Genomic DNA, 63,225 nt, shown 5'->3' with positions numbered 1-63,225 from the left:
ACTACCTTCTTGCCTTTCAGTCCTTCTTTATCTGCTCTTAGCCCATCTAAAGTCATTCCCCCTCCCAACAGCACAAGTGACTTAAGGTCAACCCTCCTACCTCTGTGTGAACTTCCAACAATGAAACAATCCACCATGCCAGGCTCTTCATCTCAGGAGTGCTCCCATTATTCACGTGATCTTTAACATTTGGGGAGTCCCATATTGAGCTGCCATCTTTTGAGATTATCCCTTCACCCACATGGTGAAAGATCACTGGATGACTTCTATCTTCCAAATTTGTATAATGTTATTTCTGTAACCTGTGCTCACCTTCTTGGTCTTTTTAATTAGAAGTAATGATGTTATGAATATTGTTTGGAAAGAGCAGGTCATTTCACTTTCAGAAGATTATATGACAATGGAAGTTCTTGTGTACTTACCCACACATTTTAATCACTGTCCCTTCTGTCATCCAATGCCAAGGGAGGGGATCACAAGAAAATCCTCCACTCGTGGGATACATGCAAGGTACCACCAGAGATGCATCACATAGGTGACAAGACCACTGTGCCTACAGAGGCTTGATTTACACAGAGGAGCAAACATCACATGAATGGATCAGGGGGACAGATGTCCAGTGTTTTGCCACATTGGGTGGTCCTTTTCCTTTCCACTATTAGTGTAAAGAAATTATGGGAGTGGCGGTCAGTTTGGTGCAAAGTCCATTAAATTTCCTGGTGATCCCTTCACTTCATCCTGCCACTTATGCAGACAAATCTTGATCCTTAAAAACAAATATATGTATGTGAGTGCATGTACACATATGTGCGTTGACTCCCACAGAGTCCAGACATAAGGCCTAAAGAGCACAAGGACAAACTGCAGGTTCATTTCTGTAGCAGGAATGCATTCTATGAGGATGAATTGGGTGCTGTGAGCATCAAGCATCAATTCTACAGGAATCAGGTACTCTACATCACCTACAGATGCCCTGACCATTGGTAGGGTTCTAAGAGTTCACCTGAAGATCTTTGAACTCATCCTTGTTTGAAATGTAGGATGTGAGTTGGTCCATCCAATGCCATGGTTTTCCAGAATTCCCATGGCTTGCATCCTGTTTTTGCTATGGTTTCCCCAAAGCTGTGAACTCATTCTGGAGAGATCCTGTCCTGATGATGCTGACCATCAAACTTGAGAGCTAAGTGGACAGATCCTTCCACAGACAGACAAAATGTCATCTCAGGAAACAGCAAGAATCTGCCCAGTGCTCTTGAGAAAGGGCAATTTCTTTGACTTCCAGTGATTATTATCTGTTTGCAGATGACACAGTCTGTGGAGAATGCCCTGGTTTCCTTATGATATTATGTTCTTACATAACAGAGCTGGGGCAGTGCCCAGATTCCTTCCCAGGTTACAAATCCTCTAATACTCAGCTGATGCATCTCAGAGCAGAACTAATGGACACCAATGTGCTAAGAATGATTCCTTAGCTGTAGAGTTTAGAGTCCTAAAGATCCTCTCAGTTCACCTAGAGATGCTGGAGGTCATCTGGGACCACTCCAAGAGGACCCATGCACTTTATGACTATGCAATAGGGATGTACTGTATGTATGCCACCAATACCCATTGCTCAAGGACCTGAATGGCTCCTCTATTTGCTTTCATTTTCCACACATCACACAACTGATTGAAAACAAGGTCTAAGTCCAGACTGTCTGTCATTCACGTGTTTGGAGAAATTAACCTTGGTAGTCATAGGACCTAGCCTGTCACCATATGCTGCCTTTGTGTGAAATGAGTTCCTTTCATTGAGAGGAATCACATGGATTTGTTTCTCTACTATCTTGTCAATAGCATTATCCAAGCAGAGCCCCATCTATCCTCGGCATCCATCTAGGACAGGGCCAGGACCTGCAGACCTATGTGTTCTCATGCCAATGTCCTTCAAGACTCACGCTCTCTGTAGATACCTGACCCATTATGTGTGAGCCATCAGACTAATGAGACGTGACACTCCAAGGGAGACAGAGGTCCCACAAAACCAGCTCTGAAACACAGGATGTGGGACAGGAGAATATCAGGTGACTGTTCCCTTGGAAGCCAGAGAAATGCAAAAGCAATTCCCGTTGGGTTGAAAGGCCATCAGTTGCCAGTGATGCCTAACACATCACAGGTACGAAGGTGTGATTAGGCTCCGCCTGGATCTTGACTAATGCAGAGTGTCTTGCCACATTTTATGATTTGTTTACAAGAAAATCATGGGATGGAGGCCCATCAGCAGGGTATAAAAGCAGACCTGGGCAAGGTGGTTTCCAAACCACAGTCCAACCCATCTTCTTGCAAACCCACACAGACCCTCTAGACTCTGACACAATGCAGTGTTGTTGTGGCCCATGCTGCTGCCAGCCATGCTGCTGCCAGACCACCTGCTGCAGGACCACCTGCTGCCGCCCCTGCTGCTGCCAACCCTGCTGTTGTGGGTCCAACTGCTGCTAGACCACCTGCTGGAGAAACAGCTATCCTAGGGCCTCCAGGAAAAGATGCCCTTGGGCCTCATACTCTTGGGCATCATGCCCTGCTCTTCTTGCTTACAGCCTCAAATGCTCCTGATGTAGAGACTGTCCCCACACCCAGATATGTTCTTCAAAATGTGTATCCATGTCTTCCAACTGAAGCTGCATTTGTTCAACAAGTATGCTCCCCTGTATCCTGCTTCCCTTCTCTTATTGGAATACATGACCTATTGCTTCTCTCTGCTCAAGAATTGCATGACTTTTATTTACCAGTGTTTACAATAGTTGCCTTGGTCTTGATAACTGGAGATCTTCGCCTCCTTGAATAAATGTGATGCTATGCAAGCACACAATCCAAATCTCAAGGGTCTTCATTTCTCATACATTTCGAGTTGAGTACCCTGATTGGGGAAACACATATCCCCTCTACTATGAATACACTGACCTCAGTAGTCTGGCCAACATCAACACCCAGGTGTTTAGAATGAACACTGCCCCCAAAGAGAGGTATATTGAAAGCCTCCATCTCTCATGGTAGAATTCTCAGTTAAGTATTAGGATTTGGAGTCTTCCTCCAGGACCATATCTGTGCGGATGGCTTTAGGTTTCAGAGGCCAACGACACTGTCACTTATCTCAATTTTTCTTTGTGGTGGCTGCAGTTATATGGGTTGTGTGTCATTACTCCAGAGACCCCCTGAGTCCCTGCAAAACTTATCAGCACCATGAGTTAGTATCTTCCAGTTCTTTGCCATCCTTATTCTCAATGAATCCATTCTTCTATTTGGGTCTTTGGCAGTGAGGTCTCAATTCAGCAATAGCAAAGTAATTGAGTCCCAGCTCCTCTTTGCTTATCTTGCTTTCTTATATGATAAATGCATTTCATGAGGACCATAAACAGAATCGTGCATCATCGCCATTCTATGAACACCAAGGAAGATACAGTGGGAGAGTGGCTCAAATCATAGGTCATGGATCTCAAGAAATGAGAATTGGAAGATCCCCAACTCATCTTCCCTTCCACTTGGATGCATTGCTGTCCCCTGCACTGTCTTCCATGGTGCTTATTGCTTTGGCTACTTGCTGTCCCACTCCGGTATGATCTTTTTGGTGTTCTGCTCTAAGCTGAAGCACCTTCTTGCCTCCAGTCCTTCTTTACCTGCTCTTAGTCCATCCAAAGTCATTGCCCCTTCCAACAACACAGTGAACTTAATGTCCACCCTCGTTCCTGTGTCTACTTCCAAGAGTGAAATAATCCACAATGCCATAGGAAGTCCTTCTTTACATCTGTTCCTTTTATTGTTTAATGAATAAAGAAGCTGCTTTTGTCTGTGAGAGGGCAGAATAGAGTTAGGTGGGAAAACTAAACTGAATGCTGGGAGAAAGAAGGCAGAGTCAATGGAACGCCACCACGTACCTGCCATGAGAGACAGATGCGCCAGAAATTTGCTTGTAAACCACGAGCCATGTGATGATATATAAAGTAATGGAAATAAAGTTATTAGAGCTAGACAGAAATATGCATAAGCTATTGGCCAAACAGTCTTGCAATGAATATAGTTATGTTGTTTTGAGGTTTTCTTGTGGCCTTTCTATTGTAGTTTTTACTCTACAGCTCAAAGGAAGGAGTTGCTGGATTTCACATATATTGACTGAGAAAATTACCTTCAGGTACTCTGGTTTACACAGTGGAGAGACTATGAGGGTGAAGTGGGACATACACATTTGTTTTCTGACTATCACTTTGTGTGAACTCTGATCTACTCCGTACCAGCCTCCAAATGCACATGCACTGTTTCCCTGGAGATGATTATAATAAGGGAGTGAAGGAATTATTACTGTATACAACACTTTAGGTCTTTTAACTTGAGAAACTGCCCTGATGATAGCTGATGTGTCACAGGCCTAAGTACCATGTCAGGACCGGATTCCAGAGGAAAGATGGACACTTTCCAACTCAGCTCATGCCCTTGCTCATTTACCTTTAAGATCTTGATTTCTATATTCAAACTATTTTTTTGAGTTTCTATTATTATTACAGAATTTTCCTTTACCTTTCCTCCCTCCAAATGCTCTCCTATATTACCCCTTTCTCTTTTTCAAATCGATGGCTTTCTTTTATCATTATTGCTGTTACATGTATGTTGCATGTGGGTGCAGTATACATGCACAGTACACACACATACACACACATACATAAGTACAATATACACAGTCGGTATAACGTTACTTGCTTATGTTTTCAGGTCTTACTAACATAACTACCTAAACATGAGCTAAACAAAGACAATAGTAATAGACGCGTTTACCCATAAGTGAACAGAGGGATGCACATGAGGCCTCAACCCTCAACAAGGAGCTATGAGAAACAGAGGAATGCTGATAGTGAAGAGAATAGTCTCTCCCAGGGAAGAGCACACCAATTGGTTATCCAATACTATTACTATCTTTCAATTATGCATATATGCATGCATATAGCCTCCTATAGATACAGAGTCGTGGCCATACCAGTTTTGTCCATATTCATCTGTTGTGAGGAACATAAATATTCTATTGATACACATTCAACCCTCTTAGTTATATACCACCCTGCCTCTGCTGCCATTTCTAACTTGCTGTGCATAAATCATATGTCCACATTCATTCTTCTAGTTAAGTGATGCCAATGCCCCCTGGACTGTGATTCTCTACAAAGTTACCATGCCTTCAGCCCTAGCCAGCTAAGATCTGCAGAAACAGTCACATTAACAAGAGCCAATAACAGAGCCTGGTGCCAATGCATTCCTGTTCCAAGCCACTGGTCTTTTATGCATGAGCCATCAGTGTAAAGTACCTGTATCTTCCAGGGTCACCAGAGCAATTAAAATAAAGCATGTGACTGCTTACAGGAAAGGAAGAGGTGCCACAAAAATGACACTGAAACATGGAGACCAGGACATCAAATGTCAGGTGACAGCTCTCTTGAAAGAAATTAAAAGGGGAAAAAAAGCCACTTAGGAGATGGTTCAGGAAGAACTGACAGTGAAAACTAACATGCTAGGAAGGAAATTATTCATTTACCTTACCAGTGTAACCAGGAAAAGAAACTCTCCTAATTTGATAATCACCTATTAATTAACCTAGATGATAGCAAGGAAAGAATGCTGCATGTGAGGACAGCAGCCCCTCAGTGGGGTATAAAAGGGGATGTGGGCAGGGAGACTCCCACTTCCAAATCTTCCAACCCACCTTCTTGTAAACCAACCCAGAACCTCCACCTCTGACACCATGGTCAACTCCTGTTGTGGCTCTGTCTGCTCTGAGGAGGGCTGTGGCCAAGGCTACTGCCAGCCCAGCTGCTGCCGGCCCACCTGCTGTGTGTCCAGCTGCTGTAGGCCCACCTGCTGTGTGTCCAGCTGCTGCAGACCCAGCTGCTGTCAGTCTGTGTGTTGCCGCCCCAGCTGCTGCCGCCCCAGCTGCTGCATTTCTAGCTGCTGCAGGCCTTCCTGCTGCCGCCCCAGCTGCTGCCGACCCAGCTGCTGCATTTCTAGCTGCTGCAGGCCTTCCTGCTGCCGCCCCTGTTGCTGCCGCCCCACCTGTTGCATTTCTAGCTGCTGCAGGCCTTCCTGTTGCCACCCCTGTTGCTGCCGACCCAGCTGCTGCATTTCTAGCTGCTGCAGGCCTTCTTGCTGCCAACCCAGCTGCTGCATTTCCAGCTGCTGCAGGCCTTCTTGCTGCCGCCCCTGTTGTCCCAGCTGCTGTGTGTCCAGCTGCTGCAGACCCCAGTGCTGCAGACCCCAGTGCTGCATCTCCTTCTGCTGCCGCCCCACTTGCTGCCGCCCAGCATGCTCTAGTTGTTCTTGCTGCTGAGCACTCTCCCTCACAGTCCCCTGATCTTCATCACCCAGAATTCCAGATGTAGACCCCTGTGACATGAATCCCAAAAGATTGATGTCTTTGATCTTGATTTAGGCCTCAAAATGTACTTACTCTTTCCTAACCAGATAAATTTGGATTTTCCCTTTAATCTAGCATGTTAATCCCATTCTGATGTTTATTTTCTGTCTCATTCCTTTAATAGAAGTATTTCTATATATTAAATCTAAATTTTAGACATCCAAATGCAAATGTGTCATATCTCCTTATCTCTCATTAATTACTCTTAGTTCTCGATTTATTTTTAGCTCCTCTCAAAATAGCAAAAGAAAAAAAAAACATAGCAGATTTATTTCCCTGTGCCTCTGTTTTCTCTTTGTTCCTGCTGCAATGCAGGAGGTGTTTTCTTGGAGCTCCCATGTGGTTCTCTCTACCAGAGGTTTCTCAGTCAGAGGGAGAAGCTCTGGGCAAGAGGGTTGAACCATGAGACCCAGAGCAAGTGGAGGAGGACGTTAGTAAGCACATGCTCCCATTCACACTTACTGATCATGTCTCAGTCTCATGTTCTAGGATGGAAATGGAAGCCAGTCCCATCCAGTCATGTCCTGCTCGCAGGTACTCTGTGCTGGCTTCCTTCCATCCTGACCACATGAAGTACCCCATCTCAGAGCCCTGTCCCCCAAGTCTCAGTGTTTCTGGCCTTGTTCACATTTTCACATAACATGGGTAGTCCCCATATGTGCTGTGACCTCTGGATCACTTCCCGCTTAACCTTTCATTTTTCTCTTTCAAGGTTTACACCATTATTTTCTCTATTAATCTTTATTTATTTGTCCATTTTGTCCACTTCCTGTAGCTGAGCCCTAGAGAGTAGTGGCCATGACAGTTACACTCTAGAGGAGACTGTCTTTAAACGGAAGCCACCTCATGGTGTGTGAACTATGTGGAATTCACTAACAACCAGACCCAGGAACTTTTCCAAAAGAAAACATCTAATAAGGAAATTCTCTTGAAACATAATCTGGTAGATAGTCACAGAAGCAGGTCAGATTCCTAGAAACTACAAAGCTTAAATCTGATATCAGGGAAGGCCACTTTTCTGGATGCCAGCAGGTTCTTGAGTATAAACGCCTCTCCTGAATTGTCAGACCAAAGGAGCAGCCCTGTCCCTACAAATCCTCAGACTGAGCTCCTGTCTCGTCCTACCTTATATTCCTCTCTCTGCCTAACCATATCCCTTCCTAGGACTAAAAGCCAGGACTAAGGCTGCTTTACCTTTTGACTCCACTTAGTTCAGTATGGTAGAAGTCTGTTCATTGCCTCTGAGACTGCTGGGTGGGAGCCATGCTCATCACCTCAACTCTGGTAACCAGTTGGCCCATGCTGCCATCAAGTAACTTGCAGCATGCTCCCCAGAAACCTCATTCAAGTGCTCGGCCTCCTGAAAGAGCTAGAGTTCATGCTAGTAGCACAGCCCAGGAAGCCATCAATCAGAAACTGTGTGGTTTGTTGGTGGTGGTGATGATTTTTTCCTACCACTGAATCAGAAGAACCTTTCTTAAAGAAGCCACAGTGCTAAGCCATGCTTAACTCCGTTATTTTGTGTCTAGAATTCCTTTTTAAGCTTTGTCAGGCTTTACATGGATATAATTGGCCATGTTGGAGTGGCAATTTGCTGTGAAAGGCTGCTCGTTCATTCCCGACTTCCCAGACCCAAAATAATCATGCAGAAACTATATTAATTAAATCACTGTTTGGCAAATCACTTAAGCATATTTCTAGCTAGCTCTTATATCTGGGGTTAACCCATTTCTATTATTTAATATTTTACCATAAGGCTTGTGCCCTACCAGCAAGGTTCTGGCTGGTGGCTCATGTCTTTCTCCTTTGGCAGCTCCATGCCTTCTCCTGACTCTGCCTTCTTTCTCCCAGCATTCAGCTTTGTTTTCCCCCACCTAGCTGTATTTTGTATATCTCTTTCAGCCTATCTTTACTCTGTTAAGCCATTGGATGAAAGAAGCTTCTTTATTCATTAAAACATAAAAGCAACATATATACAGAAGGATTTTCCACACTAGATGAAGGTTCTGTGATGACAACTGAGGTAGTCATCAATCTGATTACAGAAGAAGGCCAGTTTAATCATCCTCTCAACTGTTGCTTAGAGTCTTAGCTGGGGTCATCCTGTGGAATCCTGAGAATTTCCCTAGTACCATGTTTCTCACTAGCCTTTTACTGACTTCCTGAATTAAGATATCTCTTTCCTTTTTCTCCCTCTCTGTCCTTCTACCTTCTTTAGCACCTTGATATTTTAAACACCTTAATTAAAACACCATAATTAAAGCTTAGAGTAAAAGTTGTCAGGAAATCTTTCATTCCTGTAGAAAAAGAAGTATGCCTTTGGTTGGAACAAACCACCATATCAACAGAACCTGGGTTAATACAAAGAAGCACATATTTTATTCCTGAATGGACTAAGGAGAAGATAACTCAGTAAATTCAATCATCTTTGGATTCCTTGGTTTGAAGTATTAGTGTATTCTAGTCAATGGAAAGGAAAACACATCAATGCCTACTAGATTAAAATATATGGGCTGAACCAGAAGCAGCAATTACTCTACAAAAGGGTACCATACCGTCTTTCATTAAAAATGGATATATCTATGTATGTGAAGTCTGGGTACAGATACCTGTAAGGTCAGAACTTTTCGGGGGAGAATTACAGATAAATTTGAGCACAAGTATAGATTCTGTGATGATGAATAGATGATCTGGAAGACCACCAAAATTTACACAGCTTTAAAGATCCCCTCAGCCCCAAAAATGTTTATTCCAAAGTTCCCCTCACCAAGACTCTGAGAGTTGATGCCATCATACTGTTGTGTCCCTGTCACTGAACTACAAAATATGAGGAGGTACATCAAATCCTCAGGGTAGAATTCACTTGCACACATCTTCACTGTAAATAAGGTGTTTTCAAAACAATCATTTCTATCCAATGTGTACAGAACCTGGATCAAATATTCAAGACATCCTGTATAGCTTTGCTGATTAACATACTTCAAAGGTAAGGAGACAGATCCTTTCTGAGACCTAATGTCAACTCAGAGAGAAGCAGGTCTCTGCTTAATCCACTTGAGAAAGGAATCCTCCTGAGACATCAAGTGTTTGTTCCTTTTTTTGCATGAAATGTAGATCCACCAGGAATGTTCATGATTCTATAAATTGGAATCTTCATGTTGGAGAGGTTGGGACAACCCTAGATTTCTGAGGAGATTAATGTGCCTTCTTAGGCATTAAAGAAATTATAACATCTTTGGAGCCATTTTTTCTCAGATCTAACCAAAATCATGTCTTCTCCATATCCATTTAATATAGAGGAGTTTAGGTATCTGGAAATTGACATGGCATTCATATGTATTCTGAATTAAAGAAAATGTAGGTCAGCCCGGAGAGGAATCAGCAATGATGAGCTTCCGCAGGAGGGACAAACTCAAGATATACCACCACACCACTAGTCAGGGATATTTAAGCCTTTGTTTGCAATTTCATTTCCTATGCGTCACACAACAGACTGAAAATCTAGTCTAAGGCTGCCCCATAAATCACTCATATTGGTGGGGAATTTAAGGTCAGTGGTCATAAGCCTTAGCCTGTCAAGATCCTCTGGTTTTGCTTGTGATACGTTCCTGAAATTAACAGGTCTCACATAGATTCAGTTTCTCTGGGGTCTTGTCATTAGCATTATCCCAGGAGGGTTACATTCACGCTTTTACATCTATGGCATCCATCTAGGACAGACCCAGGACCTGCAGACCTCTGTGTTCTCATGTCAATGTCCTTCCACACTCACACTCTCTAAAGCCACCTGACACATGTGTGAGCCATCAGACTAATGAGACGTGACACTCCAAGGGAGGCAGGATGTCCACAAAGCCAACTCTGAAACACAGGGTGTAGGGAAGGAGAATGCCAGGTGACTGTGTCCTTGGAAGCCAGAGAAACCCAAAGAACTTCCTGGTGGGCTCAGAGGCCAATGATGCCTAACACATCACAAGTATGAAGGTGTGATTAGGCTCCACCTTGATCTTGACTCACACAGAGTGTCTTGCCTCTTTTGATGATTTATTTATGAGTCGAGGCCCCTCAGCAGGGCATGAAAGCAGACCATGTTCCAGTATGTTCCATTATTAGCTGCATAAGTTTTGAGCTTCTTTCCTCATGCCCTTCCTTCTTTCTTTCATTCCTCTCTAAACATATAGCTCTCATTTGATTTTCAACGTGTCACTCTTAACCCAAAATTTCTGGAAATGTGTGAGCTCTATGGCAATTTCCTCAGGAAAATTAAAACTGTTCATCAGCAGATGCTCACAATTCTAGTGCCTCCAGAGAGAGAGAGATGCCTTCATAGCTTCAGACACCCATGCTACTGTGATCTCTGAATTCTCTTGGTCACTTTATTGTCTCATAATGAACTCACTTCACTTTCTTGGTCTTTCTTAGGGTGATCTAGGATGAAAATTTCTTGGACATTCAGTTTTCTGACCACCAAAAACAAAAACAGTGGTGGCGCACACCTTTAATCCCAGCACTCAGGAGGGAGAGACAGGAAGATCTCTGTGAGTTCAAGGCCAGCCTGGTCTCCCTTTCTTGGAAAAAAAAAGCATTCTTATCTTGTGTTGTGATATTTTGTTTGTGATCTAACAAATAAAGCTTGCTGAAAGACCAGAGAAGTAGAGAAGCCAGTCACTAGTTCTTATCTCTACTGACTCCTCAGACCAAAGGGGTGATCCTGTCCCTACGAATCCTCAGAATGAGCTCTTGTCTCCTCTGCCTTGTATTTCTTTCTCTGCCTAGCCATATCCCTTACTGTCTCCACCTTCATAGTGCTGGAATTAAAGGCATGTGGACTCCCAGGTACTGGGATTAAAAGTGTGAGCCACCACTGCCTGGCTCTGTTTCCCTTTGAGACTGGATCGATCTAGTGTAGCCCAGGGTGGTCTTGAACTCATAGAGATCCATCTGCCTCTGCTTCCCGAGCACTGGAATTAAAGGTGTGTGCCACCACTACTGCCCTCTTTAGCTAACTAGTAGCTAGCTCTACACTCTCATCTTCAGGCAAGCTTTATTTGTTAGAACACAAACAATCACCACAATCATGGAGAACCCTTTAGAGCATGTGCAAAAGTACTTTGTTTATACCAATACAAGGATTTTTAGGTGTCAGTAAATAAAAATATATTGAAACATTTTAAGTTTAATGTTTATGTCCATTATACAATTGGTGATACCATATTTGCAAACAAGTGACACTGAGTCCATTTTATTTCATATTTTTAAAAACTTAACCTTTAGTTAAAATAGAATTGCATCATTTCCCCCTTCCCTTTCTTCCCTCCCCGTCCACCCATGTCTCCGCCCTCCAAATCATTCCATACCTTTCCACTCTCTCTAATCAATGGCCTCCTTCTCTTTGATTACTATTGTCACATATGTAGCATGCATAATTATATAAATGTAATATATATATATGTTATATAATTATATAAACCTTCTGAGCTCACTTATTGTTGCTATTGGCCACATCTAAATGTATACTGAATAAAATGGTAACTACCCTTAGCTCTCATTTCATTTGTCATTCTAAATATGTGTATTTGGGGTTACTATGGTTACTTCATGGGTATGTCCTATTAGGGACTCTAAGTCACTGCATTAACTGTCACCCACTATAGAGAAGTTTCTCTTACCCGGTTGAAAGCAGCGTTTCTCTGGAATCCTGATGTCTGATGTAAACTCTATGAATGCAATTTCTGTGTAAGCACATGTAAAATTGGAAATAGGTCTTATATTTATCTTAATGTCTCTAAAAATTAAACAGATTACAAAAACTAGAACATATGAAAATATTTTGGTAAGATGTCAGTAAAGTATAGCAATGCGATATCTTAATATTCCAGAAAAAAATGCATTTAAAACTATTAAATATGGCTGGGCGGTGGTGGCGCACGCCTTTAATCCCAGCACTCGGGAGGCAGAGGCAGGCGGATCTCTAGGAGTTCGAGGCCAGCCTGGTCTACAAGAGCTAGTTCCAGGACAGGAACCAAAAGCTACGGAGAAACCCTGTCTCGAAAAAAAAAAAAAAACTATTAAATATGTTCGTCTAGCTCAGACTGGGGGACCTCCAAAGACAGATCTCAGTCCCAGATGACTCTTCAGGGCAGGAAAACACTGAGTCATGCTTAACCCTTGGTCGGTGCAGAGGGGTTCTGAGACTGACCACATCCTGGAATGTCCTCGGAGTTTCACTAGCTCAGCAGGCAACTAGAATGTAAACATGGAACATGAGCATTCCGAATTCTCACATTTGATGGGGGGGGGGGGATTTTCTTCCTGTTTTCATTCCAGTGGTGCATTTAACAGAAGCCAGAATTTATCTACCGCGAATTCCCGCTCCATGAGTAGCCCCTCTGAAATCATGTTGGAATGGTAACTGAAGTACATATAACAACTCTGCCAAGTCACATGACAAGCAGGGATTGAGGCCACGTAATAGGGCAACTGAGGGGGAAATGCAAGAGGTGATTCATTGTGGAACTCCAGGAAACATGAGAAAAGTCAAGTAATTATTTCCTACATGTTGGTAGGTTTTGCTAGAAATCTGTAGCCGATTAATTTGCATTTGTAGCATGTAAACAAAAACAAGGAAATAGTATTTTCATAATTACAGAAACAACTTAGCTGGGTATAAAAGGGGGCCTGAAGCAAGGAGACTCCAAAACGTGGAACTCACTCTCTTGTAAACCCACCCAGAACCTCCATCTCTGACACCATGGTCAGCTCCTGTTGTGGCTCCGTCTGCTCTGAGGAGGGCTGTGGCCAAGGCTGCTGTCAGCCCAGCTGCTGCCGTCCCAGCTGCTGTGTGTCCAGCTGCTGCCGCCCCTGCTGCCAGCCCTGCTGCCGCCCCTGCTGCAGCCCCTGCTGCCAGCCCTGCTGCAAGCCCTGCTGCCAGCCCTGCTGCAGCCCCTGCTGCCAGCCCTGCTGCCGTCCCTGCTGCCGCCCCTGCTGCAGCCCCTGCTGCCAGCCCTGCTGCCAGCCCTGCTGCAGCCCCTGCTGCCAGCCCTGCTGCCAGCCCTGCTGCCGCCCCTGTTGCCGCCCCTGCTGCTGCCTGCGTCCAGTCTGCGGTCAGGTCTGCTGCCAGACCACTTGCTACCGCCCCACCTGTGTCGTCTCCACCTGCCCCCGCCCCATGTGCTGTGCCACCCCTTGCTGCTGCTGAGACCTTCCTTCCCTGAACACGCCCATTTTCACCACCTCCTTTGTTATGAAAAGCCATCTTTAGAGAGGTTATTCCTCTCTGTCCTAGACTCAGGATAGCTGCCTCTTTTGACTTCTACCTCGTCTCAGGCCAAAATATGAAATTGCAGATTAAGAAATTAATATAGAGGGAGGAGGGAGTGAATCCTGAAGGAGTTAGGGGGAGGAATGGAGGTATTAATGTGATCAAAATACATTGTGTGTACAATATTCTCAAATAATTAATACAGAATATTATATTAAATAATCAGAATGCATGTCTCTCTATCCAAAATGGAAATCCGTCCAGTCGCTGTGGAGTCAGATTATATCTCTACAGCTCAAAGTCTCACTACAGACTGGTGCCATCTTGTTTTCCCCACAACTGCCGTGACTTCTAAATAAAACACCTTTAATTGGAATAGAAATGCATTTTTCCGTGTCTGTTGCTTTATAACGATTGTCTTCAGTTAATGGAAATTTTATTCGAAGTCCAACTACACCGAACTTTCCTGTCCCGGTTCTCATGACCAGAAAATTCCCAACACGGTGAGTCTAAAATTGGAAAAAAGGAAGTCATAGCGATCAGTCAGCTGCAGGGAGGTCATGAGTGCATCAAGCTGCCACGTCAAAAAACGCTGCTGGCTTTTGCACTCTTTCCGCTCTTTTTCATGATCTTTTCTGAGCAGAGTGTGTAAGCATGTAGGAGTACATGTGCATGCATGTGCGTGTCTGTGTGTATATGCATACACACATGCGTGTGTGATAAAATGTCCAGTTGAGGACTGAGTTCTCACCAGTCCCTTCTCTGCTTTAATGGTTGTGAGTCTACATTCACTGCCCACGTGCCCTGAAAAAAGAGGCTTTGTTGATGACGGCTGAGAGATGCCGATTGTCTTCAGAGACCTAATTGCTGATGAGTTGCCCATGTTACAAGAAATAACCTTCTATCCATGCTCATGAGCCAGGCCTGCTTATGCCCAGTAGGTCACTCCCACAGACGAAGGCGTGAAAAAGGGGAGGGGGCCAGTCAGGAGGAAGTTCTGGGTCTGAGCAAGGGATAAAACTGGGGGACAGGAAATGAGAAAGACTAAAACCCACTACGTACAGGAATGAAAATGTCAAAGAATGAAAAGTAAACAAAGTAGGTCTGGAGAGATGGCTAAGCAGATAAGAACTCTGGCTGCTCTTCCAGAGGACCCAGGTTCAATTCCCAGCACCTACATGGCATTTCACACCTGTCTGTAACTCCAGTGCCAGAGGATCCAACACCCTCACACAGATACATGCAGAGCAAACACCAATGAACATAAAAAATTAAATTATATATAAAAAAGAAAATAAAAAGGTGAAAGAATAAGAGATTCTGTACCAAGTATTCAAGCAACAGCCAGCTTTCCACAGCAATCCATTAAAACACTTTCAAGTCCATCATCTCATAGAACATCTGCATGGACTAAAGTCTTAAAAGACAAGTGAAGTTGTCAAGAACACATGGAGGGAAATCTTTTTAAAATGCCAATGTATAACTATCTTGGGTTTATCGTTTTTCCATATGAAACTGGGTATTGTCCTTTCACGGCCTGCAAAGAATTGTGTTGAAATTCTGGTGGGGATTACTTGAACCTATAGATTGTTTTTTGTAAGATGACCATTTTTACCATTAATCCTACCGATTCATGAGCATAGGAGATTTTTTTCATCTTCTGATACCTTCTTTAATTTCTTTCTTCAAAGACTTGAAGTTTTGTCATAAAAAAATCTTTCACTTGCTTAGTTAGGGTTACCCCAAGATATTTTATATTTTTGTAGCTATTGTGAAGGGTGATGTTTCCCTGATTCCTATCTCAGTCTGTTTGTCATTTTTATATAAGAGAGTTACTGATTTTTTTAGTTAATCTTATATCTAGTCATATTGATAAAGATTCTTATCAACTGTAGGAGTTCCCTGGTAGAATTTTTGGGCTTGCTCATGTATACTATTATATCATTCTTTGACTTCTTCCTTTACAATTTCTATGCCCTGATCTCCTTCAGTTGTCTTTATTTCTCTAGCTAGAATTTTGAGTACTATATTAAACAGATATAGAGAAAGTAGACAACCTTGTCTTATTTCTGATTTTAATAGAATTGCTTTGAGTTTCTTTTCATCTAATTTGATGTTGGTTATATGCTTACTGTATTATGTCTAGGTTTTCCCTTGTATCCTCAATTTCTCCAAGACATTTATCATGAATGGGGTGTTGGACTTTATCAAAAATATTTTAGGCACCTAATGAAATGATTATGTGATTTTTTCCTTTCAGTTCATTTATATGGTGGATAATATTGACTATTTTTCATATATTGAACTATTCCTGTGTCTCTGGGACAAAGTCTACTGGATCATGGTAGATCATCTTTTTGATGTGTTCTGGGATTCAGTTTGCAAATATTTTATTGAGTATTTTTTAAAATTGGTCTATAATTATCTTTGTTGAATCTTTTTGTGGTTGGGTATTAGGCTGACTGTGACCTCATAAAATGAATTCGGCAATGTTTGTTCTGTTTCTATTTTGTAGAATAATTTGAGGGAGTATTGGCATTAATTCTTCTTTGAAAGTCTGGTAGAATTGTGCTAAAACTTTCTGTCTGGCCCTGAACTTTTTTGTTGTAGTGGGGGACGGGGGGAACTTTTAATGACTGTTCCTATTTCCGTAAGTGTTATAAGTCATTTGTTTATCTGATTTGATTTAACTTTGTTATCTATTGAGAAAATTATTTATTCTTTTAGACTTTTCAATTTTGTGGAGTACAAGGGGGGGGGGTTGCTTTGCTTTTTTTTTCCAATCTCATCTCAACTGCTTTTAATTGTTGGTTCTGGGGATTTTTTTTTTTTACTTTATTTATTTTTTTAGTCATTTTATATTCCAACCACAGTTCACAGTTCTCCCACCCACCCCTCCTCCTGGCCCCCTAGCCTTTCCCCCAACCACTCCTCCCAAATGGTAAGGCTTCCCATATGGAGTCAACAAAGCCTGGCGCATTAAGTTGAGGCAGGACCAAGCCCCTTCCTGCTGCATCAAGGCTGAGCAAAGTATCTCACCATAGGGAATGGGATCCAAAAAGTTAGTTCATGCACCAAGGATAGATCCTGGCTCCACTGCCAGGCGACCCTCAGATAAACAAAGCTACACATCTGTCTCCCACATGCAGAGGGCCTAGTTTGGTCCCATGCAGGCTCCACAGCTGTCAATCTAGAGTTTATGAGTTCCCCTGATCTTGGTAAAGCTATCCCTATAGATTTCTCCATCATGAACTTGACACACCCCCCTCACCCCACCTTGCTCATTTAATCCCTCTTTTCTTCAACTGAGTTCCCAGAGCTTAGCCTTGTGCTTGACTATAAAGCTCTGCATCTGGTCTCATCAGTTACTAGATGAAGCATCAGTTACTAGATGAAGGCTTTATGATGACAGTTAGGGTATTCACCAATCTGATTACAGAGGAAGGCCAGTTCACCCACCCTTTCCACTATTGCCTAGGAGTCTTAGCTGGGGTCATCCTTGTAGATTCCTGGAAGTTTCCCTAGCACCAGGCTTCTCCCTAACCCCATAATGGCTCCCTCTATCAATATATCTCTTTCATTGCTTAACTACTCCACTCATGCCCCCCAGCTTGGCCATACCATTCCCTCATCCCCTCCCTTCTACTATCCTCTTTGCCCACAGTTTACCCAGGTGATCTTGTCTAATTTTCTTTAGGTTCCCATAAGAAATTTAGAATTATGATCAAGTTCTGACTGGAGTATCCTGTGAGTCTTGATCATCTCAGACAGTAGTCTTGAATCTATTTTGGATGTAGAACTCTCATATCTGGGCCAACTGTTCCTACCGGAGATTTCTCAGGTGGTCTTCCTTAATCAAACCTTATTTTTCTTAATTCAGAATGAATCCACAGCTTCTCATTTCCTGTGGAAACAAAAGCAAAATCTCTTTTCCAAAGCAACATACCTTTTGACTTCAATTTTGAAGTCAAGCTATTTTCAAAATACCTATTTTGGATTAATTCAACAGCATTTATAAGCAAATATCTTTTAGTAGCTGTTGCTCCTTCCTCAGCATTCAAACAATTCAAAGAGAGCATAATAACATACAGTATCCAGATTACCTGTGTGTTTTCCATCTTTATGAGGCTTTATTTTAAACTCTATTTCTTTTATTTTTAATTTTTGGCTTTTTTAAACAGGGTTTCTGTGTATCTTTGTCCTGGAACTCACTCTGTAGACTAGGCTGTCCTTGAACTCACAGAGATTTGCCAGACTCTGCCTTCCCAGTGCTGGGGTTAAAGGTGTGTGCTACCACACCTTGAAGTCACAGAGGTCAGTCTACCTCTGTCTCTCAAGTGTTGGGATTAAAGATGTGTACCACCACACCCAACTACTCTCTCTCATTTTTTATTTTAAGGACTTTAACCTCTTTTTTTCAAGCCTGCATATATTTTTAACACACTGTAAACCATTTAGAGGTTTTCTTGGTTTTTGAATCTCTCTTTACTGTATATCTCTCTTTTTCTGACCGCTTGAGTCTTTAATTTGCTAAGCAATATGGAGTGGATTAAAGCTGTGGCTTTGATGGCTAGATCCAGCCCATTTCTTAGCTTTCTGAGATTCCAGACTCATGGCAGAGGTATTGGGACATATTTATATAATCACAATATAGATATAAAATTAAATTATGTATTATATAATACTATTGTGTATTACCTAATGTGCATTCCATATTCAAATGTTGCCAGTACTGTCCTAAAAATAAATTTCTGTTCATAGCTAATCATTACACTTAGATGCCGCACCTCTTTTTTTTTTTTTTTTTTTTTTGGATTTTTGAGACAGGGTTTCTCCGTAGCTTTTTGGTTCCTGTCCTGGAACTAGCTCTTGTAGACCAGGCTGGCCTCGAACTCACAGAGATCTGCCTGCCTCTGCCTCTGCCTCCTGAGTGCTGGGATTAAAGGCATGTGCCGCCACCACCCAGCAACTGCACCTCTTTTATTTTCTTAAACCTGAAACATTTCCTCAGCCTGTCACTGTATTAGAAGAGTCTGTCAGTGCTAAAGATGGCAGGCCAGTCATTATGTGCAGAATGATTCAGCCTTTGTTTGTCTTATGTTTTCTTATAGTTACAGCCCCATTATGCCTTTGACAGAAATAATAAAGGAGGTGTCTTTTCAAAGTGTAGCTGCATTTACCACATGTGTGCATATACACATGTGTGTGCAGTTACAAATATATGCTCCTGTTTGTGGAGACCAGAAGATAACCTTAAAGATCATGCCTCAGGCACTGTCTATCACTTTGATTTTGAGACACGACCACTCACTGGCCTGACTGGCCAGCAAGCCCTAGTGTTCCGCTTGTCTCTGCTTCCATGGTGCTGAGATGAAAACATACCACAATGCTTGGAATACCTTCTGGGGTTTGAACTCGGGTTTTCATGCTGGCCAAGCAAGCGCTGAGCCATTTTCACAGCCCTAAAACCAATTCTGATTCCCAGGTTAACAGTTCTTTCATAGTAACTTAGTATTTTTTCCATTTTGAAATTGATAAATAATTGAAAGAGAAATATTTTGAAATATACAAATATCACATTCCTAGTCAAACTTTTATCCAATCATTTTAGGATTCATTGAGATTTCCCTGACCAAGTTTTATTATGAGGGATATAGAGACTCCCTTACTCCTTTCCCATTTAACGAATCACCTTCCACTGTTGTGGAGAGCTTCTTTCTCGCCGTCTTCTATTTCTCTACTTAGTCTTGGTATGGACTGGTTATTCTTATTTTACATGATGTGTTGAAATCCATTGCTGTCATTATTTGCTCTGGGGTTTAAGTTGTCCCATACTGGGTCAGTGAGAGTGCCTTCGAGGTGGCACCAAAGGCCTTTTCAGACTTAAACCAGTGAGTCATTGGTGACAGTTTGAAACTTGGTAAAGGAAGTATCATTTCTACTGCGTAGCCCGGGGTAGTCCAGATGGCCTACCATCTAATGAGCATCCGTGACTCACAGACAAGATTCTCTTCCTCATAGCTCACAGGGAGCTACCTCACAAGGATAACCTCCCCCCACCCGCCATTTCCCTACTCTCATTATGCTTCCCTTCGACATCAAAAGAGATTGAGCATCATGAGACACATTGGCTGAAGTAGCATGATGAGTGATATACAAACCGCAGGCATAAACAGTGACTGACCCCGTCAGGTGGACCCATCCAAGAAGCACAGTGGACAAACAAGGAAACAGAGAAGGCAATTCTATGACAAAAACCACAGTGAGTAATCTTAAAGCTCAAGGAGAAGGAAATCTTATTTTTCTTTAGCATCAAGTATTTTAAAAGGAAAACCAATTATCAGACGTAATGATGCCTATTTCTTCAGGGAAAAGAAAAACAACTTGGAAATACTCCAGGCCGTGGTCACAGCACCCTTCGCAGAATATAAAAGGGGGCACAAAGCAGGGGGATTTTCAGATTCATTACACCACTCACTCCCTTACTAATCAGAACCTCCACCTCTGACACCATGGTCAGCTCCTGTTGTGGCTCTGTCTGCTCTGAGGAGGGCTGTGGCCAAGGCTGCTGCCAGCCCAGCTGCTGCCGTCCCAGCTGCTGTGTGTCCAGCTGCTGCCGTCCTAGCTGCTGTGTGTCCAGCTGCTGCAGGCCCAGCTGCTGCCAGTCTGTGTGCTGCCAGCCCACCTGTTGCCGCCCCAGCTGCTGCAGACCCTCCTGCTGCCGCCCCAGCTGCTGCATCTCCAGCTGCTGCCAGCCCTCCAGTGGTGGTTCCAGCTGCTGCAGTCCTTGCTGCCAGCCCTGCTGCCGCCCCTGCTGCTGCCTGCGTCCAGTCTGCGGTCAGGTCTGCTGCCAGAGCACTTGCTACCGCCCCACCTGTGTCGTCTCCACCTGCCCCCGCCCCATGTGCTGTGCCACCCCTTGCTGCTGCTGAGACCCTTGCCATGAATCCATCTCCCTCTCTCTAGATTTAGATCTTTTGTGTATGTGGGTTGATGCTGTGGAACTCATTTTCACAAGTCCAGTGAGGAGCCAGACAGTGGAATCTGGATTTCATCTGGAAACAAATTTTACTCAGCCAACAAACAACTGGAAAAACACATCTCATACCTTCTCTACAGGACTTCGTAGCTGGAATAATCTGATATATTTCTGTACCAAATCAAACTTCCCATTTCTCTGCAATAAAAATTCAATGTGACTGGTATTCTTTTAAGATGGTGTCTCCTCTTCTTTTGTATTCTTTTTTTTTTATTTTATCTTTTGGTTTTTCAAGACAGGATTTCTCTGTGTAGGTTTGTAGCCTATCCTGGAACATGCTCTGTAGACCAGACTGGCCTCGAACTTAAAGAGATCCACCTGTCTCTGCCTCCCAAGTGCTGGGATTAAAGTGTTGGTTGTGCAATCACCACCCAGCCTAGGTGCCTACTCTTCTTAAACAAGTGAGTTTGGGGGTTGGAAGACAGTTCTGTCAGTTAAGCACTTGCTGCACAAGGGTGAGGCCCTGAATTCAATAATGAGAATCTGTGTAAAAGCCAGGTGTGGTGGCACATGCTCACAAATTCAGTGCTGGGGCAGCAAAGCTAGTGAGTCCTTTGGGCTGCTGGGCTAACAATGTTAGCCTAATTGGTGAACTCTAGGTCCCAGGGAGAGACTCTGTTTCAAAAACTAAGATGGACAGACCCTGCTGGATGACATCAGAGGTTGACATCTGGCCTACTTAAATACACACACACACACACACCACCACCACCACCACCACCACCACCACACCACAGACATATCACACGCATACAAATAGACACACACATGAGAGGTGTATTTCACCTACAGAATACAAAAACATATACCATACACACTCATACCACACATACACGCACACCACACACACACACACATAAGACATACACATGCACCACACACACACACCAGACATACACACCACACACACACACACACGCACCCTACACATCACAGACACAGACCACACACACACACACACCACACACACGCCAGACATACACACACAGCAAGTGTATTTCACCTACAGAGCACAGAAGAAAATGTTCTTGCTTTTCAGCCTCCACTGGCTGACTTTTCTCCCTGCGTCTTACTATTTCATAGGCAAACTACTTATCCCTGTGAATCAACTTTGGGAAAAGAGAGAAGCTGTGAAAAGGAACAATACTTGCAGGACTTTATGAATGTCAGAGCATGAACAGCACAACGTGTGCCTCACACTTCACACGGGATAGCTTGCACCTTTGGGATGCAGAGGCCACAAGCCCATACTGCTTCTGCCTCCATGTAGAGCAGGGCTTCGGTAGAAGAACAAAGCACATTAACACCTATGTATAAAGATGCCAAGGTGAAACTCGGTACATGAGGCTACCCCTACATTGTATGTTAACTTCATGTATTAATTAGAAAATAATATAGCAGGCATATTCGAACAGCAGATTAAAATGTACTTGAAATGGAGTTGTACTTTACCCACAACTTGCCTTTCCTTTTCATAGAAAGTTTTCAAATCCCAATATATCCAGAGGACAGAATCATATCTCAGAGGAGAGGGTAGATCCAGTGGGGAAACTAGACAAGCAAACTGTGGTCTAACTGTGGTCAGCTGCAGGTTGCATGTCCACATGAGAAGAGCCCAGCTCCTGGCATTGGTTCCATCCTTTTGACATGTGGGCCTGCTCAGCGAGTCTGCTGCCAGATTCCTCTCCGATTTCTCTCACACACTCATTCAAGGAGCATCTGCTGTATGCTTCCAACCCAGCCTCCCTTGTGAGTGCCGAGGCAACAATGAGAACCAACACGCACAAGACTGCACTCAAGAGTCTACACATAATGGGGTTTCTCAGCAAAGTGTCTGATGTGTTCCCTCTCAAATGTTTTTCCAGGGGATGGAGAGACAATGGCTCAATGGTTAAGAGCATTGGCTACTCTTCCAAGGGACCTGTGTTTGAGTTCCAGCACCAACATTGGGGACCTACAATTGACCGTGACTCCAGTTGCAAGGAATCCAGCACCTTCTTCTGGTCTCCATGAGCACCAGGTACACGCATGTTACACAGATGAAAGTACTGACAACACACCATATATGGTAAATAGAAAGAAATAATAATAAAACAAATAAAAAATAAAACCTTTGTCCTCTTCAGTTTGCGCATAATATTTCTTTTTTTTTATAGCCAGTTCATGTTTATTTTTGTTTGTTTGTTTTTTGATGGAGGAGGGTCATCTTTCTATCTGTTGATTTCATTGGTTGAGCAATAAAGAAACTGCTTGGCCCTCATAGGTTAAAACATAGGTGGGAGGAGAAAACAGAGCAGAAGACTGGGAGAAAGAAGCTGAGTCAGAGAGTCGCCATGATTCTCCCACTCCAGGCAGACACAGGTTAAGATCATTCCTGGTAAGCCAGCTCATGGGCTACACAGATTATAAGAAATGGGCTAGTCCAGGTGCGAGAGTTAGCCTAGAAGAGGCTAGATAGAAATGGGCCAAGCAGTGTTTAAATGAATACAGTTTGTGTGTAATTATTTCGGGTTAAGCTAGCCGTGCAGGCGGCCGGGTGCCGGGGACGCAGCCCGCTGCTCCTATTTAAACAGTTTTTTACATGGGGTCTCACTGTATAGCTCAGACTGGTCTCAAACTCACAAAAGTCTGTTTGCCTCAGTTGGGATTACAGATGTATATCCCTACACCTGGCCCACTATTTTATTTTTTTTTAAGTGTGAAGTTGGACTTTTTTTTTTGTTTTGTTTTTTTCTTTCTTTTTTTTTTAAATTTATTTATTTATTTAAGGATTTCTGCCTCCTCTCTGCCACCGCCTCCTGCACGTACTGGCTTTGGGGGAGCCTAGGCAATTTGGATGCTCACCTTACTAGACCTGGATAGAGGTGGGCGGTCCTTGGGCTTCCCACAGGTCAGGGAACCCTGATTGCTCTTTGAGCTGATGAGGGAGGGGGACTTGATCGGGGGAGGGGGAGGGAAATGTGCATAGTATTTCTGCTTGTAATTTTAGTCATAGGGATAAAATTGAGCTTTAGAATTCCACTTTAGGTGAAAAATGGAAACTATCCCCTCAAAAGGATATTTTTATTAATGACATATCCTATCTTTTTGCTCTAGAGAGCACCTGAAATCTTATAGTTTGAAGAGGAAGCCAGAAACGCAGGCTCACGGATGAGGGATAAAATAAAACTAAGCCCTCAGCTATTTGTTTAGGACAAAAATTAAATGAGCTGAATAACCCAAAGGCATTGTAGAGACAATTATTATTGTGCTGATGGTGACATAAGTACCATAAGTACGTAAGTATAGAGCAAAACCTCAACTCAGAAACTCTAGGACAGTGCATGGTGGTGGTGATGACCTCTTTTGGGGGGGGGTAGATGACTTCTTACAGAGGTTGCCTAAGACCATTGGAAAACACAAATATTTACATTATGATTCATAGCAGTAGGAAAATTACAGTTATGAAGTAGTAATGAAATAATTTTATGGTTGAGGCCAGCACAAGGTGAGGACCTGCTGTTGAAGGTTGAAGCATTAGGAAGGTTGAGGTGCTCTAGGAGATGCAAGAATCAGAGCAAAAGTCAATATACTGGGAGACTAAAGAGTGAACACACAGAAAAACTGACTAGATTTGTTCACATGAAAGAAAGCAAAGCAAAACCTGAAATAGCCCAAATATTTCTCAGTAAAAGACTCTCCAGATGAGCTGTATTATGCCCACAAAATTGAGTACTGGATAGCAGAAATTCAATGAGAAATATCTGATGCCACTACTATAGAATAAACAGTAATTTGCCATTGCTGTGGTACATTAAGTGAGCCAAAGCAAATTGTAACCAACTGTGCACAGTATAAGAACATTTAATAAATAAGACCTGTAGTCAATGTGAACTTGTATTAAAATAATAATGTAAAGACAGCCTTCAAGCTAAAAAATAATAAGCATTTAAGTTGGTTGATATTCTAACTAGTCTGAGGTAAGCATTATGCAATATGCACACAAGTCAAGAAATTGCACTGTAGCTCACAAATATGTACACACAGCATGTGACCTGAAGTAAAAGAACTTTCTGGGAAGAAGCAGAAGAAGGTACATTTTTTTTTAATTTTTATTGAGCTCTACATTTTTCTATGCTCCCTTCCCTGCATCTCCTCTCCCCTTCAGTCCTCCCCCAATGTCCCCATGCTCCCAATTTACTCAGGAGATCTTGTCTTTTTCTACTTCCCATGTAGATTAGATCTATGTAAGTCTCTCAATGTCCTCATTGTTGTCTAAATTCTCTGGGATTGTGGTTTGTAGTCTGGCTTTCTTTGCTTTATGTTTAAAAACCACCTATAAGTGAGTGCATGTGATAATTGTCTTTCTGTGTCTGGGTTACCTCACTCAAAATAATATTTTCTAGCTCCACCCATTTTCCTGCAAAATTCAAGGCGTCGTTATTTTTTCTGCTGTGTAGTACTCCATTGTGTAAATATATCACATTTTCCTTATCCATTCTTGGGTTGAGGGGCATTTAGGTTGTTTCCAGGTTCTGGCTATGATAAACAAAGCTTCTATGAACATAGTTGAACACATTTCCTTGTGGTATGATTGAGCATCCTTTGGATATATACCCAAAAGTGGTATTACTACGCTTTGAGGAAGGTTGTTTCCTAATTTTTTGAGAAATCGCTACACTGACATCCAAAGGGGCTGTGCCAGCTTGCATTCCCACCAGCAATGCAGAAGTGTTTCCTTTTCCCAACAACCTCTCCAACATAAGTTGTCATCAGTGTTTTTGGTCTTGGCCATTCTTACAGGTATAAGATGGAATCTCAGAGTTGTTTTGATTTGCATTTCTCTGATGACTAAGGATGTTGAACATTTTCTTAAGTGTCTTTCAGCCATTTTAGATTCCTCTGTTGAGAGTTCTCTGTTTAGGTCTGTACTCCATTTTTTTTTATTGGATTGTTTGTTCTTTTGGTATCCAATTTCTTGAGTTCTTTGTGTATTTTGGAGATCAGACCTCTGTCTGAGTGAAGATCTTTTCCCATTCTGTAAGCTGTCGTTTTTTCTTGTTGACCGTGTCCTTTGCTTTACAGAAGCTTTTCAGTTTCAGGAGGTCCCAATCATTATTTTTTTCTCTCAGTGTCTGTGCTGCTCAGGTTATATTTAAAAAGTGGTCTCCTGTGCCAATGCGTTCAAGTGTACTTCCCACTTTCTTTCTCATTCTAAGGAGAAGAAACAGGACAATAAAAGGTGTGGAAGTTAATATTTCTGCCTTGGGGACTACCAAAGTCTCTAACAAGTTGAACTCATTTCTGCAGGAGCTGTAATGACTATGTTCCTTGTGAGTTCTTTGAAAAGTAAACTCACCAGAATAATCACAACACATGATTAGGAGATCTGGAGCATGGCCAACACTAACAGCAATGATTTCTGTGATCTTGATTTTTATTGAAAAGTATATGAGCTGTTTAATTCTTGATTTGAATCCTGGTCTTCAAAACTTTCAATTTGTTTCATAATTTCCCTTTTGACATAGCATACTTTAGAGTTTATTGGACAAACAGCAAAGCCTTCTATGCCCTCATTATCCAAGCAGTGTCTCAAACCCATCATTATTGAAAGAGTGTCAGGGAAGGTTGCTTCACATGAGACTTTTTTAAAATAGAAATCAGAATCCACTGTGTATGCTGACTTATCAAACAATGAATCAAACCCATTCACATTTCATATACCATATGTAGAGAGGAGTGCTAGGGGATAAATGGGTCTTTGTCATATATAGAGCTAACCATTCAAGTACAGTCTTTACAATGAGCTATGAACACAGTCAAAAAATCTTTCCCCTGGCTCTCTCTTTACCAGTGCTCTACCAGGCAATAACTTATGCATACCCACATAAAGAGAGGCAACATCTTGTGAGCCATTCCAGAAATATTATCAAGCAGGCACAGAGTGACGTATGTACCATGTGCTAGCCCCAGTTTAGAAGGTGCACAGGCAGAAACAGAAGCACAAATGCCATTTCACATGCCCCAGTTCAATGAATCACAACAATGCAGAAAAAGAAACTGATGCCTTTTCTACACACTGGAATATTTAACCTTGCAAATATAATTATGCCTTAATAACACTAATTAACGCCCTAATAAGAAAAAACAAGGAAAAGGGTTTTGCTCATGGTGACACCAGTTGCTGAGAAAAGTATAAAAGGGCACATCAACCAGGAGACCTTCAAATTCTCAAAACTCACTTTCTCAGAAACTCACCCAGAACCTCTACCTCTGACACCATGGTCAGCTCCTGTTGTGGCTCTGTCTGCTCTGAGGAGGGCTGTGGCCAAGGCTGCTGCCGTCCCAGCTGCTGTGTGTCCAGCTGCTGTAGGCCCAGCTGCTGCCGGCCCAGCTGCTGTGTGTCCAGCTGCTGTAGGCCCACCTGCTGTCGCCCCAGCTGCTGCAGACCCTCCTGCTGCCAGCCTAGCTGCTGCCGCCCCAGCTGCTGCATCTCCAGCTGCTGCCAGCCCTCCTGTGGTGGTTCCAGCTGCTGCAGTCCTTGCTGCCAGCCCTGCTGCCGCCCCTGTTGCCGCCCCTGCTGCTGCCTGCGTCCAGTCTGTGGTCAGGTCTGCTGCCAGAGCACTTGCTACCGCCCCACCTGTGTCGTCTCCACCTGCCCCCGCCCCATGTGCTGTGCCACCCCTTGCTGCTGCTAAGCCTCCATCCATGGATCCAGCTTATATTTTACCTCTGTCCCCATCATCGGCCACAAGGATGCACAGGATGGGTTCAATATTGTCTTGTTGAATCCTATCTCTGTGTTTTATTGGACCCAACAATAGCTATTCTAACTTCAATCCAAATCCCTCATGTCGCCCTCTCCTCCCCATCTATGTCTGGACTTGCTTGTACCTCACAAGCGGTTGGACTGACCTGACCAGTCCTTCCTAGATTTCTCTTAATTCCTAGGTTCAGGTCACAAAGCTCAAAGGTTCACAGGCTGATTTCAATATTTCTGTGTTGTTTGATATTTATAGTCTCTTAATTGTTCATTGAAGATACACTTTGGTCATCCTTACTCCTCTGGTTTTCCTGTGCTGAATCACTGTGTCAAAATAAACCACTACTATCCCATATAGAAAATCCAGTGTGATTTTATAAGTCTCTAAGATTTCTTCTTAATCCTGAAGAACTTGTGTTTTGGCCATACCTGTAGGGTGAATGAAAAAGCTTTATTGGTAAAAATAAAAAAAAAAAATTAAACTACATTTGCCTTTTTTCATCAACAGTCTCCTTTGTTTTTAGACAATATTGAAAAGCCATGGATAAAAATTAGAAATTTATTTTAGAAAGACCCATATTCTATGGGTCTGCACCTTCTGATAATATGCATATGCAAACATCTCATAGTAACTGCAAAGCTAGTAGAGTTGGTATCTCTAGCTGAGGGCCATTGATTTTCTAAAAGGAGAAAAATGAAAGCTGAAAGTTATACGCATGAAGTCAGAGGAGGGACGTGAGGGATGAGGGGCTGTGTTAGTCTGTAAGCTCTCATTTGCAAACAGAGGAAGATGAAGCTGAAGAGGAATCTGTGACTGAAAGAAACCAAGCCCCAGGATGCTTCTTCTCTCAGTCTAGATGGTTCTGCCACACCAAGACAGACCCCCTAACATTGTGATATGAAATGGTAGCATCTGGGTTGTGCAACTAAAGACCTTAGGTCCCCGAATGTCCCTGAGCCCTCTGGAGCAGAAAGAGATTTTTGTTGTTGTTGTTGCTATTGTTGAAAGACAAGGTATATTTTCATTTAAAGATAATGGGATGGCTAGTCTTCAAAGAGAACACAAGATCCTTTCCTTCTCCTCTCGACTCTTTGCCACACATCAATAGCCCAGTCTCCTGCCCTACCTGACAGCCAATATCTACAAATCTGTGTTTCCTTTCTGTTTGGCTTTTCAGTTGTCTCAGGCAAGAATTAAGCCCACTCCTGCTACTCAATCTTGGTTTTTGGTGGGGATCTTTTATTCTTATGTCTTCACTTCCTCTTCCTTTACTTTCTCATCTGAAATTTTAAGTGAATGTGCATGTGTGTGACAAATTTTTAAAATTTCATTTTATGCGTGTAGGTGTTTTGTCTGTATGTATGTTCATGCACCACATGAGTGCCTAGTGCCAATGGAGACTGTCAGACACACTGGAATTGGAGTTACCAATAGTTGTGAGCCACCATGTGGTGCTAAGGAACAAACCCAGGGCCTCTGGAAGAGCAGCCAGTGCTCTTAACGTCTGAGGCAGCTCTCCAGCCCACACATATATTTGCATCATGGACTGTTTAGACATACAATGTGGTGTTTGTTTGCTATACTTACTTTTCTGATACTTAACAATATACTGTTTCATAGCAGCCCTCAGAGAGGCACCCTCTTCACTTTTGGGGCTGCATAGTGCTGTGTTACAGAAAGTGGCTGTCATTTGGTCCTCTGTATCCTATTAAGGATGCCCAGGCTATGTCCAGTTCTATTTTGTTACTTTATTTCCCCTTATGAGTAGAACTGGTATAAATAATCTTATAAAAGTATTTTCGCATATTTCTTCCAGATTATATATGGGAATATGTTATAGATTTGGAATAGCTTGCCCAAGAATAATGATACTATTTATTGGAAAATCACAAGAAACTTATGAGCACATTTATTTCCATATTGTCAAATTTTGAGCTTTTGACAAACTAATGGGTGAAAAGTATCATCTCTATTTTATTTCTTTTATTCTGCATGAAAGATCATATGACTATGCCCCCACCTCCAAATATTTTCAAGGCCTTGATGTTTTCATGCTTTTCTTCCCATTGTCCTGCAGCTCTGTATGAAACATCTTTTTTCCCCTTAAACAGCTGATCCTTTTTCTAATCTCTTTAATTTTTACCTTTAAATAATCAGTCCTATTTAATTGGAGGTAATTCTTCCACCTCAAATATCAACAAAGTTATTATTATTATATTAATGTTGTTACCTTATCTTTTTCTCTTTTAACATTTTTCAGGCAAAATATTTTGATAATGTTTTCCCATCCCCATGCTTCCCCAGATCTTCCTCACCTCCCTTCCCAGCAAGCTTTGTGTTCTCTCTTTCTTAAAAAAAAAAAAAAAAAAACAAAACAAAAAAGAGTAAAAGCAAACAGTAAAATCAAAAGTAACAAAATAAATAAAACAAAATATCAGAAACATAATTATAAATGTGCACCTTTCATCTCTCCTGTGCCTTTTTAAGACATTTCAAGCTTCCTGGAAAGTGGAAATGGAGCGCGATTATCTACCACTTATCACAAACGTCTAATGTCTGAAGTTATGTCATTCTTGAATTAATTTATTCTTTATTTAATATTTTGACAATTTTATACGTTGGTACAATACATTCTGATTATTCTCACCCCCACCCTTTTTTATCTCTTTCACACTCCATCAGTTCTCCGCCTTCATACTGTTAAGGTCCTACAGAAGCCCCCAAAGACCAACAGCCACGTGAGCAACAAGAGCGTTTTATTAATTCCAATGTTGGGGTGGCACTAGGCGACCCCAAAGAAGGTCACAGGCTCCTTTAAAAAAAGTTAGGGGAATTCCAGGGAAGAGGGATTAATCTGGGCTGATTGGTGGGAGAGATTAGTATGGGTGCTGATTGGTGGGAGATCCTAGTGTTTAGAAACTTTCCAGCAACAGGGTAGGAAAAGCTATCTTTAAGGCTGGTCAGGGGGGCACTTGCTGAGCCAGCAAGGGCCTTTGGGGGCCTGCTGAGCCAGCAGAAGGGGTCCTGGGGTGCCCATTGAGCCAGCAGGAGGCTGTGTTTGTAGTTGTTTTTTTGTTTGTTTGTTTTGTTTTGTTTTGTTTTTTGAGGACTGTCTCTTTAGCTCTGTCCCATTTTTATTAAACCAAGGCTTAGATTTCTGTCAGGAGAGCGTTGTCTGCCTCCCCACTAGCGCCCCTCCCCCGAATGCTGTCACTACAAATACTGCTCCCTCATTTATGTCTTTTTGTTTTGTGGTCCACTAAGCTAAACTGAACCTATCTGTTTGGTGCTTACTGGAGCCTGATCTACTCACCAGTGAGTAAAGGAAAGAAAAGCAAGGACTACACCTTGCCCAGAATCTATCTGTAGCCAAAAGTTCAGCAGGAATGATGACAGCCCTGCCCTAAAGCGTGACTGATTGCTGACAGGGCCAGTCTTGTGCAGGATCACAGCGGGGAAGAACAGACGCTGAGTCGGTACTGGCAGAGACTGTTCCTTGCTTGGAGGGTGGCAGATCACAGCCTTCCTTCCTATCTTCTGATCGTACATTCGTCTACTGCACTTTTTGGCGACATTCCCTGAGCCTTAGAAAATGTGGTATGAGAACTTATAGCTCAGCGTTCAGCTGTCACTTACTCTCGGCATTTTGGGCCCCGGTACATCTCTGTATTTGCAGCTCTTGGCTGCAAAGAGAAGTTTCTCTGCTTAAGGCTAAGAGTAGCGTTTGTCTACAGTTACGAACATGCACACCTAGAAAACAATTTGCCTTTATCTCAATTTACATAAACAACAGTAGTAAGTTTCCTTTTTATTTATTCTTTGGGAGTTTCATACTTGCAGACAATGTATTAATATGATTGCCTCACACAAACTCATTGGGTTTGTTGACTTCTCAAAAAGTTGAACAAAATGTGCCCTTAAAAACCACGAGGGGTGCACCCACACACTAAGACAATGGGGATGATCTATTGGGATCTCACCAAGGCCAGCTGGCCTAGGTCTGAAAAAGCATGGGATAAATCCGGACTAGCTGAACATAGCGGACAATGAGGAATACTGAGAATTCAAGAACAATTGCAGTGGGTTTTTGATCCTACTGCACATACTGGCTTTGTGGGAGCCTAGGCAGTTTGGATGCTCACCTTACGAGACCTGGATAAAGGTGGGCAGTCCTTGGGCTTCCCACAGGTCAGGGAACCCTGATTGCTCTTCGAGCAGATGAGGGAGGGGGACTTGATCGGGGGAGGGGGAGGGAAATGGGAAGCGGTTGTGGGGACGAGGCAGAAATCCTTAATAAATAAATAAATTAAAAAAAAAAACACCCAAGTCTGAAAAACATTAGTAATTTAACAATTTTGGGACCCATCATGTCAACATGCTTTTGCTATTCAAAAATAATTGTCATTGCAATGCCATTTCACCTTGGGGAGATTAAATAAGAAGAAATTGATATGACCGTCACTAAGTTTGCTCACACCTGCCTGACTAGGTAGGAAATAAACACTCTGTGCTGATTGCAAGCTATCTCCTTCATACTCCCGAAACACCAATATTCCATCCTGGTTTTCCACCAGTATCCTATAAGACCTGCTTCAAACTCATTGCTGCCAGAGGTATAGTCACCATGTATGTATGTTCTGAACATGCTCCTCCAAGGATAAAGCTAGACATAAAGAATTACCTCTAAACCCAAGGAGACAAAGTCAAGGACTGTGTCTAACTCAGGGGATGTATCAAAGGAAGAAAAAGGGAAGCTGATTCTCTTAGCTTTGTCAAATTAGCATAGAATACAACAGGAAAAGGAAGCAGCCTTTCTATTTATAGATAAACACAACTAATTGACTAAAACTCTTATCTTCTGTAGTGTAAACAAGAGCCCTGTGATTAGTAGCCCTCAGCAGGGTATAAAAGCAAGAGACAGCAAGGAGAGAGACCAGACTAGAACTCTCACCACCTTGTAAACACACCCAGAACCTCCACTTTCCAACACCATGGTCAGCTCTTGTTGTGGCTCTGTCTGCTCTGAGGAGGGCTGTGGCCAAGGCTGCTGCCAGCCATGCTGCTGCCCACCTTCCTGTGGTGGTTCTAGCTGCTGCCAGCCCTGCTGCAGCCCCTGCTGCCAGCCCTGCTGCAGTCCCTGCTGCCAGCCCTGCTGCAGCCCCTGCTGCAGTCCCTGCTGCCGCCCCTGCTGCAGCCCCTGCTGCAGCCCCTGCTGCCAGCCCTTCTGCAGCCCCTGCTGCCAGCCCTGCTGCAGCCCCTGCTGCCAGCCCTGCTGCAAGCCCTGCTGCAGCCCCTGCTGCCAGCCCTGCTGCAAGCCCTGCTGCAGCCCCTGCTGCCAGCCCTGCTGCAAGCCCTGCTGCAGTCCCTGCTGCCAGCCCTGCTGCAGCCCCTGCTGCCGCCCCTGCTGCTGCCTGCGTCCAGTCTGCGGTCAGGTCTGCTGCCAGACCACTTGCTACCGCCCCACCTGTGTCATCTCCACCTGCCCCCGCCCCATGTGCTGTGCCACCCCTTGCTGCTAAATCTTCTCTCTGAAAGCACCATTTATCTCCGTATTCTCTACAGATGAAGTCCTTTCTTCTAGGAACTACCTAGTGTCCAAGGTACTTGGTTTTCTGAGTCCCAGAAGTCAGTCTTATTTGTAGCTGTTTTGTGTGTGCATTCTGACTTCTGTCCAAAGTTCTTCCTCTTAGAATGAATTTATCAAAAATTTCCCAATGACTTAACAGGTCTCTCCCAACATGTCTCCCCTTGTCTTTTTTATCTATCCATCGGGCTGGAGGAATTTAAATTATCCTTGGCACTTGAAGGAGCACACATTTTAACCCTTCTGCCATTAAAACCCAATACAGTGTCTTTTACAGTCTTTGCAAAAATTGTCATACTTTGCTATTTCTCCGTAACAAAAAATAAACATCCATCCCATGGGTACTGAAAATTGAATGTGATTTTTGCTTTATTTATTAAAAAGTATGTAAATAAAACAGGGGGCATGAAAAATGGTTCAGCAGATAAAGGCACTTAACCAACACACTTGATGATCAGGGTTCCAAATCTGGCACGCACATTGTGGAAGGAGAGAACTGACTCCCACATGTTGTTCTCTGATTGCATGCATGCTGTGGCAACTGCAAATGCATGGGGGGAAGAGGAAGGGAGGGAGGGAGGGAACATTTTAAAAACACAAAAAAGAGAAAAAACTTTACATATACTTCCAGGGTTAATGTAATTTTTCCTTCATTTAGTTAGCTTGTTTCTGAGATTGTCATTCCAGACCCTTCCAGAACCCCTCCCTGCTCTCCTTCAAACCCGCTACCTCTCTTTTCATCAGTTACTGTATGCATCTATTCCTAAATCTAACCTGTTGAATCCACTACAGAAAACCATAACCAATCAATATGCAGAGTTGGGGAGCCCAGTCCTGATATACAGATAGATCTATAAAACACTCCCTCACCTAAGGCTCAGGGAACATTGCAGAAGAAAGGATGGAAAGACGGTAAGCGCCAGAGAGTCCGGGAGTTTGCTGTGAGAGCATGTCTCCTGGAAACATCAGAGTCTACACCCGTAAGTCTCGCCAACACGACTGCCTAAGTGTGAATTGTATTTTCACTATCCTTAAAAGTCAACAGGACATGTTAGTCAAACCTCCAACAGAAATGGAATGGCATTAACTACTCCCTCATTTTCTCTAAAACGTCTTCTTTGTCTCAGGTAAATTAATCACGTTGTAGTTGTTAGAGGGAAAGGGGAATTGAAATGAAGGAGCAGCCCTGATTATATAAGAGAAGAAATCATTAGGGAAGACTGGACACAATTCACACCACCTTTCAGGCTCTTTGGGAGAATACAAACAGCCAATGCATGGCTGGGTGAAGTCATTGTGTGTTCTACTCCAGAGCTAGGTGTGGCAGACTTTTTCTCCACATGTGTACTTCATGAAGAAAGATCACTTCTGAGGCCGACAGGTGATGTAAAGGAGGGTTGGGGAAAGCCCTTTGCTGTTGTTGGAGATGGCAACTCTTCCCTGAACCTGCCCTCCTTTTCCCGGGTGGCGTGATAAAGAACCACATTCCTTTCCTCCATTTAGAGATTGTAAACATACCATTCCATTTTCTGAACTCTTCAGAAGACTGACTAAGCCTGCGCAGGAGGTAGCCTTCCAGTCTGGTTTTTCCCAGTACCCAGTCCCCTTCCTTCCAGTACCCAGTCCCCTTCCTTCCCATGACCGTTGTCTCCCACAGCATGTCTCCATGAACTTCCAGCATGCTACTCCCTGTCTCAGCACATGCTTTCTGAAGATTCCCACCTGTTCCCAAAACCATTCATGATATATGACTTGAGAGCTGGAACCATTCATTAAAATGAATATTCAGTCTTTCAGTGATAGAAACAGGAACAGAAGCATAATGGCAGAAATACATTGCACGTAATCCATGAAGAAAATTAGAGAGTTTACATAGGAACCCCACCTCTCTTTCTCACACAGCCTTTAAAATTTAAAGCAACACAAAAGTCTGTGACCTAAAGTAAAGTCCCCTTCATGAGTCATTGCTAATCTCATTCGAGAGCCATTGGTATGCTTCACAGCTTCATTAAACACATTCATATCCATAATAAATAAACAGCACGCACTCATTATTTGTGCTATCTTTATTTTTAAATTGTTTGATATAATTCAAGAAATGTCTGTACTTAGTGGCATCCAGGCTGAGTGTATAGCTTGGCATGTTTATTTACATATTTTGGCACTTCTTGTGAGAAGGATAAGTACAGTTTATGAAGGATTGTTGTTTATGTCTAAGATATCAATCAGTTTTCATAAATTCATATTATACTGACTTGATGGCTAATACTAATGCCCAGCTGGTTCTCTTAGATATTCTGGGGAGACTAACCTGGCAGCCTAATGCATCTAGGCTTAGACTCTTCCCATGGCCTGCCCCCTGTAGCCTATATTATAACCCCATCATTAACACAAAAGCTCGGGATTGTTTTTCTCCTCTCCTGTCCACTTTCCCCAATTCCTCTCTTGTACCTTCTGGGATGGAGTCTTTGTCTGGGGTCCTGTAGGATGTAAAACTCGAGCAAAGTCAAGGGATGGTTTTGGCTAATTGATAGTGTTTCCAACAGTAAGACAAAAACTGGGAAGTCTAGGGGCAAAAGGAAATAGGTGTCACCGTTTGTCGCCTTCTTCCTACCCCCACCCCCACAGCTATAGACTTGTGGATTAAGCATGAATATCTGAAAACAAGTCTGCCTCTGTTAACCAAGATTTTTGCAGCTTTCTACGCCTAGCCTTTTGTCTGGTGATACACCACTGCAAATGCTGTCTCATAAACAGTGTGAACATTTGACCAAGTAACGGGTTAGACAAATAAGTGTAGTTTTTCCCGAAGAGGACTGTTTTCCATTTTAGGGTCTTTCTTCTAATATATTCAATGGCCTGCTCCTACTCTCCCTTCTCCTCCATAAACCTCTATGTGCTAAGCTAGAAGCATGATGCAGGGGGTGGTGACATGTGAAGAGGGTCGTTTATGAGGACAGACGCCATGCAGGAGGAAACATCCCCAACGAGTCTTGATGGATGAGGAAGGGTTTGCAGAGCCGATGAGAAGCATTCCCAGAAGATGAGATAAGCCCAGCAAAGACTTCCTTTGGTACTCAGAGGCATGGTCAGCTTACTTTGTGTTTCCTCTTGGATGTACCTTTTAGTTTTAGCCTCTCTGTGCTTTGTGAAGCTCTTCCATCAAAAGAAGAGTGCACAGCACTTCACAGAACTGCATTAAAAACAAAAACAAAAAAGACGGCATGACCCACACAGGGTCTGCTACATAGTGACATCTTACAAACTATCCCCCACCGAAGGCACATGAAACTGTATGTTTTGTTTTAGATATTTAATTGAAGTCATTGAAATTCCTTATTTTATGTTAAATGGTTTCCTCTGCCTGAGTCTTATCCAGCCACTTACAGAAAGGCATGAGGGTCTCCCTGCTCTATGCTTAGAATATCCAGCAAAAACTCTTGCATATATATTGCCAAAGTTAGAAACTCAAAATATTTTATATCTATATGAAAAAGATAATCAGACCAGCAAGGTGACTTAGCAAATAAAGGCACGAGCTGCCACTCCAGATGACCTGAGTTCCATCCCTAGGACCCACATGGAGGGTATGTACCCACACACATACAACAAATAATAAATAATAAAATCATAGTGCCTACTCTGTAAACTTTTCTCGCTGCCTCTGTGAGTGAAAAAAAAAACTACTATGAGGTAACATAATTAAAATGTGAATAAAACTTTCCCACTCATAATCATTCTCCAGGAAGACATACAAAAACAAAAAAGACCCAAAACCAAAAAGAAAAAATTCTTAATTTCTATTATTTCTAAGTGGCTGAGCCATTGCCAAGCCCTTTAACTCAAGAGGCAGAAATAAGACTTGATAGTTTAGAACTTTCTCAGGTCTGAACGTCTCCCTGATCCTCCAGTGGACGCACACTATCACCATCGTCCCCATGAGAGATGGGACAGTCTCCCTCTAAAGGGTCTTCCCTGCTAACCACCCCTCCAAATCTCATCTACATAGAATACTCCGTGATAGCAAGAGACATCCTGGACTTTGTAGAAAAACATTTCCCTGATTGGCAAGGAACAGCGTGCAGATAGGAGGGAGTGTCACATTTAGAAAACAAAAGGTCAGAGAGTCATGTGACAAGTTACTTGCAAAAAGGTCAAAGGTGACCCACTATGGAAAAAAATGTGATGAGCATTTTAGTTCCAAACATGGGAGCCCACCAGGAAAATAAAATGTGTTATTTTCTTTCTTTTGGAGTATTTAACTAGAAATATTACAATTATGCAATTAAATGATTAAGTTTCCCAAGAAGGTAAGTACGAACAAGGAAATGATGATGTAGTCATATGAGGTGTTCAGCCAGGTATAAAAGGGGGTGTGGGCCAAGGAGACTTCCAAACCCAATACCTTCACTCTTCTGAAAACCCATCCTCCATCTCTGACACCATGGTCAACTCCTGTTGTGGCTCTGTCTGCTCTGAGGAGGGCTGTGGCCAAGGCTGCTGCCGCCCCAGCTGCTGTGTGTCCAGCTGCTGCAGACCCAGCTGCTGTGTGTCCAGCTGCTGCAGACCCTCCTGCTGCCGCCCCAGCTGCTGCCGCCCCAGCTGCTGTGTGTCCAGCTGCTGCCGCCCCTGCTGCCGCCCCAGCTGCTGCAGACCCTCCTGCTGCCAGCCCAGCTGCTGCCGCCCCAGCTGCTGCATCTCCAGCTGCTGCCAGCCCTCCTGTGGGGGTTCCAGCTGCTGCAGTCCTTGCTGCCAGCCCTGCTGCCGCCCCTGCTGCCGCCCCTGCTGCTGCCTGCGTCCAGTCTGTGGTCAGGTCTGCTGCCAGAGCACTTGCTACCGCCCCACCTGTGTCGTCTCCACCTGCCCCCGCCCCATGTGCTGTGCCACCCCTTGCTGCTGCTGAGACCCTTGCTCTAGGCTCATCTCCCTCTGCACCTCTAGACCATTCTTACATGTGAGCCTTTGGGACACATGGAATCTGATTCACATCATTTAACAGGATGGACTGCACAATTCCAGAGCCCATGGTCCACCCCAGAATAGGACAGCACATCCTGGCTCACTTTGCATTCTCTCTTTTGCTACCATTTCCTTCCAATATTAGTACAGTGTAGAAATTAGTTTCTATTTCATGGGCTAAGAATTTATCATAATTCTCCAAATTGATTAACTTTATGGCTCTAAATTATTATTCCTAGTAAATTAGACTTTTGCTACAGCTTTTATCTTAGCATTGGCTTTACAACCCCAGACCTGAGAGTTTGGATATATTCTGCATTTTTCCCTAAAATGAATTTTTTTATGTCCTTTGATTTCACGTCTTTCAAATAAACTTTCTTACATATAAGAATTCATTTGTACTGTCCTCTGTGTCTCCCATAACCATTGTAATCAATAATTAAGGACTTAGGTCTGGAATATTTAAAGCAATTTCTGCTCTTGCAAAGGACCTGAGTTTAGTTCCCAGTACCCATGTTGAGCGGTGTACAGTCACCTACAACTCCAGCTCCAAAGACTGTCTGCCCTTCTTTGGTCTCTTTAGGAAGCTGCACTCTCGTGCACAGACACCCCCTTCACACATACACATAGACACGCAAACATACATACAATTTCAGATAAAAATAAATCTTTAAAAAATAATTGAAGGGACTGGAGAAATAGCTGCGTGGCTAAGAATATCTACTGTTCTTCCAGAGGATCTGAGTTTGGTTCCTAGCACACACACACACACACACACACACACACACACACACACGTAGTTTGCAACTACTTTTAACTCTAGCTCCAGAGGATCTGGTGCCTCTGGTCTCCACGGGCACTAATACTCACATGTATGTACCCACACAGAGAGACATATAATTAAAATGTAAACAAATCTTCACAGAATAATTGATGATTCATATTTCACATAGAGACACTGGAAATTTAAACCATATTTAAATTATTCTTATAAAGTGCTATATGAGATGTAGGCATGAAAATGGTATGTGTGTGTTTGTGTTCATGTGTGTGGCAGTCTGAATGTAATTGGCTCCCATAATCTCATAGGGGGTGGCACTATGAGGAGGTGTGGCTTGCTGGAGTGAGTATGGCCTTGTTGGAGGACATGTGTCACAGCAGGGGCAGATTCTGAGGTTTCCTATGCTCAAGATACCACCCAGAGTCTCAGTTGTCAGGGACTAGTCTCAACAAAATTCAAATGTTCCAGGGTATGAGTGTGAAGATTAGAATTATTAAGCAAAAGGAACAGAGATATGAGAAAAATAAGAGACAAACAGAACAGCACTGGGAGGGAAATTCAGTGAATTCCGAACTGCCAACATTTATTTTCTACACGCTTATATACTTCGCTTTAAAAGGGGAGGGGGAGGCAACAGACTTAATTAACATGGTATAAGGAACAGACTTGAATTCTTCAACCTTTGGTCCAGATGAAGCAGATTCACATCTACACTCAAAATACTAATTAACCACACCCTAGGTCAGGATCTCCTGTTTGTAGCCACACCTGTTGTCAACAACTTTGGAAGAGCAAAATTAAGCTCAAACTCTCTGACCTATACTCAAGGTGGAACAGGCTCACATCTGTGGGCCCCCACACTCAGTCAAGTTCCTGTTACCTACAAGATGTAGGACTCTCAGCTATTCCTCCAACACTGCATCTGCCTGCACACCACCATGCTCACTGTCATGATGGTAATGGACTTGGACCTCTGAAACTGTAAGCAAGCCAACCCAATTAAATGGTTTCGTTTATAAGAATTACTGTCATCATGGTGTTCCTTCACAGTGATAAAAAGTTCTCACTAAGACAATGTGTCTATATGTGTGGGTCCTAATATTCAAATTTAGGAAAATTCTAACATCCTTGTTCTTGATTAAAATATTTATACCCTTAATACATTATACATTTAATCCCATCAGTTCTATTTTGTAGAAGAATGCAAAAGCAAATTTCTAAGGGAAAAAAAAGGAAATGAAATTAAGAAAATTTTCTTTTAAGAGCTTAATCATCCAGGTGTGGATTCCAGTACTTAGGAAAGCTGAGACGGAAGAATCATAATAAATTTAAGGCAACTGGGCTACATAATGAGTGTTAGTCCACCCAGCACTACACAGCAAGGTCATGTCTCAATTTAAGTCATTGATTAAGTAATATAAAAGTAATGCCCTCGACTTACTTCTTTTAGCAGCATTTCAGAAATATAATCACAAAATGAGTTGAATTACTCATTGAGTCCTGCTGTGAAGAAATTCATATTTTGTTGTATTGTTATGGACACATGACTGACCTAGATAGTGAGCAATGTTTCAGATTGCAATCTCTTGGGGTCTTTGTATCTCAGGCAGTTTCACTCTCAATATTCTAACAGACACATTCCCTTCAAGACTGGAATTCTTAAACTCATTTCCTCTTTTTGAGGAGTTTAAAAACTAGGTCATGTGTGGTGGTGTACAGCTATCCAACCAGGCCCAGTTCTAATAGCTCCTTAAGCCACGAAGCTCATCAATGAGTTAACCCAGTGTGGTGGGTTTGAAAAATGGTCCTCATGGGTTCAGAGGGAGTGGCACTATTAGGAAGTGTGATCTTGTTGAAGGAAGTGTCACTGGCGAGGAGCTATGAGGTCTCAAAAACTCAAGCCAGGCCCAGTGTCATTTTCTTCCTGCTGCCTGATGATCCAGATGTAGAACTCTCAGCTTCTTTTCCAGCACCATGTCTGCCTACATGCTGTCATGCTTCCTGCCATGATGACGTAATGGACTAAACCTCTGAGCTATAAGCCAGCCCCAATTAAAAGGTTTTCTTTATAAGAGTTTCTGTGGTCATGCTGTCTCTGCACAGCAGTAGAAACTTTAGCTAAGATGGCCTGTGATGCAGTTACCCTTCTCACGGCCCAGTTACCCTTTAGGAGCTTCATACCTGGGGACCAAGTCCTAACTCATGAGCCTTTTAAAGGCTTTTCTTCTTTCTTCTTCACACGTGGGCCCTTGAGGGACACACATACAAATCATTTGTCAGCTGGGTGCTTGTCCTTTCTTCTCCTCGTGGACTTTCCTGAGCTTCTTTGTAGCATGCTGCAACTGTTCCAGAGAGAAAAGATAAAATGTCAACATCTGAGACTCGAGTCCCATACCTCATATAACACAACTTCTACCATGTTCTATTGGTCACAGCGAATTGTTAAACCACTGCAGATGAGACCCCTCTGGCCAGCTGGCACTCAGGCAGACTAAATCTAGGCTAAACTGAGGCCAGCCCCATGAGTCCTTTCCTTCCTGTCTTACTTATTTGAGTAAGTAACAGCAACTCTTTGTGGGGATGAGTTGGATCCTCACTTATACAAGTTATAATCAGAAAATTGTGGCCAAGGTTGTTTGTTGAGGGAAGATCACAGGTATCAAACCCTTTTCGTATTTAAGAGAAAAGAGATGGGAAAAGCGAATGCTCCACATAGCCTAGGGATCTGAGCACCTGAGAGCTGCTGGTCATGGGAGGTGGAAAGTTCTTGTAAGTTAGAATCTTGACTGTCCCACACACTGAGGATGTGATGTGATGCAAAAATAATCACGACGAAGCATAAAAATTTCACTATCTTCTCGGCTTCCTTGATCCACAAATGATCACTTGAAAGGTTCTAAGAGAAGCTAAAAGGAGTCTGGCGGGTAAGGGATTTAGCAGAGCTGGCATGCTGGCAAGGCCAGAAAACGGAGACTATCTGTTTGTCTGAGATGTCTCGGGTGACTGAGATGACAGAGGACTCCCGCCAGAGCTCAGCTGCTGCTATGGGTTAGTGGTGGCCCCTTTTCTCTCAAAAAAGGGATTTCACTAAGGAGTGGCCAAGCCATAGCCTTGGGTGCTTACCGTTTTCACTGCCACCTATGTAACCTGTGTGGCTTCCTGTAGATAAAGGGGTGACTTTGTGTCCATCGCTGTAACACCAAACACACTAACTAGACATAACTGAGATCAGCAATTCGTTGTTAATAAAAAGTAACCCAATAAGGGAAGTTCTACAATTAAGGAGTTTGAAACTCCTATAGGGATCAAAACCTCCAGACTGTTAAATCATAATAAATAACGTTGAGAGAGGAAACGGCTGGCCAATAGTCTTTCTCCAGAAGGTTTCCAGTTTGCTCGGAGCTCCCTGACCTGAGACAAATGGATGTCTTCGTTTTGTTTGGATCCTGACATTACCACCATTTGAAGTTGGATATAAACCCCCGTTAGCTTTTGGATCTCCACCTAAACACAGGGTTTGCTTTTCTCCCACTTTCATAAAACTGAGCTCTTCCTAATATTTTGTGTTTTCTTTTATCCTTTGGGTCACAAATAAATACAAACTAACAGGAGATAGACAGTGTGAACTTCTCTTAGTAACTGATAATTCTTGACTGCTTGGAACAAGAGGGAACAAGAGAGAAGACATTACTTACACGAACAAAGGCCATAATCTCACTTCCTAAAGGCATTGCCTAGGCATCAGGCAGAGATCACTGAAGTAATTGATTCTCAACTTCATCAGATTACCCATCATTGGCATTAATTCTTCCTTCTTTCACCTCCCATCTTGACAGGTGTCTATGGGTTTCTCTCTGCTAAGTATGGCTGGCACCTAAAATACAAAACAACTCGTTAAATTTTAACTTCAAATAATCAACATTTTGTTTAGTTGGGTTTTGGTGATGGTGGTGGGTTTTGTTTTTTTGTTTGTACATTTGGTTGGTTTGGTTTGGTTCTTTTTTTTTTTCTGAGATAGGGTTTCTCTGTGTAGCCCTGGCTGTCCTGGAACTCACTCTGTAGACCAGGCTGACCTGTAACTCACAGCCTCAGCCTCCCGAGAGCTGGGATTAAATGCAAGTGACACCACTGCCTGGCAGACAACAAATACTTCTGAAATGTAAAGATGTGTCATTTATACTCAGGTATGGTGACTATAAAATTATGGATCTAGAAAATACACAATTTCGTTTCTCAAATATGCTCCCCTAGTTCCGAAAGTCCCACACTAACCTGTGACCAGAAGTCGTTCCCAGTTTTAAACCACCCAAACCAGGAAATAATCACTTACTATTACAGTTGATGTGAGTTCATGGCTGCTTGTTATACAGCACTGTTGAATGTAACTAGCCCAATCCTTGGAATGATAAACTAATTTAGCATGCCTGTCAGTATACAAAGATGGGAAGATGGTTTTCCACAGGCAATAAAAATTAAGTAATACCCAAGAATACATGCCAGGGCTGGTTATATTTTGAGTTTTAATAAATTTTGGAAACACAAATTTGAAGGTTAATAGATAAAACTAAGCTTATAAGGACAGCGTAAAGCCAACATATTGATGTTAAATTATAGGATGGTTCCATTCATTTGGAAGCATCTTTGTTTAAACATTAACCGCTGAGATATATCTGACTTCATGTCCAGACTCTAATAGTAAACAGCTGTGTGAACTTCAACACATGAGTTACCTTCTCTAAGCTTCAGGTTAGTCCTCTTTAGGGTGGAGGTAATAACAGGCACCTCCATTGATTAGCATGGTAGCCAATCAGCTATTAAAATAACTGTTTCAATCCATGGAACAGAGCGAGCATTCAAGAAAAGGTAACCTAAAAGCTCTCATGTGGTAGGCAGGAAAATAGCTGAAACATAACACCAACAAATGGAGTACATTCAAGAAGGTGACCACTATAAACTGTTCTTAGAGTAGATGCTTTTTTAATAAAAACCTATTACAAAAGGAAATGGGGTTCTCTACAATCCTATGATGTGAATCATCAATTCAAATGACTAAGAAAGACTTAGCAAATGTCCACAGAAGCTGTTCATAAATAAAAAGGTTGTTTGTAAACACACTGGGGACTAGTTTCCTTCTACCAGATCATTAAGAAGTGCCAAGGAACTGAGAGGAAATCATTGCACAAGGAAAAGACAGACATAATGGATTTGAGAAAACTCACAGCAACTTTTCCGGAATATCTCTCCTGTGCAACAGAGCTCATTTCCTCATGACGTCAACAAAATTCCTCACCATTAAAACCTAAGAGTAATTTCAGGATAAATGACATTTAAAGAGCATTTGAGTCAGATTGGTTTTTTTTTAATACTTACCATGTGCATACTTGGCTCGTGTGTGTGTGTGTATGTGTGTGTGTATGTGTGTGTATGTGTGTGTGTATGTGTGTGTATGTGTGTATGTGTGTATGTGTATGTATGTATGTGTGTATGTGTGTATGTGTGTGTGTATGTGTGTGTATGTGTGTATGTGTGTGTATGTGTGTGTGTATGTGTGTGTATGTGTGTGTATGTGTGTGTGTGTGTGTGTGCGCGCGTGCCAGAGCATTATGAAAGTCAGAAGATAACTGTCGGAGTTGGGTCATTTTTCCATCATATGGGTCCTAGGTCTGATGTTGTAAGCCACATGTTGGGGTGCTATTTATTAGGGTCTAGCTTCGATGTTATTCACATGTTCCAGGGTAGGAGTGTGAGGATTAGAATTATTAAGCAAAAAGAACAGAGCTATGAGAGAAATATAAAAAACAGAAACCCAGAATAGCACCAGGAGGGAAATTCAGTGAATACTGAAATCGCCTGCATTTATTTTCCACATGCTTATATATTTCGCTCCAAAAGGGGAGGCCGGAGGCAACAGATTTCAGTAACATGATATAAGGAATACACCAAGTATCTTGCAGGCAGTCACTCCCTGGAACCTCCTGTCAATCTCCTTGAAGGAGCAGGAATAGATCTGAATTCTCTGACATTTGGTCGAGGTGGGGTGGATCCACCTCTACACTCAAAATACTAACTAATCACACCCTAGGTCAGGATCTCTTATTAGTAGCTACACCTGTTGTCAACAACTTTGAGAGAGCAAGAATAAACTCAAACTCTCTGCCCTTTAGTCAAGGTAAATCAGGACTCACATCTGTGGGCCCTGGGAGTCTGGAACTTTGGTCCTCAGGCTTCGAGGCTGGCACCTTTATGGCTGGCCCATCTTGCCGGCTCTTGAGGAAGGTTTTGAAAGCTGTTTGTTCCTAATTTCCCACCATTTGCTAAATCAGGCTAAAATCAGGGAAACAAGTGTGCCAACAAAAGGTTGTCCTTTGACGACCTGCAGAGAGAACCTTCCGGTCTTGGTCCTTGCCCAGAAGTTATGTGTTTCTATGGTCAAAAAATTCCCCATCCCACCTTTGGGATGAGTTAGCAACCCTGCATAAACATAAAATGAAACTTCCTACTTACTTGGATAAAATCACAGCTTATGAAACAATAACCGTGAACCTCAGGGCAGAAACTATTTACATCAGTAAACAGAAAGAGGACACAGGGCTCAGACCTCACACTGCAACTTCATTGTGTGACCTTAGCAAACCCTACAACCAAAAATGAGGAAAGGGATAGGCCTATAGATGGTCCACAATCCTTTCCTGGATTCTATACAGGCAATGACTAATTCTAAATAAATCCCAAAGATAAAAATCGCAAGGAATCTTTGAAGCAGATTTTATGATCAAGGTGGAAGTTGAGTTCAGGTTCTAAGGACAAGCAGGGCATGTCAGGTTAATAAGAAAACAACAGCCAGGACTGGAAAGCCCTGATCCTCATCCAGAGAGAGTGACCAAACCAGTGTGACAGGCTGGAAATGCCCATGTGGTCCTTCATCACATGGAAAACCACACATCTGCAGAGGAGCATGCTGGGAGTTCTCTGGGAAGCAGGGGAGGACTGGTCTACTTACAGTGGCATTATTAATCTACTGCAGTCATGTGTGTACTAAGAAGGTAAGTCACAGCTTGGGTGGTAACCCAGGGAGTCTTTGAAGGCAAAATGATGATGTCAGAGCCAAGGAGAGAGTGGTTAGATCATATCTGCTTTAGAAAACAAATTCTTTCCTCTTTGATGACTTAGAAATATTCCAAATTCATCATAATTGAATCCAGAGTGTAGATGCAGTAACAATAAACCACAAAAGAAAACAAAGGAATATCTGTGATGTATATGCATGATATGTATGGAGGGGGACAAAAATACCATTAGTCAACACTAACTCTTAATTGGCCTGAGGATTTACAAGAATGCTCATGTGCCTTGGGGTCATCAGCACTGGCCAGGTATATAAAGGGATCCGACCCAGAAGACACATCACACCTGAGAACACCCAACTGCTCTCTACTCCTCAACCCTACTCCAGTCCAGACACCCACCATGTCCTGCTGTGGCTCCTTCTCCTCCCAGAGCTGTGGAGGCTGCTGCCAGCCCTGCTGCTGCCGCGACCCCTGCTGCTGCCGCCCAGTGTCCTGCCAGACCACAGTGTGCCGCCCTGTGACCTGCGTGCCCCACTTCACCAGGCCCATCTGTGAGCCCTGCCGCCGCCCCATCTGCTGTGACCCCTGCAGCCTGCAGCAGGGCTGCTGCCGCCCCATCACCTGCTGCCCCACCTCCTGCACAGCTGTGGTCTGCAGACCCTGCTGCTGGGCCTCCACCTGCTGCCAGCCCATCTCTGTGCAGGCTCCCTGCTGCAGGCCCCCCTGCTGCCAGCCTGCCCCCTGCCGCACCACCTGCAGGACCTCCCCCTGCAACACCTGCTGGTGAGCTCCTGGCATCCTCACCAAGGATACGCCATCACCTACACACCTCTTTGGGCTTTTAATCAAATTGAAAGAAAATATGTTTTTCCCCCAAAGGTGACAACAATTTAACAGCCTGCAACTTGGATCCAATGTGAAATAAGAACATTGTTATCCCTGTTCTAAGCCAAATTTGCAGATATCTGTATCAGCAGGTATCATCACGCATGGTAAATGCCCTTCGGAGATTCCCAGAATGGGCTGGACAAGCCCATCTTAAGCCCGTATGATTCAGGCAGTTCAAATCCTCACCAATGCCTTTGTCATGTGCTGCTCACTCTCTCAATAAAATGATTTTCCTGGCATAGCAAATGCCACACTCCTGATTCATTCATTGATCTATGTCATTAAGGTACACGGATGAACAGGAGTCTAGGCTGCACAAGGAAACCAAAGTTCTGTCATTTCCTTCAAATATTTGTTCATCTCCTTCTGTCAAGTGCTTAGCTCTGTTTCCATTTCCAGTCATCATCTCAGTCTCTCCAGCAGACATGTCTGAAACCTCATACCACAAGGAACACACATGCACATGTGCATATCCACTTGTGTGAAATCAGGCGACAGCAGGTACCCCGGCGTGATCCTGGAGCATCCTGAGCTAGCTTGCTCCCCATAAAGCATTGAGATGATCTGGTCTCTGCTCTTGAGGAAGAGAAGGCCATTTATTGGTCTAGGCTGTAGAAATGGGGCTCAGTGTTTAGTACAAGGCTGGTTGATGCTCAGCTTCCACTTGTTAAATGAAGTTAAGCTGCAAAGGCATTATCTTTACAGGAATCAAAAGTAAAAAGGTATTCACTTAAAGCAAAAAAAAAAAAAAAACCATCATACATAACTTAGCTTCTCTAACTTAGTTTCAGTTATAATTTGCTTCAGGCTGCTGTGATAAACACCATGACCAAAAGCAACTTGGAGAAGAAAGGGTTTGTTTCATTTCAGAGGTTACAGTCACCACCAAAAGGAGCCGTAGCAGGCCCTCCAGGAGTGAATTGAAGCAGAGGTGGTTGAGGAATACTGCTCACTGGCTAGCTTCCTCTGGCTTCTGCAGCTGCCACCTACCTAGGGAGGACACTGGAAAATGGGAAAATTAGCAATTTGCAACATAGATGGATGCTCAATGCCATTATTAGTACCAGTTATACTATGTCTTAAAATAACAAACAAACGAAAACGTGCTCACTAGTTCAAATCAAGTAATTGAGGGTCAGAGAGAACATGGGGGAAGATTTTACTCATATGTTTCAATATTTTTTTCTGAGATACTTCACAGCCACTGGAGAAATGTATTTTCTAATTAGTGTCAGTATACCTTGGTGTCAGATTACTATGGTCTCAGAGTGAAAAGAAATCTTTAAAACTTATTACAGTTTTATTTATTTATTCAATAAATTATTTTACATTACAACCATAGATTCCCCTTCCTCCCCTCCCTTATCCCCTCTCCCTACCTCTTTCCTGACCCCTCCCCCATAGACCCCTCCTCTGTTTCGGTTCAGAAAGTGGCAGGCCTCCCAAGAGTATCAACAAAACATGGCATATTCAGTTGTGCTAAGACTAAGCACTTCCCCTTGTATTAAGGCTGGGTAAGACCAAGGTGATCTAATATGAGGAAGAGGTTACCAAGAGCGAGTCAAAGAGTTAGAGACAGCCCCTACTCCCACTGTTAGGAGTCCCACAAGTAGACTAAAGGATACAGCTGTCACATATATGTAGAGGACCTTGGTTGGTCCCATGCAGGCTCCCTGGTTATTGATCCAGACTCTGTGAGTTCCTATGAGCCAGGTTAGTTTTTAAGACCGGGGGGAGGGGGTTGTGATGTCCTTGACCCCTATGGCTCCTACAATCCATCCTCCCTCTCTTCAGCAGGATTCCCTGAGCTCAACCTAATGTTTGGCTTTGGGTCTGCATCTGTTTCCATCAGTTACTGGATGAAGGCTCTCTGATGACCATTGCAATAGTCACCGATTTGATCATAGGGAATAGCTAGTTCAGGCTAAGAATCTATTATTTCTCAGAAGTCTCAGTTTCAAAACCAATAGAAATGAGCTCTAGACTTTAGGACTTGTGAGGAGAGTTTAGTAACAAGAGAAAGGCACAGTGGGTAATATATGTATCTGAAAGTCTTTCTCTCGTGCTTACCCATTCAAGGGGCTTTAAAACCTAAAAGCAGGGAGAGATTCCAAGATATTGGTTTAAACTTCCTGACTTTAGGCAAGAAACTTAAGAGAGATTAGGTAGATATATGATATATTCTTTACATATAATTCTATGTGAGATTTTATATATATAATGTTACAGATATATATATATCTGTATTTATATATATAATGTTTATATATATATATATATATGTTACAGAAATAAATTCAAAATTTCCACCTGTCCTCTGACCATTGCTTTTCTGTATTTTCCAATTTGATGAATTTCTCTTTTTGGTTTCTCATATGTATCTCTCTGTCTTCTGTGTTAGTGTGAATGTTTTAATAAAATGGTCCATGAAAAACTCCAGATTCTGAAGACTCCATTTCACAGATGAGGAAACTGGGGTTATGGAGATGTCGTCTGCCCTGAGATAAAACTTCCCTTTTCCCTCAACCCACCTCATCCTCATCTCTGGCTCCTCTGAGTGTGTTTCTTAAGATTTCTACCAAGAAAGAATTCCCTATGAAAACTATTTATTTTTTTAAGAATGTTAGACATCTCCTGACATCTAGAAACCCTCAAACTAGTTCCTAACAGAACATAATCATAAAACTATGAGGATGAGGACATGGCCTACTGCACCGACAGTCACCGTCACTACGTTCTCTTCCAGTCCAACCACAAAAATCTCACATTAATTATCATTATGCTTAAAATGCACATGCTCCCAGTGGTCATTATGCTTCCAGAATGCTTGGAATGGGAATAAGATGACTTTAAAAGTTCACGTCATGAAGTCAGGGAAACTCCCCTTTAAAAGCCTGTCTCTGAATGTGTGTCAGCAAGAACTCCCACTCTGCAGAGCAGCAAAGGAAAGCAAGGTCACCGGTGATGGGATCCCATGGGTGGCGGCATTCTGGTAACACTGCAGGAAATGGTATCTAGATAAATGGAGCAGGGTGTTTACAAAAGCACCAACATCAGCATGGGCTGTCGACCAGACAGAAGACCCCTCTTCTGCAAGAAACAACATGATGAATATACAGGACCGTGTCGTGACTTTGTATCTCCTACCCGAAATTTGGGATCTTCTATTGGCTACTTCTTGCTGTGACAATATTCCTGACTATGGCAATTTGAGGAGGGAAGGGTTTATTCTGGCACACAATTTCAGGTCACAGCACATTGTCATGGGGAAGTCAAGGCGACAGGAAGTTGAAGCAGCTGGTCATATTTCATCTGTAGTCAAGAGCAGAGAGCAACGAGTTAGCACATGCACAGTGGGGCTTGGCACATTCTATACTGTTCATTCACTCCAGGGTCCAGTCTATAAAATGATGCTATCCACTTTCCAGGTCACTCTTCCCATCTCAGTCAACCCAACAGAGAAAACAGCTCAGAGGCGCCACCACAGGCTGACCTAGTCTAGACAACTCGCCATTGCCACTCCCTTCCCAGTTGACTCTACAGCGTGACTAGTTGACTTTCAAAGCTAACAATGACATATATTTGAGGCAAATCCGATCCCAAAGTCCTCAGCAATCCTTGTCCAGTGTTGTGCGGTGCTGGTCTTCACCTGCATCCCTACCCTTCCTTTATCTTCTATTTCCTCTCGTGGTGGTGATGAAGCACAGAGCTCTTTATCCAGTCACCAGCTCACTAAGTCTCCTATTGTGGAAAAATCCGATCTCATATTTTATAAGCAGTCAAAATTCTCAGCCAACAAGCCACAGTACTGACTACAGAAAGATGATTTATTCCTTCACACATCTTCCAATAGATTTTATTTATTTTTTTTTATTTTGTGTGTGAGTGCACACACATGCATGTCTGTGGGTACAGGGGTGTTCTGGTCAGGGGACAACTTGTGGGAATCTGTTTTCTCTTTCCACTATTCCTGGGGGAAATTGAACTCAGGCTGTCAGGCTTGGCGGCAGGAGTGTTTGCTCAGGGAGCCATCTCACCAGTCCTACAGCAGATTTTAAAGAATTTAACAAGCAGAGTTTATGTCATACTTAGAAAGCAAGAAATATAGCAATCATAGATTCAAGACAGGCATGAATAAGATCACTTGGTTTAATCTTATTGACCTTTGAAAAGTTCTTCATCTTTAGTTGCTTTTAGTTTTATCTTGTTTCCCTACAAATTATGACTACAAAATGTGATAAGAAATTTTGGGCCTTAGTTTTCCCTCTCTGCCCCCTAATCACTATGTTCAATTAGTAAGTGTCTCATGAGAAGTTGTGAGTTATCGCACAATTTCAGGTTCCTTTCTTAAAAGCCACGCTGATGCTTTGGTGGTTATCCCTCTACAAGCAAGGCAATGGGCTATTTTTCAGATGCCTTGGGCCATATTTTCCATAACAGAAGAGACACATAGCTACTTTTATGAGCCATCTTGGCTCTTCAGGAATTACTTTGTCTAAATGCCAATCAGACACCAGGCTTGTGACTCATGTGCATAGTAGCCTTACACCTCGTCAGAGACTGTGAACATGGGGAAAGTGACATCAGCTTGTGCCCTTCAGACTTTCAGTTGTCACATGAAACCTAGCCTGGGAGGATTGACTGGCAGGTGAGTAATTGCTCTGTGATACAAACTATCAGGTATTCATTCCAAGGGAAAGAGTAGAAGGGTGGAAAGAAAAGCATCCTTACAGATACTGGAATTGTTGCCTGGCAACTGAATCTAGGCTTCTCTTTTCATTGGGTAACCACAAGTTCAGGAAATGGCCTGTGTCCTTAGGATCCTCAGCACTGGCCAGGTATATAAAGGGATCCGACCCAGAAGACACATCACACCTGAGAACACCCAACTGCTCTCCATTCCTCAACCCTACTCCAGCCCAGACACCCACCATGTCCTGCTGTGGCTCCTTCTCCTCCCAGAGCTGTGGAGGCTGGTGCCAGCCCTGCTGCTGCCGCGACCCCTGCTGCTGCCGCCCAGTGTCCTGCCAGACCACAGTGTGCCGCCCTGTGACCTGCGTGCCCCACTTCACCAGGCCCATCTGTGAGCCCTGCCGCCGCCCCATCTGCTGTGACCCCTGCAGCCTGCAGCAGGGCTGCTGCCGCCCCATCACCTGCTGCCCCACCTCCTGCACAGCTGTGGTCTGCAGACCCTGCTGCTGGGCCTCCACCTGCTGCCAGCCCATCTCTGTGCAGGCTCCCTGCTGCAGGCCCCCCTGCTGCCAGCCTGCCCCCTGCCGCACCACCTGCAGGACCTCCCCCTGCAACACCTGCTGCTGAGCCATCGAATACATAACTTTTCAGATGAACAGAACTCTCCCTACTCCTGCCGGAGCAGACAAGAGACGCCACCTTTGCAACCCACTTGTTCTTCCACAACTATCAAATTTCCCGCATACATGCAGCTGGACATCTGCATGCCTCACCTATCCTAGCTTCCTTCCATCAGCTTAATTCTTAGCTTCAAAAACATCTCTAAACAAAGATGAAGTTCTTTAACAAAGCTTGATCCCATTGAGTTCCTATAATTTTTTTTAATTTCAGCGTTCAGAATGAATATATTTTCAGCATGATAGTTTTAGCCTGATTTTGCATGAAAAAAAAAATAAAATTTTATTCCTGGTGAAGCACATATGCTTTTTGTATTCTTTCTTGATATTCACTACCTCATTTGCAGAATAAATTGCAGTGTTCAGAGTGCGAAGAATCTAGGGCAAATGTTTCTAAAGGATGCACTTTGAACTCTCCCCGCCAGAGCTTCTGTGGCGCATCATCTGTGATTATAAAAAGAACTCAAATGTTTCAGAAAATTTGGCTGATGGGCTTTCATACTTAAAGACAGAGACTTTTGTGGTGATGGGACAGAAGTACTGAGGCAGAGCTTTGTGAATTTGACTCATGAGTGGTCCATTAATATTTTCGCATATACACACAAGAAAAGGAAGAAAACCCAAGCTGCAGCCCCATTTGCTTCCCAACATAGGAAGCTATGCAATGATCATATTAGCTAGAACCCAGGAACACCCTCACCACTGAATTCCTTTGTGTTTAGTGGATCAGCCACTCCCTCATCTCCTGAGCCAGGAGCACTATGGCAGTTAGATTTCCAATGCAGATGCTGATGAGAAGGCCAAAACTACAGCCTTGGTTAGAATCCCACATACAGTCACTGAAACAGTGCCACTGTGGGTGACATGATGCTCACATTAATCCTTGTCGGATGGCTTCGCTGCTGTTACCTATCTGTCAGGACTGTCAGGAAAACTAACTACTGTTCTATGCCCATTCATTTGCTCATTTTGGTCTTGTTTTATTTATTGCTTTTTTTTCTTGAATAAAGCCCTCTACCACAAAAGTCATTATAGAGAAAGGACGGACACAAACGAATTACAAAACAAGGGGTAGACATCGTGCTATAAACTGTTCGAGTCTCTGGAATCTAATCTAAATGAGTCTTTTGGATGTGAAGGGGAGGAACTGGACTAGTTTTGTTCAAGATTGGGCTCTGATTCATCGGCAGAATATTTGGCATCTAGAATAGAATAGAATTGTATTGAGAATAATAAGCACCAAGGAGGCGAGGAGAGAAGACACCATCTCCCCAGCCCCATTCACCTCAGTTTTTAGATGTGTATTTTCAATAACACTAAACAGATTCGTCGCATGCTGTCTCAACAGGAAGCTGTGTGCACAGGGTGTTCTGTGGTTGGGAACCGTTAGGGACTGTCTGATAGCGATACGTCTTTAGTATGCGTACAGTGACAGTTGTTTCTCATCAGACCTTCGGTTAACAAATCCCACTTCTTTGCTTTGCCTCTGCAATGCTGCAGATGGAGCCTTAGGAACACTAAGAAAGTGATCCACCACTGAGCTGTATCTCTCTCCCTCTGTGAGTCAAATTTCTCTGTGTGTCTCTTTGCTCCCCACTTAAAAAGAAAATAATCTCTAACTGCCTCTGCTTTGCTGCCCTCACCATTTTCCTTCTCAGACTTCTAGAAACATTCTTTGATCTTACTGCATTTTCTCAAATAGATAACATTTTGTTTTCTTCTAAGCACATTGTTCTTGTTCACACTTGTTAGTTTCTATGGTAACCCTATGCCCTCCCTGGTCAGCTATAGTGGCTGCTATAGAGCTAGGTAACCTTATATGGAGCTAGGCAAGCAAGTGGCCCAATGAATGAGAAGGAGTGAATGGGAGCCTTCAGCCACAGATCTAGAACAAAAGTCATTGTAAAGAAAGGCCAGACACAAGGGCTATACAACTGTGATATCACTTTTCTATAAGGTCGGAGAGTTTGAAGAAACTGAACACCACAGGTGATTATGTTGCTGGGAATGAACTTCATGAAGCCTCATCACAGGGAGGTATTTGCAATACTAGATACAGACAAGATAGAACCGAAGCCCATGTGCCTTGGACCTATCTAGCACTGTTACACTGGGAAATGGAGGCCTCCCTGGATGGGTCCAGGTTCTTCGACTTCCTCGTATTTGGGGTGGCTTTGTTCAGAGTGTCCCATGACTATTTAATTGTGCTCAATTTCTTTGGAGGCATATTTGGGGAATTTTTAGAATTCCTAAACTATGTGGGACTCAATTCTTCCAGTTCTTGGAGATATTTGGTAAGAGACAGAATGCATGCAGATGGCTCCAAAATGTCACATATAACAATTGTAAAAGTAAATACACCATTAAAAATTCCTAAACAAAGCAAATATTCAATATATGGCTGGTCATGTAGGCCTCATCATTCATTCTGCAGCTCATTGGACTCATAAGAAACACTATGACACATATTTGGGGTCTGAGTATTGGCTGCCACATCTACAAATACATGACATTGAGAAAGTAACTTACTTAATCGGGTACAGGGAAATTGAAAGATATAATAATCCCTATCTTGTATGAGTTTATTAAGAATAAATTGATACATTTATTTAATTAAGCATAATGTTTGAAACAGTTGGAATTCAGTGGTACTAAGTAAAGACAGAAAGCAATAGAATTCCCCTTGACATAGAAAGGTGAAGACCCTGAAATGAGGGAATGTACACCTAAGGCAAAAGCCGCTGGAGATGCAGGCCTATTAGGATGTGCTCCTGGAATTCCTGAAAGAGATGGAAAATTCCTTTCTTATTAACGTATTTTGACGTACTCATACAGCATTCTTGCCTTGTTTCGTTGTGAGCGGTGGAAAAGGAACTGCACAATGATTTGTTGAATTCACTGCCACTGTTAGCAACTAACCCCAAGGGCATGGCTGCCCTGTTGCCACCAAAACACCAACTGGCAAAAGCATCACCAAACTATGAAGATAATTGGCGACTTTGAAGTTAGGGCTATTAAGTTCATATTTGAGCCATAAATAGCAAAATATAATGAGTTGTCATTAAATCAGGGACACGAATAATCTTTTACAAGGACCTGAGCACCTAAGACATGTCAAGAGAGCTTACTAACCCACCAATGAGATTACAGAAGATATAAACCAAAACAAGGAAATATCCTCATGTCCTTAGGATCCTCAGCACTGGCCAGGTATATAAAGGGATCCAACCCAGAAGACACATCACACCTGAGAACACCCAACTGCTCTCCATTCCTCAACCCTACTCCAGCCCAGACACCCACCATGTCCTGCTGTGGCTCCTTCTCCTCCCAGAGCTGTGGAGGCTGCTGCCAGCCCTGCTGCTGCCGCGACCCCTGCTGCTGCCGCCCAGTGTCCTGCCAGACCACAGTGTGCCGCCCTGTGACCTGCGTGCCCCACTTCACCAGGCCCATCTGTGAGCCCTGCCGCCGCCCCATCTGCTGTGACCCCTGCAGCCTGCAGCAGGGCTGCTGCCGCCCCATCACCTGCTGCCCCACCTCCTGCACAGCTGTGGTCTGCAGACCCTGCTGCTGGGCCTCCACCTGCTGCCAGCCCATCTCTGTGCAGGCTCCCTGCTGCAGGCCCCCCTGCTGCCAGCCTGCCCCCTGCCGCACCACCTGCAGGACCTCCCCCTGCAACACCTGCTGCTGAGCCCAATTAACCTTAACACTAAAGACCCCAGGAGATGGCCAGGTTCATGCTGCCACCACTCAGAATGCCATTTTTTAGAAAAATTGCTTTTCCCTGACAAGTATGTTCTTGAAGTTGATTCAACCCATTCGTGGAAGATGCCTTTTGGGACCCTCTTCTGATAAGGAACACTCCACCCTCTTTGAACTGTGATCTAATACTTATGTCATTCTGTCTGTTTTCTAATAAACTCAACATTCTCAGCACAGAAATTATGGGTGTTGCGATCATTTCCTTTGGTCTATTGTCTCAGTTACCAGAGACTCGTTTTCAATACAAGCTAGAGAATAATCTTAAATTGTGCTGAGAAAAGACTAAAGTCTGAGTTGTTCTCTTGGAACATTGTATCATTTGGGTTAGATCAGAATGGTGGCAGTTAGCACCCCCGCCTGTTCATCACATAACCCAAATTCCACCCTCACCAGCCTGTTAGGAAGCTGTGTCCAGGCGACATCTGCATACCGAGGCTGATGACTTGCCTCTTGTCTCTTGAGTGGACAGCTGTTGGGTTATCATGAAAGTCTGCAAAGCAGAGATGGGAGAAACCCCAGGCTGCATCTGGTGAATCATTAGACAAAAGAAGGCTGATGGGTGTGGAATAAGTTGGCTATTTATAGGGATAGATGTAATTATAATTACAGATGTTAACAAATCATCCCCAGAGGACAGACAGTTCCCAAACTTCAACCTTGAAGTCAACACTTACCCTAGGCATGGTAGAAGCCTATTCTCTCTGCCTAAGTCACTACGTCTCTTCTTTGTTGTTGCCATTGTGACTGTTGCTCTCAGTAAGCAATCTCCTTCTAATGTGCTTCTATGCGACTTTTAGAATGTTAGTGTCAGTGCCAGCTCTGATGGATATTAAGTCTTCATCAACCTTCCATGGATGCTTACCTTTGTGCTCAGAAATGGCAAGTTATTGATATTTTTCAAGGAGATCGGTCACTGTCAATTGGAATGTCTTTATTGTACATCTGCTATAAACGAGGCACTGAGTCCACTACACTGAAGGATATACCCAGAATAAAACAAGGGACCGTGCTTGAAAGCGCATATACTGTGCATAGGGGGATGATATACAAATAAATTAACTGTCAAACTGCATACCACAAGCAGCATAAATATAAAGAATTAACAAAACCACCTGGGCAGGGTTGTTTAGGTTCATGACCCCAGAGCTTGGGATGTCAAGGCAGAAAGATCACCACAACTTTGAGGATAGTCTGGGCTATATATCAAAATCCTGACCAGTGTGTGTGTGTGTGTGTGTGTGGTGGGGGGAGAAACCAGGCATGGTGGTGGTACACAGTTGCAGTCCCTGCACTATGGAAATGGCAACAGGACAATCAGGGGTTAGAAGTCAATGTTGGCTACAGAGTTTGAAGTCTGCCTGGGCTATATGAAACCCTGAGACCCTGTCATTCTTCCACTGCGGCTCAAAGGGACAAAAGCAAGTGTGTGTGTGTGCATGTGTATGTGTGTGTGTGTTGTTGGGGGGGGGGCCTTGGGAGAGAGCAGTAACAAATTATTTAAGTAAATAAAGATGATAAACCTACTATGAAATACTACATGACTGTCCATAACACATTCATATTATAAAGTAAGCTTTAATATATGAAGCCACTTTGTGAGAAAAAATTTTCTTAAGTAAACTATATCTGTTTGTACCAAAGTTGTAATATTATACAAAATCTACTCATAGTTGATGATAGTATTCAGTTTCTTCTTTAGATTTTCGCAATTATATAATTTTTAAGTAAGCATGTGCTTTTACTATGAAATACAGTATCTAAAAGCTGTTATGGGGATAAAGGAGAAAAGAGAATAGAATGTATATGTTATGACATCAAGAGAGGGAACTATTTGAATGGGAGAGGAAAGATTGTAGTTAGAGCAAAGCATATAATAAATAAAATACAATGATATATATGAAAATTCCACAATGGGTCCTGTTTCCTTGTGTGCTAACTAAAATGTTGTTTTTTAAGAAACTGTTACTATTTTAGAGAAAACACTTAAGTCCCCTGTAGTCTGATTCCCCTGAACAAAGACATGGAAAGAGTGCTGCATCTTCCATACAGGTGCTTTCATGTTGTTTTATGATATCAAGAAAATCCATCTCGAAGTATTCGTCATATTTGATGTTCACACTGTGGTGGCTGAGCAGAGAACTGGCCCATATCAAACATGTTAACTGTTTTCTAAGTTCAACTTTTAAAGTCTATTATTTATCAAGTAATGGAACCTGTGTGTGTATGCATGTTTATGAGGGACGTGAACATGTGTGTGCACAGGCACCTGTGTGTCCACGCACGTACAGGCCAGAAAGCAACCTTGAATGTCACTTCTTTGGTGCAATCCAGCACTGCTTAAGGTAGCCTGGCTAGCCAGGTAACCCAGGAGATCTGTCTGTCTCTTCCTCCCTGGAACAAGATGATGATCATATACCACTACACCTTCCTTTTAAAAACATGAATTCTGGGGATTTAACCAAGGTCCTGATGTTGACAAAATGAAGCACTTTACCCATTGATTAATCTCCCTTCCCAATAACATAATCTTTGAAAATACCTTTTTTTTTTTTAGATAGCGTCTCACTTGACAGTTCAGACTCTCCTCAGACTAGAAACACTCCTGCTTCAGCATCCTGAGTATGTGGATTACAAGCCAGCAAAGCCAGCTAAAATACGTTTGTTCATTGGGTGTGGGGTTTCCCTCTGTATGCTGTGATTACCATTAATGAATAAAGAAACTGCTTTGGATCTATAGCAGGGCAGAAGTTAGGTAGGCAGGAAAAACTAAGCTGAATGCTGGGAGGAAGAAGGGCAGAATCAGAAAGAAGCCATGGAGCCGCTGGAGATAGACTCAGAAACTTTACCAGTAAGCCACAGCCATGTGGCAATAAACAGATTAATAGGAATGCGTTAAATTAATAAAAGAGTAAGAAGCTAGAGCTAATGGGCCAAGCAATGATTTAATTAATACAGTTTCTGTGTAATTATTTCAGGGCTGAGCAGCCGGGTAGTCAGGAATCAACAAGCAGCAACCTCCAACATTCATCTAACAAAAATAAGATACTAAGTGTAGCTCTGCTTAGTCCTTGGACAAGAATGAGCTCATTTAATCCTCATGACAATCCAGATTGTCAATTATATGACCCAAGAACACAAAGCCAGTGAGTGGCAGAGCCTCACGTGAGTATTGAGTGTTACAGGATAAGTGGGTTCAGAAAATAGCAACTGTTCTGATGCCTGTACCAGAGCAAGCAGTTGAGTCCTCACAGCCCCGTGTCATGGATAATAGGAACAGGAACCATATGTCCTCTGTCTGATAATGGGCTAGGGAGCTAGGATAAGTATGCTACAGTAAACAAGCAGCTGAAGAGTTTACTGAGCTATTCTCAGACTCTATCCTTGTGGGTCTTTATATAAGAGTCAGAAAAATTTCCTATGGGACAACTGATGAGGAGTATATGTAGCAGATTCATCTTGCTAAGTTGGTACTTTGTGTCTTTGGAGGAGATTCCCATTGCAAAAGGAAAAATATTAACAATCAGATTCCACAGCAACATGAAATCTGATTATCAATATGCACCAAATATTTAACTGTTCATTTATGTTACTGATTTGAAAAGGAGGAGGAGGAAAGAGGAGAAGAAGGAGGAGGGAGGAGGAGAAGAAGACAAGGAAGAAGAAGACACATCATGTCTATGAGCAAAAGAAAGAACCTGAAACACGTGGAGTATTGTTATCCATGAGCCATTTCTACATTTCTCTATCTCCCAGGTTGTGATGCCACACTCAGTCAATCCACATTGCTTTCTTTTGTTTGGTTGGGGTTTTTTTTTTCCATTTTGAGGTAGTGTCTCACATAGCCCATGCTGACTTTTAACTTGTTGTGTGCTGAAAATTACTCTGTTCTCCAGATCCTCTTGTCTGCACTCTCCATACGCTGGGATATAGCTGTGTACCGCTATGCCTGGAATATGTGGTCCTGGGTTTGGTAAGCTCTAGGCAAGCATGCTACCAACAGCACTACAGTTCCTTTAAAAGTAGCAAAATTATGTATTAATTATCACTAAGGTGACTTTAGACCCTGGAGCCCGAGGCACATTTGTGTGTGTGGTGGGGTGGAGGGGGGGCAGACATTCTAAAATAGTCTCCATGCTGCCTGTGAAGTTATAGGAGGGTTTGCAAAGCGGGAAGGTAAGGAGGTTCTTCCTGAAGAAGCATGCCCAGTGTGTCTTGAACAGAGCCACAGTATCGCAAATGTGGGGCACCCTTCCTGTGTGCCCCCCAACAGCAATATTGAATAACACCCTTGCAGTCTAGAGTAAAAAGGCTTCCATCATTTCACTTGATGATAGTCACGGGGGAATCTCCCACAGCATTTGGGCTGAGGAGATGGCTCTGTAAGTGCTTACCACACAAACGTCAGCATGAGTTTGGACCTCCGACACCGATATAAAAGCTATATACCTGTAACCCCAGTCTTGTGAGGCAATGGAGACAGGTGGACCGTGGAGTTTGCTGGCCAGGCAATTTGTCTGAATTAGTGAGCTTCAGGTTCTGGTAAGAGATTGTGTCTCAAAAAGTAAGGGGAAGCACAAAGCAGGAAACATGGACCCATTGACGTGGACATTTGGCTTCCACATGTACACCTGCACACAATACACACATGTGAAGATGTACTCATACATACACTAACACATACATACAAAAGCCACATTTCCAGATAGGCATGATGGTATACATCTGTAATACCAGCACTTGGGCAGCTGGAGGCAAGAAGATCATGAGTTCAAGACCAGCCTGGGCTACATTATGGGTCCTACCTCTAACAAAATCTGATTTATTGATAAAAAATAGTTCCCTGTGAGCAGAAACATCAGAGTTGAACACATCCTGAACTAAAGAGAAGAAAGATTCCCAGAAACTTTAGAGGCTTTCTTTTAATACATTTATAATATATTAATGCAATACAATAATAACATTCACAAAAAATAAACTTTGGAAGACTGCAGAGATAACTCAATATTTAAGAGCACTTACTATGAGCAGAAGACTCAGGTTCAATTCCCAGAACCCATGTGGTGACTCAGCTGTCTGTAACTCCAGTTCCAGGGCACCCAATGCCCTCTTCTGACCTCTGAGAGCATGAGGCATGTACATAGTACGTACATGCACATATAGGCAAAACAATCACACATAGAAAATAAAATCAAACACATCTAAAAATTACCTTTTGATTTTTCTGTGTATGAGCTGCTGCTCTGACAGAAGGATTTATAAGTATCTTATAGTTAGTGGTAAGTAAACGTATTCCTAGTGAATCCCCTAGAACAACATGCCTAGTGCCTGCTTCATTTAGAGACAAGTGTTTCCGGGGTAGAATCATGTCAAGGATCTGCGTAACTCACTATACTCAATTATGTTAAAAACTGAGTTCTTCCGTGGTCATTTGCTCCATATTTATCTTAAGGCCGAAACCTGAAATGAGCCTGAGAGATGGTGGGAGGAGTCAGGGAAGACTGGTCCACAGGTCTGATAAGAAAGTCCTGGTGTTCCATTACACAAAGGGTGCCTGCAGTTAACAACACTGTATAATCAAAACTAGAAGACAGAGCTTGGAATGTTTCAGCCCAGTGGAATGCTAAAAGTCTGAGATGACGATGGTAACTTGCCTCCGGAATAGACAAATACATGGCGGGCGAGTGTACCACAACCTCACGTTCATCTCCATAAACCCGAGAATTCATTTTCCGTCAAATCGCACTCTGTCATCTCATGGCTGCGATTTTCAAGTTTTCGCAATGAACAGTGCGTATAAGATGTTCATATTTAGAGACGTAATAGGAATCATTTAATGAGATCATGACTCAACCATTAGTCAAACAGACATTGACTTAATCAGTCGAAAGATAAACAAGAGGGGTCATCAGCACTGGCCAGGTATATAAAGGGATCCGACCCAGAAGACACATCACACCTGAGAACACCCATCTGCTCTCTACTCCTCAACCCTACTCCAGCCCAGACACCCACCATGTCCTGCTGTGGCTCCTTCTCCTCCCAGAGCTGTGGAGGCTGCTGCCAGCCCTGCTGCTGCCGCGACCCCTGCTGCTGCCGCCCAGTGTCCTGCCAGACCACAGTGTGCCGCCCAGTGACCTGCGTGCCCCACTTCACCAGGCCCATCTGTGAGCCCTGCCGCCGCCCCATCTGCTGTGACCCCTGCAGCCTGCAGCAGGGCTGCTGCCGCCCCATCACCTGCTGCCCCACCTCCTGCACAGCTGTGGTCTGCAGACCCTGCTGCTGGGCCTCCACCTGCTGCCAGCCCATCTCTGTGCAGGCTCCCTGCTGCAGGCCCCCCTGCTGCCAGCCTGCCCCCTGCCGCACCACTTGCAGGACCTCCCCCTGCAACACCTGCTGCTGAGCAGTGAGCTGAACACCTGGGGCAAACAGCCACCCTGTGGAAAGCCATCATGCTCCTATTTCTCTCTCTAACCTCCTGCCCTGAGGCACGGATGCCCTGACACCACCAGCTCGTGAATGGAGGCCTGGAGCCTTCCATTAGGAGTCTTTGTAACAATCTTTGTCCTTCTTCCCTTCTTGGGTATAAAGTCTTTTAACATGTTTTTTTTTTAATAAATTTCTCCTCTTTGACCTCACAAATCATTACTTTGCTCTTACTTTCTTGTGCCTTTTTAAATTATTTTAATATATTCTTTGAGAAATTACTACACATTTATAAGTTATGTTGATCAGGTCTATCTCCCACACTCCTCTTCAACTCTTTCCAGACCATCCTCCCCGCCCTCGACCATTGCCCTCTAACAACTTCATGCCTCCTTTGTGTTAACCCACTGAGTCCAATCCTTACTGCATTTATTTGCATAGGTAGTGGGGCCATCCACTGGAGCGTGGATAACCGACCACAGGAGAGGGGTCTGTTTTCTTCAAACTCTTTTTTTTTTTTAATTAAATCCCAAAGAACATGTTTTGGTTTTGGTTTTTTGAGACAGGGCTTCTCTGTGTAGCTTTGGAGCCTGTCTTGGAACCCACTCTGTAGACCAAGCTGGTCTCGAACTCACAGAGATCTGCCTGCTCTGTCTCCTGAATGCTGGGGTTAGAGGCGTGTGCCACCACCTGGCTCAAAGAAATTCTTATTGCTTACCACCTGCAAGTCACAGACTGCACAGACTGTGAGAAACATTCATTTGAGGTGTCAAGATTTCCCCCTCCAAAATCTCACAAGTTCATACCCCTAGATGGAAAAGTCATATGCAGTTAAAGACGGCTACTAAAAGAGAATCAAAATCTTCTCCATAGACAGATTGCTGCTCATCCAATACCAAGTGGTCATCTCTAAAACACA

At 43.1% G+C, this 63,225-nt stretch overlaps 10 protein-coding genes across 10 annotated transcripts; all 10 read left to right on the top strand.

Moving 5' to 3' along the window:
- Positions 1–5,761: 5,761 nt before the first annotated feature.
- LOC121442361 (keratin-associated protein 4-2-like) lies at positions 5,762–6,343 on the top strand. Its single transcript, XM_041643862.1, has one exon. The coding sequence runs from the start codon at positions 5,762–5,764 to the stop codon at positions 6,341–6,343; it is 582 nt and encodes a 193-aa protein (XP_041499796.1).
- A 6,838-nt stretch (positions 6,344–13,181) lies between these two features.
- LOC121442362 (keratin-associated protein 4-6-like) lies at positions 13,182–13,628 on the top strand. Its single transcript, XM_041643863.1, has one exon. It carries the CDS (start codon positions 13,182–13,184, stop codon positions 13,626–13,628), a length of 447 nt encoding a protein of 148 aa, XP_041499797.1.
- Positions 13,629–20,203: 6,575 nt separating this feature from the next.
- LOC121442364 (keratin-associated protein 4-11-like) lies at positions 20,204–20,623 on the top strand. The gene has a single exon (XM_041643864.1). It carries the CDS (start codon positions 20,204–20,206, stop codon positions 20,621–20,623), a length of 420 nt encoding a protein of 139 aa, XP_041499798.1.
- A 6,367-nt stretch (positions 20,624–26,990) lies between these two features.
- LOC121442365 (keratin-associated protein 4-8-like) lies at positions 26,991–27,407 on the top strand. The gene has a single exon (XM_041643865.1). It carries the CDS (start codon positions 26,991–26,993, stop codon positions 27,405–27,407), a length of 417 nt encoding a protein of 138 aa, XP_041499799.1.
- A 5,057-nt stretch (positions 27,408–32,464) lies between these two features.
- On the top strand, positions 32,465–32,992 carry LOC121442478 (keratin-associated protein 4-12-like). The gene has a single exon (XM_041644069.1). It carries the CDS (start codon positions 32,465–32,467, stop codon positions 32,990–32,992), a length of 528 nt encoding a protein of 175 aa, XP_041500003.1.
- A 4,509-nt stretch (positions 32,993–37,501) lies between these two features.
- On the top strand, positions 37,502–37,960 carry LOC121442466 (keratin-associated protein 4-11-like). Its single transcript, XM_041644049.1, has one exon. The coding sequence runs from the start codon at positions 37,502–37,504 to the stop codon at positions 37,958–37,960; it is 459 nt and encodes a 152-aa protein (XP_041499983.1).
- An 8,304-nt stretch (positions 37,961–46,264) lies between these two features.
- Positions 46,265–46,651, top strand: LOC121442337 (keratin-associated protein 2-1-like). The gene has a single exon (XM_041643840.1). It carries the CDS (start codon positions 46,265–46,267, stop codon positions 46,649–46,651), a length of 387 nt encoding a protein of 128 aa, XP_041499774.1.
- Positions 46,652–51,684: 5,033 nt separating this feature from the next.
- Positions 51,685–52,071, top strand: LOC121442336 (keratin-associated protein 2-1-like). Its single transcript, XM_041643839.1, has one exon. It carries the CDS (start codon positions 51,685–51,687, stop codon positions 52,069–52,071), a length of 387 nt encoding a protein of 128 aa, XP_041499773.1.
- Positions 52,072–55,302: 3,231 nt separating this feature from the next.
- LOC121442335 (keratin-associated protein 2-1-like) lies at positions 55,303–55,812 on the top strand. The gene has a single exon (XM_041643838.1). The coding sequence runs from the start codon at positions 55,303–55,305 to the stop codon at positions 55,810–55,812; it is 510 nt and encodes a 169-aa protein (XP_041499772.1).
- Positions 55,813–61,896: 6,084 nt separating this feature from the next.
- Positions 61,897–62,283, top strand: LOC121442334 (keratin-associated protein 2-1-like). Its single transcript, XM_041643836.1, has one exon. The coding sequence runs from the start codon at positions 61,897–61,899 to the stop codon at positions 62,281–62,283; it is 387 nt and encodes a 128-aa protein (XP_041499770.1).
- Positions 62,284–63,225: the final 942 nt, after the last annotated feature.

The sequence above is a fragment of the Microtus oregoni genome, unplaced genomic scaffold (assembly GCF_018167655.1).
Source record: "Microtus oregoni isolate MIOR12 unplaced genomic scaffold, Mior012 000091F_ref0000469, whole genome shotgun sequence".
Lineage (NCBI taxonomy): Eukaryota > Metazoa > Chordata > Mammalia > Rodentia > Cricetidae > Microtus > Microtus oregoni.
This window is presented reverse-complemented; position numbering and strand designations above follow the sequence as displayed.

What these genes read in the sequence shown, in the direction of transcription:
- LOC121442336 (XM_041643839.1), top strand. Translation starts at nt 51,685, where the DNA reads ATGTCCTGCTGTGGCTCCTTCTCCTCCCAGAGCTGTGGAGGCTGGTGC.
- LOC121442337 (XM_041643840.1), top strand. Translation starts at nt 46,265, where the DNA reads ATGTCCTGCTGTGGCTCCTTCTCCTCCCAGAGCTGTGGAGGCTGCTGC.
- LOC121442361 (XM_041643862.1), top strand. Translation starts at nt 5,762, where the DNA reads ATGGTCAACTCCTGTTGTGGCTCTGTCTGCTCTGAGGAGGGCTGTGGC.
- LOC121442364 (XM_041643864.1), top strand. Translation starts at nt 20,204, where the DNA reads ATGGTCAGCTCCTGTTGTGGCTCTGTCTGCTCTGAGGAGGGCTGTGGC.
- LOC121442335 (XM_041643838.1), top strand. Translation starts at nt 55,303, where the DNA reads ATGTCCTTAGGATCCTCAGCACTGGCCAGGTATATAAAGGGATCCAAC.
- LOC121442466 (XM_041644049.1), top strand. Translation starts at nt 37,502, where the DNA reads ATGGTCAACTCCTGTTGTGGCTCTGTCTGCTCTGAGGAGGGCTGTGGC.
- LOC121442365 (XM_041643865.1), top strand. Translation starts at nt 26,991, where the DNA reads ATGGTCAGCTCCTGTTGTGGCTCTGTCTGCTCTGAGGAGGGCTGTGGC.
- LOC121442478 (XM_041644069.1), top strand. Translation starts at nt 32,465, where the DNA reads ATGGTCAGCTCTTGTTGTGGCTCTGTCTGCTCTGAGGAGGGCTGTGGC.
- LOC121442362 (XM_041643863.1), top strand. Translation starts at nt 13,182, where the DNA reads ATGGTCAGCTCCTGTTGTGGCTCCGTCTGCTCTGAGGAGGGCTGTGGC.
- LOC121442334 (XM_041643836.1), top strand. Translation starts at nt 61,897, where the DNA reads ATGTCCTGCTGTGGCTCCTTCTCCTCCCAGAGCTGTGGAGGCTGCTGC.